At 42.0% G+C, this 70,577-nt stretch overlaps 3 protein-coding genes across 9 annotated transcripts; 2 read left to right on the top strand and 1 right to left on the bottom strand.

The window, feature by feature from the left end:
• Positions 1-4,595: 4,595 nt before the first annotated feature.
• Positions 4,596-24,635, bottom strand: ENOPH1 (enolase-phosphatase 1). Its single transcript, XM_069485568.1, has 6 exons — positions 24,369-24,635; positions 15,999-16,100; positions 14,284-14,486; positions 11,994-12,126; positions 9,847-9,970; positions 4,596-5,552 (listed from the first exon to the last, which is right to left on the bottom strand). Exons 1-6 carry the CDS (start codon positions 24,450-24,452, stop codon positions 5,413-5,415), a joined length of 786 nt encoding a protein of 261 aa, XP_069341669.1. The 5' UTR covers positions 24,453-24,635; the 3' UTR covers positions 4,596-5,412.
• A 206-nt stretch (positions 24,636-24,841) lies between these two features.
• On the top strand, positions 24,842-30,943 carry HNRNPDL (heterogeneous nuclear ribonucleoprotein D like). Of its 3 annotated transcripts, XR_011235272.1 has the most exons (9): positions 24,842-25,969; positions 26,761-26,929; positions 27,033-27,194; positions 27,613-27,744; positions 27,842-27,956; positions 28,507-28,677; positions 29,020-29,112; positions 29,488-29,592; positions 30,269-30,943. XR_011235272.1 is itself a non-coding variant. In XM_069485425.1 (8 exons), the coding sequence occupies exons 1-7, from the start codon at positions 25,527-25,529 to the stop codon at positions 29,088-29,090; spliced, it is 1,263 nt and encodes a 420-aa protein (XP_069341526.1). In that variant the 5' UTR covers positions 24,842-25,526; the 3' UTR covers positions 29,091-29,112; positions 29,488-30,943. The 3 variants fall into 3 exon arrangements, 2 of the variants coding, with proteins under 2 accessions (XP_069341526.1, XP_069341527.1); XM_069485425.1 differs by having other exon boundaries at positions 29,488-30,943; XM_069485426.1 differs by lacking the exon at positions 29,488-29,592.
• Positions 30,944-50,235: 19,292 nt separating this feature from the next.
• Positions 50,236-68,361, top strand: HNRNPD (heterogeneous nuclear ribonucleoprotein D). 5 transcript variants are annotated; one of them, XR_011235273.1, is made up of 10 exons: positions 50,238-50,806; positions 52,641-52,697; positions 61,979-62,147; positions 62,767-62,928; positions 64,021-64,152; positions 64,593-64,692; positions 64,805-64,951; positions 66,059-66,156; positions 66,464-66,570; positions 67,294-67,412. XR_011235273.1 is itself a non-coding variant. In XM_069485428.1 (9 exons), the coding sequence occupies exons 1-8, from the start codon at positions 50,574-50,576 to the stop codon at positions 66,124-66,126; spliced, it is 1,068 nt and encodes a 355-aa protein (XP_069341529.1). In that variant the 5' UTR covers positions 50,238-50,573; the 3' UTR covers positions 66,127-66,156; positions 67,294-68,361. The 5 variants fall into 5 exon arrangements, 4 of the variants coding, with proteins under 4 accessions (XP_069341530.1, XP_069341529.1, XP_069341532.1 ...); XM_069485428.1 differs by lacking the exon at positions 66,464-66,570 and having other exon boundaries at positions 67,294-68,361; XM_069485429.1 differs by lacking the exons at positions 52,641-52,697; positions 66,464-66,570 and having other exon boundaries at positions 50,236-50,806; positions 67,294-68,361.
• The last annotated feature ends 2,216 nt before the right edge of the window (positions 68,362-70,577 follow it).

Raw genomic sequence — 70,577 nt, forward strand, 5'->3', positions numbered from 1 at the left:
GTCAAATCAATTACCTAACCTTCCACCTTAAGGAACTAGAAAAAGAAGAGCAAACTCAATCCAAAGAAAGCAAAAGGAAGGAAATAAGGTTAGAGTGGAAATAAACAAATTAAAGAATCAATAAAACCAAATACTGGTTCTTTTAAAAGATCAACAAAATTGATCAATCTTTAGCTAGACCTCCTATTCTCTCCTCAAACTCAATCTTACTTCTGTTCCCGCCACTCCAATCCAACGGTCAGTGCTGTGCTCAACGGAATCATCAGCACTCGACACATCTGAGAACTCCCTGCTTCAGGTGGCTTCCCTGCCAGCTCTTGCTTTTCCCTCCTCAAGGCCCAATCCTGTTTCATCTCCTCTGCTGGCTTCTTTCCTTGGCTTGGTCTCTAACGTTGGCACCTAAAGGCTCTGTCTGGGCTCTATCAACACTCTGCCTAGGTGACCACATCCCATGGCTTTCAACAGCATCTCCAGTCAGGCCAGGGCCTTGAATTTCAGACTCACAACCAACCGCTTTTGGGTCAAGCTGACATCAGCATCAGCTGCTCACCCCTGACCTCCTGTGTCGGGGGCACTGCTATTCTTCCAGAGGTACGATCTATCCAGCTGCTCAAGCTACAAATCCACGAGTTACCCTTTCAAATCCAATCAACCAACAAGATGGTCACTGTCATCTCTAAAACATATTCTGAATGTGCCCACTGGCACCACCCTGAGGCAAGCCACGAGCAGCGCTTACCTTCAGTACTGCACCAGCCTCCTATCCTATATCCAGCAGACGGCTGTCTCAGGCATCATTTCTCCTGTTAATTGGAGAAGTTGGAAAATTAAAAATCATTTCCCAGATACCCTTGCACTTAGAGTTCTGGGTTGGAATTAAATACTGTGAATTAAACACACTAGCACAAGGTCTGTCAAGAGAAGCAACACAGAGGCAGTCTTCCCACTGCTATTGGTAAACAAGGTCCCAGAGATTCAAGTGTTTGGAGAAGTTGCAACTGGGCCTGGTATTTCCGTATGTGGCCAGCTTTGTGGGCGTGAGCAGCAGTGGCAATCAACGGTGGCAGCTTCCTGAACTCGCCTAACCACTGCAGGGCATCTCCCCCCGCTCCACAGCCCACTGGCAGTGCCCCTGAGTACTGTTCCTCCAGTTCTGCCACTGATGTGTGAGCCCCTTACTCCGTGTGATTTCTGCCTGAAACACTCAACCCTGACAGACCTAACTCGCCTTCCCGTATCCAGTCTTGCTCGCCTGGAGTCCACTCTCCACCCAAGAAGTCCTTAAATACACAAGTCACTCACATCATCATCTGTTCAAAATCACCCAGTGGCTCCCCACCACACTAAGAACACAGTTCACACTCTTTTCACTGGGGTACCAGGCCCTGGTGATCTGGCCTCTGCCCACTTCTCTGAAGGCATCCAGCCAATTCCTGGAACAGACCAAGCTCTGCTGTGCCCTCTGCCCCCTGCGTGGAATGCTCTTCCTCCCGGTTTCTTACGTGTCTAGTCCTTCGTGTCATTCAGATCAGATGCCGCCCTCTCCTCACCCCACTGTAGAGTCACTCCGTCCTGTTTTCTCTGCACAGCACTTACTAGTATCTAATTGCTTTGCTGTCACCGTTCAACACTGTCTCTCTTCTCCAGGAACGTATGTACCATGGGAGTAGGGAGGACCTTGGTCAGAGCAGATCTGGGGCACACTGTAGCAAATAATGAATATGTACAAGAATAAATTTGCCGGGTGTGGTGGCTCACGCCTGTAATCCTAGCACTCTGGGAGGCCGAGGCGGGAGGATCACTCTTGACGTCAGGAGTTCAAGACCAGCCTGAGCAAGAGTGAGACCTTGTCTCTACTAAAAAAAATAGAAATAAATTAGCTGGACAACTAAAAATGTATATAGAAAAAATTAGCCGGGCATGGTGGCACATGCCTGTAGTCCCAGCTACTCGGGAGGCTGAGGCAGGAGGATCGCTTGAGCCCAGGAGTTTGAGGTTCCTGTGAGCTAGGCTGACGCCACGGCACTCTAGCCCGGGCAGCAAGGCGAGACTCTGTCTCAAAAAAAAAAAAACAAAATAATAAATTTGAAGTAAATTTGTAAGGCAGATGAACTTTACTTCTCTTAGTTACTTCAAGTGTGTTAGTAAAAACTATAAATTATTAAACATTAGGTTAGGATGATATCATTTTGCCATCTGGGCACAGGTGACAAGATAAGTTGTTTTGACACATATTCAACCTTGTACTCTGATGGAAATGAAAAAAATCTGAAAACAAGCCCTTTTGAACACCGTCACTGGAAAAAGTGGCTATCTAAAAATCACTTTTTTTTTTAATGTGACTTGGGGGAAAAGGGACACAAGGACTATCACTGGGTGAATTTCATTCGAGATTATTGCCATTTATTCCAGACTCCTCCGACTCTCGCACTATCACGCTATTGGCTTGTAAGCACAAGTGAACTGTGTACCTTTTTCTCTCTCCATGCGATGCCGAGTCTGGCTCCGGCTGCAGCACCTGGCGGCCGCACGCTTGGTATCAGGTCTCTGGGGGAACAGCGCCATCTGCTGGGCAAGGGCCGCCGTGCATCCGTCTCCCAGCCGGCACCGGCTTTCCACCTCTCCCGGTGCAACTCTCAAGCTGACACCGGTCAGGCTCGGCCACCCAGGCCAGCCCTCCACCACGCCGAACGGCAATCCCTGCTCCGCCAGGAACGCGGATACAAGCAGAGAACCCTTTGTGTCTGAGGCTTCTCTTCTAAAAAACCAACTTGGGTTTTGACCCCAACTCGGAAATCAGTGCCATTTGTGGGAAAGAGAACTGGGGTTAGAAGATTTAAATACACAGGAATAAAAAGAGCCACAACGTCAAGAGGCCTTCGTCCCCTGTATTCTCTGCAAGCGACAGCCTGCTAAAGCCGAGTGCCTTTATTCTTTTCGGAAGTTCCAGAGGTTTTTTTTCCTCCTCCTCTTCCATCTGGATTCATTCGCCTCCTACCTCACTCCCCACTTCCTTTTCTGAAATTTTTTTTTTAGTGACACGTTAACTATACATTTAAGGGGTAAGACGTGATGTTCCAATACATGTTTACACCGATCACTACCCACTTTCTAGGGTATTTTTTCTCCCTCGTAACCAGTCTACTTTATCTTTCAAGTTCTTCCAGAGACCCTTCTCCATCACTGAATGATTTTTTTTTTTTTTTTTTTGAGACAGAGTGTCGCTTTGTTGCCCAGGCTAGAGTGAGTGCCGTGGTGTCAGCCTAGCTCACAGCAACCTCAAACGCCTGGGCTTAAGCAATCCTACTGCCTCAGCCTCCCGAGTAGCTGGGACTACAGGCATGTGCCACCATGCCCGGCTAATTTTTTTTTTTTCTATATATATTTTAGTTGGCCAGATAATTTCTATTTTTAGTAGAGACGAGGTCTCGCTCATTGCTCAGGCTGGTCTCGAACTCCTGACCTTGAGCGATCCACCCGCCTCGGCCTCCCAGAGTGCTAGGATTACAGGCGTGAGCCACCGCGCCCGGCCCACTGAATGAATTTGTATCAGGCTCTAAGAAATTCCACTCACCATGATTTTCCCTTCCTTTCATGTCCCACTTTCACCAACTGCATTTGACATTTCAACTTTCTCTTAGTTCCTGAATCTATCTATTTTCTGCCTCATTATTGAGTGTGAACTACACAGTTTTCCTGACACCCTTTTCCCCGTAAACAAATGCCCCTCCACCTCAATTCTCTGCTGGCTACACACCAAGCACTTTCTTTTCCTTAAATTCCTTTCTCATCTAGTTCCTAGTATACAATTTTCTCTCACTTCTTCCTTACTTTTCCAATTACTCCTTTACATCGTTAAGAGACACCCTTTTCTGCCATCTGCCCTTGAGCTTTTCCAAAAAATGTATGAAGTTCATCTTTTAATTACCATTTGTGGTTTTGCCATCATTTACAAATTACTCCCATCTCTAAGATTCACTTACGTTCACTTCCTTTTTCTTTACTTATATATTTTCATAGTCATTAGATTTCTTAATTAGCTCCTAGAAGATCATAATTAGCAATAAAAAAATATATCCCCTGTCCTCTCATATTTGCAAGACTTCCTGTTCCTCATTCAAAGCATTCCTAAAATTATGCCTCCAGGATTCATTAGTTTTTCTTAAGAGAGTAACTGTCTCCTTCAAGCATTACCTTATATACCTCAAATATTACGATTCTCAAATATCTAAGAAACCGCACTCATATCCTGAACACTTACTATCCAGATGAAACAGTAACCTTACACAGATACATAACTCAATTGCCACTGGCACGCCATTAAAACACACATACACTACATACGTGATTAAGGCAAAAACTAAAATAATATTCTTATCGTTTTCAGTCTCTCCTCAGTCTCAGTTCCTCTTGCTATGGCAGTATGTGGCACAGTTCAGGAACCTATGTAAAACTGAGTGAAGAAGAAAATGCTTTTATTAAGCACAACATGAAATTAGCATGACATCGTATTAGAACGCAATCAGAATAATGCTGTTATAAAATTTACATTTCTCACATTCATTTCAGAGGAAAATATTACATATTAGGGCTCTTGACCTTATGAACTGATTTCAGTAAAATCTTTTTTTATTAATAGTAAATGGCAATTAACATATATTCTCAAACTGTGCTAAGAAGTAGTTAGAACAGCAACTGTAACATCTACAGTGATAACCAGTAGAATTAGGACTATTTTGTTAAACATTAAGAACCACATCTCTATTTTAGCCAGTTACATAGGTGCACCTTTTCCCTGGTAAGGCAACAGGTTGCTGTGGGTGCCAGAATAATTAGCAAGTTTCTTCTTAAGTAACAGATACTTGATTGATCAAGACTCAAGTGAGCATTCTTTCCCAATTTTGCTCCCATCTGAAGCAGAAAAAAATACCTTTTGCCTTGTATATACAGGGAGACAAATATGAAAGAGAGATGCTGTAATTTATAACTTACAATTAAACAGGGTTAGACTTATTTCTAATTACTATTAGAAATAAGTCTTTGAAACAATTCCAGTTTTTAAAACAAGGCTTCTGAATAATTTCTCAAAACTAGCTTTCCATTTGGGTCCATGACTTGATGAACACGTTAGATCTGTATTTCAGCAATTTCTTCCATCAACTACACTTTGCCCTCAGTAAGGGTCAGAGTCCCGTTTCAAACAATTTCTACATATAAAGCATCTTTAAATAAGTTCTGTTTTCACTGAACTGAGACTTTGTTCTCACTTACGTGGAAGTTAATGTGAGCACACACATATCCAGACTTGCATACGTATGTGTATGTGGATGTGTTTGTTTTTACGTAAGTTAATTTCGCCATCAGAATGAAACTAGACGCTGTGGGAGGACCGTGAGGGCGGGAGGCGCCGCGCTAGGCGGAGCGGGGCAGGCACAGGTCCCCGAAGGACGTGATGAGGCTGTAGTAGGTCTTCTCGTCGTCCGTCAGCCCCGCGTTGCCGGGCCTCACCACCACGGCCACGTGCACGTCTGCAGCCTCGGCGGCGCTGGCCTCTGCGCAAACCACAGAAACACCAGGAAACGGCGTCTGAGTGTGCACCCCAGTTATCAGGGGGACGTGGGAATAGAGGGAACGAGTCTGGCCCTGATTTGATCACTGCTGAAGCTACAAGCTGGACACACTGGGGTTGATTATATTATTCTTTCATACCTGTCTTACTTTTTCCCATAATAAATTTTCTTAAAAATACATAACCGTATTTGACAGAACAGAAGGGGAGCTTCATTAAGTACTCATGGATGCAGGCCAGAGCTGTGTCCTGTCCCGAGATTTCCCTCCATCCCTTCCCGTCAGTCCTCCCGGGCACGGAGCTGTGTCCCGAAGGGCAGGCTGCTGGTAACGATGCCAGTTCGGCAGACGCGGGACAAAAGGAACCCTCTGATCTGATCAGGCCAGAACATCTGCTCTCGCCCGCAGACCCCAGACATGTCAGACCCTCTCCCTAGAATGGACCAAGGCAGAGGAGAAAACAGAACACGGGTCTGTGGCAAGAGAGACAGGGCCACTTGCACAGAGAGAGCAAAGCTGGTGAAAAATCTGGCACACATTCTGTGGAATTTAGATTTGATATAATACGAAGCCTCAAGAGTTTCTCAGCCTTTGGAAAGAGGTACAGCATCTCCATGGATACATTCAATGCTGAGAGGTAAGAAGTTCCTGGAGAGAGACCAGGAGACAGGGCTGTTTCTCCCACCTGCCCACCTCCTCAGGTGTCTACTGTCTGCCCTGCCTGTGCACAGACTCGCCTCGCGGTGTGGGAACGCCTTCTACTCCCCGCTCCCTCCCAGCCTGACGCCGACAGCACAATTCTCATCTTGACCCAGTGGAGCCATCACAGTCCATGTGGGACTTGCCACCAGCGAGTGGCTGTTCCATATTCAGGCTTCTTGCCTAGACAGCCATGGAGCAAGTTCTGGCCTTAAGCATCTAATTGGTCTACTGGTATAACAGATACATCAATCTATTGGTATAACTGACTCAAAACCCAGGATCCTTTTCTCCTTTCCTCCAAGGAGAAAGAGTCTCAGTTCTCTCTTTCATGCTTGGGCGTTATTTGAGAGACCAATTTAGTCTTCCATCCGGCCCCAGCAGTGGAAGTCTGGGCACGTGGTACTAAACACAGGACCAGGGATGACAGGAGAGAGCGAGGCGGGCAGGCTGGGAAGTGGGGGTGCCTCCCCCAGCGACACAGGACCCAAGCTCTGGCCCTACTGCCTCATCCAGTGTGGGGCTGGCAGGAGACAAGGGACAGGAATAAAACCTCCTTATGGAGAACTCAGAGGGGGCCAATTTCATTTTGAGGCCAACTTGGGGATAATTTCTAGTCTCCAAAATTAGGAATAATTTCTGGTAGTGCAACCTAAGGAAATGGCTTAAGTGAAAAGAAAAAGTCCTGAAATTATATACGTACTATGATGCCAAATGCAAAAAACACGTGGCTAAAGAAAAGCATATGAAGAAACTGTAAGTGATCTTAGGGCAGGGGCTACAATTACCAACATGATCAGAAAGCTGGGGACAGAGCAAGGGTCTGGGGATCACGAGCTGAACCCCGCCTTCAATCCGGAATGGGCCGACTCTGAGGGGGGTGCCAGGCACACAGCAGAGCCTTAATTCTAAGCCTGCAGAAACGTACCACTTCTCTGCAGAAACTTACCACGAAAACTATTAGGGAAATTGCTACAAGGCAAACTACAGATTTTCATCTGCAAAAGCCTCCTTTATAACAATGATTAGAGAAAAGCAATTCACAGATTAAACATCTAAACTCACCGGGACAAGTCCTATTTCCTTTCCATAAAGAGCAAAACATAGTGGAAGGTCATCAGATTGTCATTCTTCACAGAAACTTACGGCACATCCCACCCTACTGACAGTAAAACCACCTCCCCACCCTACCACTCTAAGCCCCCAGAAGTCAGTCAAGGGTATACTGAAGCCTCAACTCAGTAAAAGGTTTCCATGTAGAAACACGATAAGCAAACGCTTGCAGTACATTTATAGATCAAAGTAGAAACCAAGTGAGACGGTGGCTGTTCAGGCTGACGCTCGATGACAGGACATCTCCGTGGCCTGGCTACGCAGCGGCACGTCAGCACACGCGTCTGCCTCTCTCCTCCAGTGCAATCAAACATGCGAATGTAAAGCTTTCCAGAAAGCAGAGCAAATGAGCTGTCGGTTTGTAGAAACGCTTGAACTTTGAAGCTAACTCAAGCCAGGACATGCAGGACAGGGCTGATCCCATCAAACATGCTGAATTTGCAAAGCTCAAAGCAATAAATAGCTGTGAATCGGCAACGTCTACCTAGATTAAAAATTCTGGTCTAAATTTACCAAGGACTGAAATTTAATACAGATATCATTAAATACTGAAAGTCTACTGTATGTCAGGTAAAATTAAGCCTACTCTACCTCTATTTTTCTGGGGAAAGTTATTGTAACTTCTTTAGGCTTTAGATGATCTATGTTGATTACATTTTTTAAAAAAAACTGCTTAGCAAATTAGTACCTGCTTATATACCTACAACTCCTGCTTGCCTACCACGATGACCAAAAGCTTAAGGGTCAGCAGAAGAGAAACAACATTGTTCAAACACACTACACTTCAGGTAAGACACCTTCACCAGAAACCTGGATTGTCCTTGGGGCCCATCTCTGAAAATCCCAATGAGCGGAAGCGGCTGTAGTTCTGTGACGACAGACAGGAGGGGCTGCAGAGAGGATCTCACTGCAGAAGCCGCCCAGGAGTCACGTGAAGCCACCTCCTCCCCCACCCCCGGCCCCCTTTCCCTAATCCTCTTCTCAGCCTGCTGTCATGGACAGAGTTTGGCGGGAGCAGCTGCACAGCACACTAGTCCCTGCTCCGGGGCCAACAGAAGGTGTGCTCTCAGACCCAGAGAAACTTAAAATCCAAGGCAGAAAAAAAGGAACACAAATAAACAGAAAGGCCCTCAAATACAAGTGCAATGATAAACATACCCACAGTCGGCTCACTGGGCAATGCACCAGCTCTAAAGAGAATGATCCCATCATCAAAAGTTGGAACCAGGTGGGGGAGTTCAGGAGCGCCTCACCGACCAGGGACGCGGAGAACACCTCCCCAGCATCCCCAGCTCCTCACCTGCTGCTTGTTCCCGCATTCACTACCCCCTTCTACAGCTCTCCCGAGGACACTCATTCTCATACAGATGCTCAGAGTGTGTTTTCCATTCGATCAAAACTACTCTTGAAATAATTTATATTGGCAATAAAGTACAGTCTGTATATACTATCTTGGGCCTTCAACCCTTGAAGTTGAATAATGTATATGCTAATGGACTGTGTATAACAAAGAGGGCCATGCTGGGGAGAAAAATATGTATGTCTTGAAATAGGTGACTCGCACACCACCAAGCCCGAGATGGTCTCCGCCTCGGAGCAGAGACCACCCAAGGGAAGGCAGGGAGGAGGCCCCTCCTCACAGCTCACCAACGGAATAATGGGCAAAAAGTGCTTAAACTATATGCGGTGGCTCACGCCTGTAATCCTAGCACTCTGGGAGGCCGAGGTGGGCGGATCGTTTGAGCTCAGGAGTTCAAGACCAGCCTGAGCAAGAGCGAGACACCATCTCTACTAAAAATAGAAAGAAATTATATGGACAGCTAAAAATATATATAGAAAAAATTAGCCGGGCATGGTGGCACATGCCTGTAGTCCCAGCTACTCGGGAGGCTGAGACAGGAGGATCGCTTGAGCTCAGGAGTTTGAGGTTGCTGTGAGCTAGGCTGACGCCACGGCACTCACTCTAGCCTGGGCAACAGAGTGAGACTCTGTCTCAAAAAAAAAAAAAAAAAAAACTATTTGCAGTTCTCTGTTTTTTTGTTTCTGCTGGGTGTGCACAGCTGATCTCACTGCTGTTAAATGCACTGGGCGCAGGTCCCCTGTGACTTCACTGTCCTTAACTAACCATCACCTACCCTAATGCTCCGGCCCACACGCTCCTTCCTACAGTGATTCCACTCATCTTCCTCTGTCATCTTCCCGTGTCATCCGTGTGTACGTGTGCACACAGAGTGATGGGTGGGAAACCATGGCTACGTAGTTAAAACGAGAATTAGTCTTTCCAATCTCACTTCCCCACACACAACCCCCAAGGGTTGGTAAATGGAGAGGGAGGTGGGTCACTGTTTCTTTTTATAAAACTGTTATTTTTCAAGGATTCCCACATAAACTTTCTTTAAAGAAGCAATGTGTTTGTAGTACCAGGCTCAGCTCCTATCTGGGGAGTATGTAAGTTCAATTACTCACCCGCAGTGACATCTGTCAGAAACAAGATGTTGTTGGTTGAGCACCCAATGCTATCTGCAATCTTTCGGTAACTCTCACTCTCCACTTTGTGTCCAATCTTAGTGTCAAAGTGCCCGTCAACAAGCTGAACAGAGAGAAGAGGAAAGACAATATAAATACACTTGCAATACACAGAACCTCTCTGCCTCACATCCCTGTTCTCTGAAATACGTGATCAGTGACGTCGTTCATTCAATAAACACTTAACTGAAAACTACTCAGTAGAGAACGTTCTAGAGCCTACAAATAGTAAATATAAAAACTTCATAGCAATAAAACTTTGGAAGAAGAAAACGACCAGCTCAACATACATGAGGTCATTTTATAATCTACTTGGATTTCATTAACATTCATATATAAGATGATTTTATAATCTACTTGGATTTCATTAGCATTCACTTTATATCCAAAATCGCTTAAAATATACATGCCCTACATTTTACCCTTTAAACACTATTTGCACTCACACAACTTATTGGACTGAATTTTGTTCCTGATGAAAAGTTCTGAACATTGTCCTTTTGATCCTAGAATGAAAAGATTTCTCCAACTTGCCGCATTAATAAGCTATTATTTTATTTTCAAAAATTTTCATTTTCTAATTAAAACATTTTGAAATTCTACTGTAGAGTTAACAGTATTAAATGTCCTTGCCCTCTTGGAAATAACTGGAGTCAAATTTGTAACTTGCTAATTTAACCAACAGTTATTAAAGCCCATATTTAGGATCAGCTATTCTTACATGATCTCCTGAATGTTTTCAGAACTTTTCACAAACTAAAAACAAGCCTAATGAACACTCAAAGATAAATTTAGGCAATATTAAATTTTTTTTCCACTTTCAAGAAGATTGATTTTGCATATTTTCTTTCTCTGTTTGCTTCACTTGTTAACTGGAGAATAAAATTATTAGCAAACTCAGTAGGTAATTATCATGTCCTGTCTATTATCACCTTATCGCCTGTTTCATCACAGAGAGCAGAAAAGAAGTTATATCTGTATTCAGAGACCAGTTACCAGTGATTAAGGAGTTTCATTATTTGTTTTAATATTTGATTTAGAAATAAAATGAAAAGTAAGAAAGTACTAAAATTAGAATACGACAACCTCCAAAGCCAAAGTGTTCTTTGTACGTGGTAGGGGCTCAATAAATATTTATTTTTAAAAACTATTTGGCCAAGTTGCCTATTGCCCATCACTAAGTGCACCTGTACTGGTGAGGCGGCAGTTCTCTCTGAGGGCCTACATGTACGCCCTCTCCCACTGACCACCCCATGCTCTAGGGGGTGCAGGGATGGGGACACAGACGGCCCAGCAGGAATTTTCTCACGTACCAGAAACGTGTAAGTGACCTTAACTTGTCACTGTGTTTAATTACGTGCCCAGTTCTCCCATATAATAATGCAGTTTCTTCTGAAATAAAATCTGTACCTATCCAAAGAGCCCTAAACAAATGAGTCCACCTTGTGCTCTGCTTCATTCAAGAAGTCTACATACGTCTTAGGACTATTTTGCATCTTACCTGATTTGATTTGATTTTTCAAGACACAGAATAAACTTCATTTAACAACCTCACATAGAAGAAATTATAAATGCAATATAATTGAAAGTGATTCTTTTCTTCTTACCTAATTTTAAACAACCAAAAAAAGCATTCCATTAGTTTCCTTTGGGTTGTTGGTTTTCTAACATTGGCGAGATAGTTGATTTACATGCTAGCATGTATGTGCACACACATAATAGGTGCCTCTAGTACCATCCTCATCAAAATCACTTTTATTAGATGTTTAAATAGATTCTTGACCCCACCCCAGACCTGCCAATTCAGATTTGCTAGAAAGCCAAGCCCAGTGATCTACATTTTTAACAAACTACCCAGGTGATCCTTATAAAACAACAAAGTTTAAGAACGTTTGATCCAAAAACAGATAACACAGACATTTCATCCTTCCCTATCTATACTGTCTCCCCCAGTTTTTCCACTTCTCTTTACGACCTGCAAAGGCAATTAATCTACTGATTTAGCTCATAACTATAGAACATTCCTTTAACGGTCGTTATTTCATGTTTTGAAGGTGTCAAAAAACAAGGTAAACCAAGGAACCTACCTCAAGAATATCACCCTCTGTAGAATGCCCAAATAACAGTTTCTGTGCCTCTACGCTCCCTGAAGAATAGACATACACTTTCATTCCGGCCTCTCTCCACTTCCTGACTGCTGGAACTACATCTGCAAAGAACCTAGAGGGAAAACCACCAAGTTACAATGCAGAAACACATCAGCCAGCCAGATGAAACCCAGTCAAAATAATGCCACACATTGCTCTGTTTGTACCAAAGGGGAACCTGAGAAGCAGGTCCACGGCTGTGAACTCCTGCAGTTCTAATAAGCTGACAAATGTGTTGCCAGAGTTCCAAGGTCACAGCAGATTAGAAGCAACACTTTAGGTGGAAAGTGGAAAAACTATTCTCTCCTTCCTCTAAAATTATTCTCACAGCGACACTAATGACAGAAAAAAGGGATTACAGATAAAGGGATGAAATAAGAAAGTGATTTTTTTTAAATTACCAACTAACTCAAAAAAGCAATAGCAATAATGTTATACTATTATATAATCTGTAATTAACAAGAAAAGGTTAAATTATATCCAGCATGCTTTAAGAAGGCATGAAAATGCTTTCAGAAAGATCTGCACCCAAAACGATTTTTTTAAAAAAACGTTGTGAGTTCAAAGCTATAAACCTTTGATTAGCCAGAAAACAGAATTACATTTCTTGAGAACTAAGAAAACCTAAAGTTTTACTATACAAAAATTACATAACTCATCAGTTAAGACACGTGTACCATCTCACATGGTCAACCTGCAAATGGTGTCTGATTTTCTGACTCCTGACACTCTCTCTTACCAATTTCACAGTACATTCCACATTCGTGGAGGAAATGACATCATAGAGGGTGAAAGAGGAACTTGGGTTATGGAACCAGTCATCTTTAAAACATTAACTGGAGAATATCAGCGAAGCCCTGTGTTGCATACGCATTAATATGCTCACTATGCAGCACTAATTGAAGGAAAGAGACCAACAAGTTAAAAACCAGGCACACAATTGTAAGTGTGTTACTTTGCACTGCACATGGAGCCAGACTTTTTCCACGTTAAATTTGCACAGATTGTTACTGCTCTGAAGCAATGCTTTAGCAGTTTACGGTCATTTACGCCAAGCCCTGGTTTTATAATTAAGGCACCGAGACAAAGAAGAGGGCTAACTGCTAGGAGCACAGTCTTCCGGCTCCACTTTTGTGAGTCTTTTACCATGTGAACTGGCTGATATTCCCAGATAATTGGCATATCCTGAAATTTATCTATGTAAAGCACATAAATAAAAGAATGACATCTGTTTAACAGAAATACAAAAGAAATAAATGTGGGCAGTTGGAAACGATCTTGGATTTTAGGGTTTTACACCAGGCAACAGACTAAAATCCTTATCAGCAGAGTCTTACTAAGAATTTCTTCCTGTGAACGCATTTGGGGCAAAAAAAAAAAAAAAAAGAATTTCTCAGTTGGGTGCAGTGGGTCACCCATGGAATATCCTAGCACCCTGGGAGGCCAAGGCGGGAGGGTCGCTTCGACACCAGCCTGAGCAAGAGCGAGACCCTGTCTCTACTAAAATAGAAAAATTATCCGGGTGTGGTGACATATGCCTGTAGTCCCAGCTACTCGGGAGGCACACAGGAGGACACCTGAGCAACCAGGAGTTTGAGGTTGCAGTGAGCCACAATGATGCCACTGCATTCTACCCAGGACAACAGAGCAAGACTCTGTCTCAAAAAAAAAAAAAAAAAAAAGAATTTCTAAGCAATACTATACTCATGAGTCTCCTTAAACAGGAGTGCTATCAGGAACTCCACAACCAAGATGAAAGGATTTGTGGAAGTTGCTCAAAAGAGCACAGAAAAAATCGGCAGTGCTGACATTGTCTGAGCAACCCCTAAATGACAGAGCGCATATTTCACAGCATTCTCACTCTCTCTCTCTAACAGAGCAAAAAGCAGGCAACTAACAGTCCTGGGAAGCAGCCTGACACTGCGGTCACTAGTGTGCTAAGGATCAGGTATGACTTACTTCCAGGGAGCGTTACAGGAAGTTGTTTTAAACTGGGACTACAAGTCTTTCAACTATCCTGCAAAGCCAGACACGCGGGTCTGCGGAATTCAGCTGGGTGAAATGCTTGAGCTCCGCTTTGAAAAAAATAAAACAACTCCCTTGTGAGAATAAAAAGAATGTTGATTTAATCTATTTTACTAATCATGCTACTTACACCGGGAAGAGAGGACTAGAAAAACCTATCTGGATTTGGGGCTGGTGGGATGCTTAGCCCGACGTGAGCACATACTCTGCCTTCATCCGCCCGGCTGTGAACGCCGCCCTCCACATGTGGCCCTGCAGCTGTTTGAGGGCGGTGGTCTTTCGGTCCAGAGACATCTGCCAGCACACGTTGTCCACCACAGCCTGAACCGCCCGCTGCAGGTCGTCCGCTCCGCTCCCCGGCGCTTCCGGGATGGGAACAGCCCCATCCAGGTGGGCATCCTCTTCGGCCTTTGAGTCAGAAACAACAGGAAGTTCGTTTTTGCACTTACTCAAAAAACATCATTTAAAACGAGATCCCAAAACCAAGCAGACCAATTTTTTCCCACTATCGTTAACCCTAGCACTGCTACAAATTAAAATATCGCGCACCTTGGAGCTGATACAAATGATCGCCAAAAGCAACTGGATTAAGAAATGTAAGTGACCTTTCCTAGACTGCGAGAGCCGACACTGTGACCGAGAGGTGTGCTGTGTGTGAGAAGGCAGAGCACGTAACGACAGAGCAAGGGTTTGCTGATTTGCTCACTGGGATCACCACACCAGGACTTCAGTTAAACTCAATCATTTTTCTCTGCACTATAACTAACTGAGGAAGAAACAAAGAAAACCTCATAAATTCGTTGATGCCTGGAATTCAATGAAAAGAAGCTAGGCAAATAATGGGGTTGGTTCACATTCGGTCTCCTACACTTGCCCACATCTTGCAAAAATCCTAACAGCCACTGAGAACACTGACCTCGTGACAATACAATCCACTCTCTAAAGATATTTATATACTATAATGGGGGAATATGTATGATCCAGCAAGGATTGCAACAACAACAAGAAAAAGGTAAGGAAGGGCCGGGCATAGTGGCTCACGCCTGTAATCCTGGCACTCCGGGAGGGCAAGGTGGGAGGATCGCTCGAGCAAGAACAAGACCCCGTCTCTACAAAAAAATAGAAAAATTAGTCTGGGTGTGGTGATGCATTCCTGTAGTCCCAACTACCTGGGAGGCTGAGGCAGGAGGATCGCTTGCGCCCAGGAGTTTGAGGTTGCTGTGAGCTAAGATGACACCACTGCACTCTACCCCGGGTGACAGAGCAAGACTCTGTCTAAAAAAAAAATTAAATAAATAAAAATAAATAAATAAACTAACTAAAATAACTGCCAGTGCATTAGCTCCACAAACCAGCTAAGATCTCTGCCACTGAAGCAGTTCTAGCAAAAATAAGCGCAGGAGTTCCCCAGCACACGATGAAGGGAAAGACAGGCTGAGGACGGGAGGCAAAGGAGAGCAGCACGACGCACGCGAGGCCGAGGCGACCGTGCAGGCCGGGCCAGGCTGTGCAGGGTGACAAGTCTGGGGGCGCGTGGACGTGAGGACCCAGGAGCACTGGAGAGGGGCGGCAGGCAGCAGAGAGTGGGAGATGACGAGGTGCCGCCACTTGGAGATAGTAACGAAAAAATGCAGAGACTGCACAAAACCTGTGCATTCCACCCAGAAAAAGCTTCGTTTTATAAATACGTGATATTTTTACGCAATTTGAACAGCTCTAGGAAGAGGCAATTCTAGAGACAACAAACTCCACGATCTGGCCTTTAATTACGTGCTGTGAATTCCTGAGAAGGCAAGTCAGTGCAACCGCATTGCCCTGTGAGTCGGGCACTGGCTTTGCACCACGCTCAGCAGATACTCGGCGTGTCTGGGCACCCTCAACTCTCAGACACTCGGGAATGCGAGACAGAAATGTCCCAACCTGTTTCCTCAAAAGACTGACATCCTGCTGGCACTCCTCTTCTTCCCAATGCGTCTGCAGATACTCTTTAACATTTTCTTTGATGTAAGGAAATAAAATGTCCTGAATAAGACAGCAAAGACAGAAGAAAAAAGAGTTAGCTTTTGTCAGTGGCACGAGATCCAGCTCTTCTACGATGTCACCTTACCTCACCGTAACGAACACGTCAACGGAACTGTTGGTGACAATCCTGCTGTGGATGCAGGAGCCAGACAGAGATCAAGAAACAAACGAACCAGACCAGGAGCTGGCCAAATCCGGTCCACCGCCTATCTCTGTCAATGAAGTTTTACTGGAAACTTTTCTGTCAATGAAGTTTTAGCCACCGCCTATTTCTGTAAATGAAGTTTTACTGGCACCCAGCCACACTCATTTATTTACACACTGTCTCTGGCTACTTTTGGGGTCACAATGGCAGAGTTGAATAATTGTGACTGAGATCACGTATGGCCAGCACGGCCTAAAATATTTACTATCCAGCCCTTCACAGAAAAGGGATCTGCCAACTACTAAGCTAGATGACCAGACCAACGGTCCCTGAGGGCGTGGATCGAGTGTGTCTGGCTCACACAGCTGGATCCCCAATGCACACCACGGTACTGTACATATAACTTAAACATCTGCTGAGGGAATGGTGTCCGTGCATGACAAATGTTAAAACTGACCCCTATGACTCCCTGGTAATCAGACCACCTACAGAGCATCCTATAAGAAACTGATGTGCAAAACAGTTCAGCAATAAATAACCTGTCAGTCGCCTATGCACTGGGAGTATGATTTCTCTTTCTCAGCTGGAGTTCTTCCTCTGCCTTTTCCTAGCTGTGTTCAAGTCATTTTTCCTCACTGAGCCCCGGTTTTCCCATCTGCTATCCAGGCAGATGACACAGGGCAAAGTCACTGGAGTATTTAGAGATAGTTTACGGAAAGCACCTGCCACGTTATCACTTGTTCTCTCCAGCACATGCAGCAAAACTGGGCAAGAATCACCTCAACTTACTGATACATAACAGCAGAGATGTTCCCAGAGGATAAATCCCAAGCACAGCCAAGTCTTTCATTCAGTATTTATTTAGTGAGGACCTACTGAGCGTCAGAGACTTCTGACAACAGAGTTATAAACCACAGCCACTCTTCTCAGAGCACGCCAAGAAATACTGGGTGCATGGTTTCAACCAATTCTAAACTTCTGGGGAAAGCTTTAGAAGTTGGAGATTACTCTAGAATTCCTGATCATCCAGTTTTCCCCCTCTCCTCATTTAAAAAACTCCCCTCTATACTGAATAAAATGACAAAGCTGGACATAGAAGCTAGAATTTAAAACAACATCTAGAATATCAATTATCTAAGGTCAACATGGTAGACTGTTCTATTTTAGTGCAAAAGTGTTACTACGTAACACAAAAGCGTAACATGAAAGCACGTACACGGTACGGTTAACTAAATTGTGAAGATTTTATCCATTTTTTTCAACACACACATCCATTTGTTTGAACCCACACACTTTTTGAGCATCTACTAAGTACCATAAATAAAATGCCTTTATGTGGCTTTTAAAAAAGCCTATAAAGTAGCCTGCCATGTGCTATGATACCATGCAAGAATGCTCCAAAACATTTTTTAAAGCCAGTGCTTACTGCCCAATCCTGCCCAGTGAAAATTTTCAGGCTTATAAAACAATTCCAGAAATAACGTGATAATAAATGTTTTAACTTCAGTTATAATCCATTCATAGATAATTTCAGAATACTATGGTATGACAAAAAATGCTATAAAAAACCCAGGATTCTACAAATAGATGTGTGGTTTTTAGTTCAGCAGGCACCTAAGGTGGTGTTACAGTTTAGCAGTGCATGTAAAAGGCTACAGAACTAAATTAGAGTATTTGTGTTTGGAAGGAGTATGATTCAGTTCCACTGCATGCTGGCAGCGACAACACGCCAGCAGCAATTTCTATTTCTCTTAGACAGCTCGATGGTGCCTTAATGAAACAGCTCCATTAAGGGCCCAAAATTTCTGAAGATCTAATTAAAGAAGGTGCCTCGTAAATGATCAGAAGTCCAGACATGGATTTGCTTTATGGTGAAGTGGTTGTTTTAATAAAAAGGTCATAGAATCAATAAAAATAAAGCTGTTGTTACGATATTTACTCAAAATACCCACTGAAGGAAATGGGTAATAAAAGGTACCACCTAAGGACAATACTTAGAGCACAACTATTTCAAGAAACTATTTTAAAAACCTTCCAAGGGAACCACACAGTGCAAATGACTTACAGTATTTGAGAACTTATTCAGCAAGAAAATTAAGCAACACAAAGGCAATATTGGTGGGTTACTGTTTCTCTATTAATCTCAAAGAATAAAAAGAAATTTAAGTGGCTTGATAGTTCCTAAAAATAAATATCCTCCAAATAATAAAACAGATTACAAACAGTACGTAGAGCATAATCCTATTAGGTGGATATCTAATGCATAGAACAAAGTCTGAGAGAACATGGACCTAAATGTTTACAAGGGTTCTGTTCTCTCTGGGCCATGATGTTAAAAGCAGCTTTTGGGGGGGGGGGGGAGGCCATACCTATTTTCTACAATGAAAATGTATAATCTGAACAGTTAGCAAAATTATATTTTAGTAAAAAAGTTCACAGATTTGCTTACAGTGTTTTAAATAAAGCTATCCCCTACAAAAACAAACAAGCAAATTAGAGGCTGTTTACCCTAAGAATAAAATTTGGGAAACTAAAAGCAATGGACAAAATAGTTATCTGCAGCAGCACAGCTGAAGACTTTAGTAAAACTCAAATCTCACCAGAATGACCAGACTGAAGCCTCAAGAGAATAGAGCTGGACCCACACAGGCAGCGAGTCAGCTGTGCTAGGATAAATCTGCAGACAGACCGTTATTCGTGCTGAGCCAAGTTTCTCCGCTGGGTCAAAGTCATTTCCCTGATGGTCTTGTCACCTAGCATCTCTCTTTGATTAAGGTTAGCCTTCCCATGTGGTTCTCCCAGAGCAGTTTAGCATCAGATGACTGTGGCAATATTATTAGGCAAACTTATATTAAACCAGGTTTTTTATTTACATACACCAATCTTTCATGCGTTGGTTAATGTTAAAACAGTCTTCCAGGACCAACCCAACTTTTGTTCCCTGAAGCCCTGGCCCTAGACCAGAGTGGGCCTCCCTGGGGAGGCAGCAGCTGGGCAGTCCCTCTGGTGACGTCACCTCTACGCTACTATGCTCTGACGGTCCCTAGTCGCACCTGTGAAGTGGGCCGTCTCACACACCTGGATTCACGGGAAACTATTAAGGGCCACATCACTTTTAAGTGAAGACAGAAGCTTCCTTTGTAGGAGTAAATAAACAATACCTTCCTCTTTAAGGCCTGGTCATTCTAAATCAAGAATTAGAAGTTATCAAAAAGCAAGGAGGCCGGGCGCGGTGGCTCACGCCTGTAATCCTAGCACTCTGGGAGACCGAGGCCGGAGGATTGTTTGAGCTCAGAAGTTCGAGACCAGCCTGAGCAAGAGCGAGACCCCGTCTCTACTAAAAATAGAAAGAAATTATCTGGACAGCTAAAAATATATATAGAAAAATTAGCCAGGCATGGTGGCACATGCCTGTAGTCCCAACTACTCGGGAGGCTGAGGGAGGAGGATCGCTTGAGCCCAGGGGTTTGAGGTTGCTGTGAGTGAGGCTGACGCCACGGCACTCTAGCCTGGGCAACAGTGCGAGACTCTGTCTCAAAAAAAAAAAAAAAAGAAGCAGGAAAGTTTGTCTTATCATTTCCAGTCTAATTAATGATCAACAGAAAGGGAAAGGGAATGATTGTTAGTAATTTAGCCTAGTATTTTAAATAATCTTTGTAAAACACTAAATCTTTCTCAATAAAAAAAGTTTCATAATATTAACATGTTAGTTGGGAAAACATTCATTTTGTTCCAAGAAAGTGAATGCATTTATTAAAATATAAGAGCTACATATCTGTGCTTAAAATGTTTTGAATGAGAAGCTATTTAAATAAAGCATGGTAAGAACAGTCATATATGACAACTATAAAAAAAAAAAAAAAACCTTAAGTAGTTCCTGAGAGTTTTAAAGAAAGCTGCCCCTTGTAAAAATAACAAAAAACAGTTTTTTCATATTCTTGAATTTTAATTTTTGCCTTGCCCCCTTTCAGAAATAATAATTGAAGCTAGTTTCTGAGCCTCACTTTATTTGTGAGACACACCTTGCAGAGAGATGACAAGGATTAAATTAGACAATTTACATCACAGTAAATATCTTCCGGTTCCTTCAGAAGAGATCTGCAGACCTCTGAAATGGGACCGCCTGACACTGGAAAAAAAAACCCACGGCCTCATTCTGCTCGGCACGGCCCTGGAACTCATGCAGTCTGGTGCAAAGGCTCAAAGGCTATTTCTACTTCTATTGTTATTACTATTATTTTTTTTTACTACAGCATCTCTTAAAATGGTCCCGCAAACTCTGTTTGAACACTTGTAAGGACGGGAATGTACTGCTTCTTGGAATGGTCCATGCCATCTGCCAGATAGTTTCAGCAGTTGTGGTATTAAAACTATTCCTCAAATAGCCTTCCTGAAGACCACACTAGATGTTATCAAGAAGTTTCTATGTTCTGGCTGCTACTTGGGGTCACCGGGTTTCAGAAATTATAACCCTACTGTCCCTATTTTCATGGGGTAAGCAGGTCAGGACCCAACCAAGGTACACCCCCTTTGAAAACTCCTGGTCACCACATACTTCTATGGTGCATTACTTCATATTGATTAAAGGGCTCTCATATCAACTGTGTCATCAAACATACAGCAGCCAATCAAAGAAGACAGCACAAACTGTGGTCCCATTTCAGAAGTCAGGTGCAGTAAGGGAAATAAGAGTTTTTGAGTAAGACCATTTGGAGTCCAATCCCAGGCATACTGTTCAACTTTTCAGAGCCTGTTTCCTTGTCAGTAAAATGTAGACAGTGCACACACCTCACAGTTGTTGAGGCTGAGTCAAGTATCTTGCACATAAACAGCAGTCAATGTTTCCTTCCAGCATTCCACAGGAGGGCAGGACTACAAATTCACACACCTACTCTGACGAATAAAGCTCAAAGTAGAACATTTTTCAACTCCCATGCTCAACCTCTGCATATTCAGAGGTTCAAAAGGTATTCAAATGGCCAGGCACCGTGGCTCATGCCTGTAACCCCAGCACTTTGAGAGGCTGAGGCCAGAGGATGGTTTGAGGCCAGGAATTCAAGACCAGTCTGGACAAGACTCTGTCTCAACAAAAAATAAAAAAATTAGCCAGGTATGGTGGCACGTGCCTGTAATCCTGGGTACTCGGGAGACTGAGGTGAGCCCAAGAGTTAGAGATTACAGTGAGCTATGATCATGCCACTGCAGTCTGAGCAACAGAGTGAGATATTGTCTCTAAAAAATATAAATAATTTTTTAAAAAGGTGCTCAAAAGATTAGTCCTTGAGATATTCTGCTTAAAGGTTTTTGTTCAAGTAAATTTGTGAAATACCACTCTTGGAGATTCACAAAGTGTGTGTGTGTGTATGATACAAAGGCTCTGAGAAGTCTTGCAATAAAGAAACCCAGCTGAACTCCAGACTAGCACTTCCCAAAAGAGCATTTAATGGAATTCTTTTTTGCATAATTACCATAAACACCCACACAGATCTTTCTTCTAAACATTTTAGGAACACTGGTTTTGATAAATTCAAGTGCAATAAGTTACAACAGATTAAATTATAATAAACAATATCAATGATTAATAACATATATTACCATAAAATTGAGTACAAGAAAGAATCCTTTAAACAAGATCCCTGAATCATTCTTTTGCAGCCTGCCTTGAATTTGCATGCAGTCTGGTGTACTAAAATCAGAAAAATTTATATAGGCAACTAAGCCATTTGTATTCTCAGATCTCAGAGTAAGTCTGCCACAAAGATTCCAACAAGTGGCCCATAATGTCACCTAGCAGAAGATACACTGGGCAAAAAGGTGGGGGAGGCACATTTTGTTTTGTTACAAAATTGATTTGCATGAGGTATCTTATTCCCCAAATCCACTTTCCAAGAATGGTACAAAGCTAATGCCACATTGCTACCCCTCCAGTCACTGGCCTTGGTTTCCTGATGACAGCAGAAAGCAACGGAAGCCAGAACGGAGCTAGTGAGCTAGAAACTTTACTAAACCACAAAAATGAGGAATCCTTTTTACTCTGAAAACCAAGAAAGCAGGTATTCTGTCGCAATCAACAAGAAAAAAAGAAAGTCAACTCAATTATTGGCATTTGAGCAATCCTGATTTTTGTCGCAGAGGTCTCTGGTGTGTTTAAAAACTTGGGAAAATTGGCCGGGTGCGGTGGCTCACGCCTGTAATCCTAGCACTCTGGGAGGCCGAGGTGGGCGGATCGTTTGAGCTCAGGAGTTCGAGACCAGCCTGAGCAAGAGCGAGACCCCATCTCTACTAAAAATAGAAAGAAATTATATGGACAACTAAAAATATATATAGAAAAAATTAGCCGGGCCTGGTGGTGCATGCCTGTAGTCCCAGCTACTCGGGAGGCTGAGACAGGAGGATCGCTTGAGCTCAGGAGTTTGAGGTTGCTGTGAGCTAGGCTAACGCCACGGCACTCACTCTAGCCTGGGCAACAGAGTGAGACTCTGTCTCAAAAAAAAAAAAACAAACAAACAAACACAAAACTTGGGAAAATTGCCAAACTAGATTTCTTCTGAACCTTTGCTAAGATGTCAAAGTACTGGGATTGTTCTAAAAAAAGTGTGTAAGCGGTTGTTACATTTGGAGTCCTAGAACTGTACGTGGATTTTATATTATGTCCTACATCAAAAAACTCATTCTTAAAAAAAACTTTAGGCCGGGCGTGGTGGCGGGCGCGGTGGCTCACGCCTGCAATCCTAGCACTCTGGGAGGCCGAGGAGGGAGAAAGGTCAGGAGTTCGAGACCAGCCTGAGGAAGAGCGAGACGCCCCCCCCCACCATCTCTAGTAAAAAGAGAAAGAAATTATCTGGACAGCTAAAAATGTATAGAAAAAATTAGCCAGGCATGGTGGCGCATGCCTGTAGTCCCAGCTACTCGGGAGGCTGAGGCAGGAGGATCGCTTGAGTCGAGGAGTCTGAGGTTGCTGTGAGCTAGGCTGACACCACAGCACTCACTCTAGCCAGGGTGACAGAGCGAGACTCTGTCTCAAAACAAACAAACAAACAAAACCCCACTCGTTCTTCACAGATAATTTTTTTTTTTTTTTTGAGACAGTCTCGCTTTGTTGCCTGGGCTAGAGTGAGTGCCAGATAATTTTTTAAAATAAAACTAAAATAGAATTCAAAAGTCAGGCTTCTCAGTTTCCCGGAAGATGGGTTTTTCCCACTTTGTAATCTCTCTCCCTCATATTACTGTTAGGGAAGCACCTCTAGTTGATACATACTTGCATCTGAAATGAATTCTTAAACCTCTGGGAGCCACATAAAGAGCAGATGGGACCTGAGAAATTCTTCCAAACGTTATACTAACATTTGATATTCACTTATTCTGACACACGAATAGAATACATATAAAGGAAAGACGCCGCTATAATGCAAAGTTGTAAGCTTGTGCATTAGGTGCAAACAAGTGTTGGCTAGACTGACATCCTAGAAAGAATGTTCTGGATAAGAGCATCAAGCTTCTGTGGTTTTCTGAGAAAAACAAATGGAATCTAGTCAGTGTCCTATAGCTAAAAAAAAAAAAAAAGAATCAGCGCTGTGGACCACAGAGCTCAGGGAAGTAAAATAACACAGCCTGCCGTTCGGCCACCAACAGCAGGAGTGGGAAGGGGCGAAGAGCAAGCATTATCGCCCAAGACGCCAGGGCTTCCAGAAAAGTCGGCCTGACCCTTCAGTCTTTTCATTTGGAGACTGAAAGCCTCAAGTACCATATTTAAATCGCCGCCGCCTCGCCAGGTGCGCCCAAACAGAGAGAGGGCGCTCACCTGCGGCCGACGGTGCACACCTGCTGGGTGCGGGGCGCCCGCGTCTCCGGACCCCGCCCGGCCGACCTGCACCCTCGGCCTTTTTTCACGCCCACTCCCGTGCCCGCTGCCCGGCCCGCATCCAAGCGAGAGGGAGGACGGCGGAGGCAGAAGACGGTGCTCGAGCAAGACCGTTCCCTTCCTCCCGTTCCACGGGAGCCGCGAAGCCAGCCACACCGCCTCCCCTACGCCTCGCGGCTCCACGGCAAGTCTGCGACACTTAGAAAACCATTTTAACTGTTTTTAGGCACAAATGACTTCCCCGCTTCCTTCCGCCCCTCACCTTCACGAAAGCAATCGGGGTTGTGGTACCTTCGATATCTAACAGGATCACGCTGACTTCCGCGGGCACCGAAAGCACGACCATCTCCCCTCCGGATGCCAACGGGGGCCTCGGCCTACGGGTGCGGAGGGCGCAGGGCGGCGCCGCCGAGCGCGGTCCGGGGACTCCCACAGCCCCGCGGAGTCTCGGAGCGGGGACCGCGCGCTGCCCGGAGGGCGTGTGGGAGCAGCCACCTGCGCACACCTGGAAGTGGAGAAGCGGCCGCCCGGAAGCCGCGAACTCTCGAGCAGTTCGGGGCAGTGGCCGAGACCACGTGGGCAGGCGGAGGGGGCGGCTCCGACGGCGCTCCGAGGGGGCGGGGGAGGCAAAGGCGCCGGCGCCGATTGGCCAGCACAGGCCGCGAACGCCGTCCGTCAAAATGGGCTCTGCGTGGGCGGGAACAAAGAACGAACGCGGGAGCCGAGCGCGCGGGCGCGCGCCCTCCGCAGACTGGTAGAGCGAGCGGGAGAGGCGCGGGGCACGTGCCGACGGAGCCCCGCGAGTGGCGCGCCGGGGATGTGAGTGCCCCCTGCCCTCTGCCGCACCCAGCCCCCGCCCGCCCACTGCGTCCGCTTTGCATATTGACAGTGATCCGCCCGGGCCGCCGCCCCGCCTCCCGGCCGCTGCCAGCGCTTCGAGAGGCCGCGCCGGGCCCGGTCGCGGCCGAGCCGCCAGGGAGGCCGCCGCGCCCCCTCGGCCCGCGCGCCCGCTTCCTGCTCGGCTGGTTCCAGCCAGCTCGGGGACAAAACACGCGTGCGCGGGCGGGCGGGCGAGCGCGCCGCCTGAGCCACCGCGCCGGGCGCAGTCCGCCTTGTTCCGGAGCAGTCCGGCCGCGGCGCTGGTCGATAGCAGCCGCCGCCGCCGCCGCCGCAGCAGCTCCGCGCTGGGGGACCGCGGGCGGAAAAAGGCGGGGTTGACGGCTCCGTGCTGGGAGTGGGCCGGACCGGACGCCAGAGACAAAGGCTCCCAAGGCAAGAGGGACTGTGGCCCTGCGTCGGCGCCGCGCGGGATTTCTGGCCCCAGGACTTAACGCCCCTTCGTTTTTCTCTTCTGATTCTTCTCTCGTCCCGAGCTCGTGTCCCCTCCCGCGCGACCTCGCTCCTCACCGGGAGGGCCGCGATGGAGGTCCCGCCCCGGCTTTCCCATGTGCCGCCGCCATTGTTCCCCTCCGCTCCCGCTACTTTAGCCTCCCGCAGCCTCTCCCATTGGCGGCCGCGGGCGCCGCGGCAGCTCGCCCCGCTCCTCCCTTCGCTCGCTCCCAGCGCCGCCCGGCAGGGGGCGCGCCGGGCCCAGCGCCACGTCACCGCCCAGCAGCCCTCCCGATTGGCGGGCGGGGCGGCTATAAAGGGAGGGCGCAGGCGGCGCCCGGATCTCTTCCGCCGCCATTTTAAATCCAGCTCCATACAACGCTCCGCCGCCGCTGCCGCCGCGACCCGGACCGCGCGCCAGCACCCCCCTGCCGACAGCGCCGCCGCCATGGAGGACATGAACGAGTACAGCAACATAGAGGAGTTCGCAGAGGGATCCAAGATCAACGCGAGCAAGAACCAGCAGGATGACGGGTACCGCACGCTCGGCCCCTCTCCCCCCGTGCGCCGCACGCGCCCTTCGTCCCTCGGGAGCCGCGCGCTGTCCCCTTTCTGGCCCCGAGTCGATTCCCCGCGTGCCCGCCGGGTCCCACCAGCTTGAAGGGAAGAAGAAACTAAGGGACGCAGGGGGTGACTCGGGAGGCCCGCGGACGGTGGGGGAAGGGCGGAGGGGTGGGAGGAGGAGGGCGGCGGCGGCGTCTGGGGCCCGAGTGCGCAGGCGCCGCGTGGGGCCCGGGGGGAGGGGCCGGCCTGGCTGCTCCACTTGCTGCAGCTGCCGCCGCCTCTTCATTGTGTCTCCGTTACTGCTTGCGCGGTTTTCCTGGGGGGTGGGGGGGTTAGATGATCGAGGTGTGGACCCCGGTAGGCGGCTGGTCCCCGGATTCCCAGGATCCAGCGTGATGAGTTCTTAAGGTGGAACGTTGGTTTGACAGCTGAGAATGAGCATGGGTTGTGCGGGGTCAGCTTAGCAAGTTGGGCCTCCTAATCTTGCAGAATCGAGGCGGAACCGTTCCCGTATTTCGTCCTTGCTTGAGCTTTGTATTGTGCAGCGCGGAAAGCAATCTGTTCACTGGCTCAAATAAGTAACCTCGATGGAATTTTAGGGTTTTGTGATCTGTTTATGTGTGACTGTAAACATAGGTTGGATTGGTTGCGCTTGGGGGATAAATTCCTGTCTGTGTATTTCACGCTTTAATTAGTTCCAGGACTGAAGTAGTTATTTAAGTTACTGCCAAGCTTTAAAAACAAAAAACTTTCATTTCTAGTAAAATGTTTATTGGAGGCTTGAGCTGGGATACAAGCAAGAAAGATCTGACCGAATATTTGTCTCGATTTGGGGAAGTTGTAGACTGCACAATTAAAACAGATCCAGTCACTGGAAGATCACGAGGATTTGGATTTGTGCTTTTCAAAGATGCTGCTAGTGTTGATAAGGTAGGAATGTGTTCTACGTCTGAGCTGCTCTTGTGCATTTTTTGCGAATTGTTCTGGGGTTTGGTTGTGTATTGCTGTCAGCTTAAATAAATCTGTCTTCTAGGTTTTGGAACTGAAAGAACACAAACTGGATGGCAAATTGATAGATCCCAAAAGGGCCAAAGCTTTAAAAGGGAAAGAGCCCCCTAAAAAGGTTTTTGTGGGTGGATTGAGCCCAGATACTTCTGAAGAACAAATTAAAGAATATTTTGGAGCCTTTGGAGAGGTGTGTGGTTGCATTTACACTTTTTATTTATTTAAGTTCGTCCCTGGTCTGTTTTTTATAGAACACATTCATGTTTCCTGTGAGGAAGGGATTAGATTACTGCTTAAGCCCCTGACAGTGACCATAGCTTAAGTGCAGCTTTCTGTGCTATAATGGAAATCAATTGCCTGATTTATTTTGGCCACAACATAAGTACATTAATGTGGTCGGCGTTATTAAATAAGGGACGTTTACTTTCCTTTCAGTGCTTCACATGTACAGCAAATCTCTCTAGGTTGATGTTGGTCATAAAGCACTGGTGTTCAGACAGAAGGCGTCTGATTAGAGTAACAAGTTGAAGCTTGAAAAAGACCTGTGGCATTCTGAAACCCTTTGATCGCTTAATTTACCAGATTTTGAGTGTGTGTCTTGATTTCAGATCGAAAATATTGAACTTCCCATGGATACAAAAACAAATGAAAGAAGAGGATTTTGTTTTATCACATACACAGATGAAGAGCCAGTGAAGAAATTGTTAGAAAGCAGATACCATCAAATTGGTTCTGGGAAGGTAAAGGCATATTTTTAATCTGTTTAAAAAGATTAAAATGGCTTAATTTTATATTTCAGTAAAAATTTTGTTTGTCTGTTTTTTAATACGTTTATAGTGTGAAATCAAAGTTGCACAACCCAAAGAAGTATATAGGCAGCAACAGCAACAACAAAAAGGGGGAAGAGGTGCTGCAGCCAGTGGACGAGGTGGTACTAGGGGTAGAGGCCGAGGTAAGACTTAATTCTTGGGAAATGACTCCATGGTTTAAGCTGTATGCTGCTATATATGAGCTAGCTCATGAGAGAAAGCAAAGCTAAATTGAAACTTCAAAGCATTCCAACGTGGAAAAATGCTCAGCTTAGTGGGAAGGGAGGAGGGAGAGTTTCTTCGAGTTTACTAGTTTTGAAAACCTGTTCAAAGTGGTGGCCACTTTGATGATTGGTTTCATCCCGGATAAAATTGTACCATTACATGATACACCATGGTGTGATGGGTTTTCTCAGGCAGGAGTCCTTGTTTTAAGCATCACAGCCTACCTGTCTTAAGCTTTAGTGGAAGTTTAATGGTTTTTCCATCATAATTTAGGAAACTTGATACTGGCACAATTGGCCTTTCTGCCCCCTTTTTTATAATAACTGGAAAAACACTTTTCCAAGCAGGTAGCAATATATGTCCTTTCTATCTTTCAAGATTTGCAGGGTGAGGGATAGGAATGTATCATGTTACGTTAGGATTGGGGGTCAGAAGTTGTTTCCTAACAATCATTGTGCATTGTTTCAGGTCAGGGCCAAAACTGGAACCAAGGATTTAATAATTATTATGATCAAGGATATGGAAATTACAATAGTGCCTATGGTGGTGATCAAAACTATAGTGGCTATGGCGGATATGATTATACTGGGTATAACTATGGGAACTATGGATATGGACAGGGATATGCAGACTACAGTGGTAAGAATATTTAACTTAATTTCATAAGCCAATGATATTAAAATTGAGTATTGTACAATCCCATTCTGAAATATTTGTGTGTATGGGTTTCCCATTTATTGAATTGCTTGGAGTTAAGCTTTTGAAATATGTTATAGAGCGATTATTCTAATACGGAGAGAGTATGGTGGTCATAAATGTGCTAGGATGTGTGGTTTATGACTAATAATGGCTGCTAAGATATCCTAATTTAGTATTTGCTTAGCATGCAAAGATTTGTGTGTTTTATAGTTTTTTGATGTTTGTAAAGAAACCATTTCATAGACAACTATATTAATAAAATTTTTTTTCTTTTCAAAATAGGCCAACAGAGCACTTACGGCAAGGCATCTCGAGGGGGTGGCAATCACCAAAACAATTACCAGCCATACTAAAGGAGGACATTGGAGAAAACAGGTGTGTATAAAAGTACAAGATACCAGTAGAAATGTCTTAATTTAATTTAAAGATCAATAGACAAATGAAAAATAAGTAAAAACAAAATAAATGTAGCCTGTTTTTACTAAATTGTTGATTTTTTTAAATTGCTTTATGAGCCTGTTTTGCCTAAAGTGTCTATAGATCTTTAACTTTAAAGTCTTATCTCACTTTCTTTAGTAATACAGAAAAACTTAGGAGTTTTTCTGTTTGCTTTGTGTACCAGGTGGTCTAGAGGAATAATTAAACTTTTTTAGAACTATTAACAGGTAAAGTACTGAAATGGGTACAACTTAAGGAAAACAAGAATGTTGTCTTCTAACTCTGACATTATACCTTGTTTGTACCCGCCAGCGGGAACTTCATTGCAGGCCGTGTGTCACCCTGACCACGTCTATCTCTGGGGGTCGCACGTTGCGGGCAGAGCGCAAGGCATACACCAGAAAACGCTGTCCTGTGGTATGGTCTCTTCCAACTTCATGTACCAGCGTAAAGATTAAAGTGGAAAACTTCAGACTTTGGCTTCTTTTTTAATCTTTTTGGAGATTAAGTGTCTAAACTTAACTTAAATGGTTTTTTACAGGAGTTAAAGTACATAAATGCCTTTTTACAGCTTAATCATTTTGGTCTTCTGTTTAGTGTTGTATTTCAATTGTGGAGCCTCATTTTAAGTGTTCATTCTTTAAGATTTAATGCTTGCTTTTTCTTTTTATAGCTAATAGTGAAATCTACAAACCAAAACAAGAACTTTTAAATCTGGGATATAAATTAAAGATCATATGCAGAAATCAATTTATCTTCATGTAATATAATAAATAAGCTTGTTAGAAATTTGTGGTAGCACTTGGCTTACTAGAGATGCTTCTAGTAGACCTTAAGTTAGCACAGTTCAACGTATGAATATGGGAAGATTGCATTCCCCGATTCTGTACTGAATAGATTTGAATTTAATATTTCAGAACTCCAGGGTGAGTTTATTAATGACCCAAACTGTATTTTGCCAATAAATATGCATGTGATCTTTAATTATTGAAGAAAAGAATAAAGTGAGGACTTAAAGCAATTCATGAAAATGGACCTTTGAAAGCTTGTCAGAGTTTCACAAATCTAATTGCTATTTTGTTTTTGTTTTTAGGAGGAGATGCTAACGTAACCCATCTTGCAGGACGACATTGAAGATTGGTCTTCTGTTGATCTAAGATGATTATTTTGTAAAAGACTTTCTAGTGTACAAGACACAACTGTGTCCAACTGTATATAGCTGCCAATTAGTTTTCTTTGTTTTTACTTTGTCCTTTGCTCTCTGTGTTATGACTCAATGTGGATTTGTGTTTATATACATTTTATTTGTATGATTTCATGTTAAACCTCAAATAAATGCTTCCTTATGTGATTGTTTTTCTGCGTCAGGTACTACATAGCTCTGTAAAAATGTAATATTTAAATAAGCAATAATTAAGGCACAGTTTATTTTGGAGGGAGTATTGATCCAAAGGGAGACATTGTGGCCCTTTATGAGTAGCCAGCCACATTGTCACCCTGCTCCCCAGTTGGTAGATGTATTTTGTGCTTTCAAGGCTTCTCCCTGTTAACTGGTGTTTGATCACACCTTTGAATAGCATTTTCCCCCATGGATATCTGAAGACATTGTCACGAGACTGTCACAGTTTTGTGATTAATGGAAGCTTTCTAGTAGACCATGTGTCTTCTGGACTTTATTTTTTAAGAAAAGGACCTTTTTAACACAAAGATAGTAGCTCCTTTTGCTTTGTTCCTGTCTCTGGAAAGCCATTTTTAGTTGCTAATTAGTTTGGCTAGAAAAAGCGTCAGCTAATATAGCGCCATGACTTTAATTCTGATAAAAATGCAGATAGACACAGGAAAAAGCTCTAAAACTGTGGTAGGAGCTACAGTTTAAGAGCATTGGAAGTAGTTAAGGTTTTGGCAGATAGGTATGAGATGATTCATTGAAGTTAGGTTACCGTTTGAAGTAGAGGCAGAATAGCTAATTTAGTTGTATTCTGTTGGTATGTCACAGCCACCACAACACTGAAGAAAGTATTTTCTATTTGGGCATTCTTAGGAAAAGTTTGTATTACAGTTAACTTATGTTGTGTGAGTTAGAAAAAGTCATGATAGTAAATCTCATTTTTAATGCAGTTAGTGCATGAACTGAGGAATTAAGTATTTCCATATTCAGACATAGGAAGGAATAGTGGAAAAAGGTATCTTAAGCCTCAGGTGTGTTAATGTTGATCCAAGTGTGACTGAGTCATTACAGCGCATCTTCTGGTGCATTGAAAAACATCTCGGCTTTAGAGGACCTCCTGGGTAAATACAAGCTTTGAATTTTGCCTTCGGTGTAGTTAATTGGATTTAGGGAAGCCTGTTTCCCTGTTAGCTGCTGGGATTGGAATATGTGCTCACATGCAGAGTAGTTTATCTCAACCAGTGGGAACCTTTTTTTTTTTTTTTTTTTTTTTTTTTTGTGCCTATAACTTTGTTCCACTGATGTTTGTACTTGTTGGGCTATGAAGTTACAATGCTCTTGGCCTTTTTCGCTCCTGTTTTGCTATTTGACCTTACACCCAGGCCAAGTACCAGTGTTGACTATTGCAGGGGATTGTGTTTATTTTATTAATAACACACAACTTCAGGGAATGGAAGGGAGTTCATTTAAGTTGTGTTGTCAACAGGTGCAGTGTCTAGGGTAGTGAATCCTGTAAATTCAAATTTATGATTAGGTGACAAGTTGACATTGAGATTGTCCTTTTCCCTGATCAAAAATGAATAAAGGCTTTTTAAACAAAATCCAAACTCTTCAATCAAGTCTTGATATGTATGACTTTGAGAAAATACACTGTCTAGAGATAATTGTCTTGAGATGTTTTACTTAGGATCAATGGGGGAGTGAGAATGCGCTTGGTTTTTCCTCCAGGGGCTTTGGACTCTAGATTTAATTCAGCCTTTAGGGTCTGTCAGTTCATTAAGTAATTAAATTTGAAGTAGATAATGCCAAGGCTGAGGTGCTCTGGGCACTTGTGGTTGGATGAACTGTGAAGTTAGTATCAGGGTCTCATTCCTAAGAATTTATACAGTAATTTGATGAATTTACTGAAGAGGATGGAGCAGAAATGGAATTCCGAGGCACCCATGACTTAAAAACATACCTAGCTTGTATATCTTGGTAAATACTGCTTCCTGAATTGGTTTGACCAAGTTACGTGTGGTACTCATCCAAACAACCTTAGCGATTTGATTTGTGGACATGTTAATGTTCCATGTTCCATAGTCTCAGCCACTTTAATGTTAGGACTATTACAAATTGAAGTGTGTGTTGGGATGCTAACATGGATAAGCAGAGCCTCATTCCATTGCTCTTCAATGAATATTTTTGGAATGGCAAGGATCCTCTGCTAATCTTCATAAAATTTAATACAAGGGCATCTCTGAACAATGGAATCAGCTGCCCATTACCAAGATATAATGTCTATCACAGTATGCTAAGTTTCACCAATTAAAAACGTGATTCAAGAGCATCTTAAGTACAAACAATAGTTACAGATGTGTGAATATGTGTATATATGCCATTTAGATTGGTTTTAGTTTTGAACAAAGTTAGGAAATGTAACTATGTAAAAAAAAAAAGACTTTTCAGCCTTGTCATCTAATATACTGTGGTCTCCACTTTTTGAGCAAAAGCAATGCAACTTCTATGTTATCTTTTTCATAAAGTCGTTAGAAAATGTATTGCCGTAAAAATAAGGACTGTTCTTTTAGGACCGGTTGGGGTACAGTGATGTAATGGGATTACAGGATAACGCAGGTTTGTGCTGCTTTTAAATGCAGTTTAATCTCTGGTTTTACTCTGCTGTGGGTACCCATTCAGGGAGGTCTAGCGTAATCTCGGAGGATAGTGAAACTGAAGTGGCTTGAAAAACTGTCAACCTTGTTACTTAAAATCCAGAAATTTCAAGTAAAAAATGCCTAAGATCAAAGACCAGCATGAGTTAAAAATGTGAGAAATAATTGCAGACAAGTTTTTTCATAACTGTTAAAATGGTTATCTCCTGCTGAGAATCGGACCAAAAATGATTCTCTTCACAGGAAAAAAAAAATGCATATCTGTACATAAATATTTTACATTACTTTCAGGTAAATTAAGAGACTGCTTTGAAAACCCATCTGGTTCAACATCTCTTGAAATTGTTGGCATTTATTGTTTTATTGTAACTGACTAAAATTTATTGAATTTGCTGTCATTGCTCAGGCTGTGCACAAAAGGGGTTTCTTCACCTGTTCTCTACGTGGGTGTTTATCTCGGCTGGTGAACAGTCACACAGCACTGATTGTCTTATTCATGAAGGACAGGGATGGTCTACCCCACAAAAGGTCTTACTCAAACCCTTGATTAATCCCCTAATTTTCAAGTTGAGGAAGTTAGCTAACTGAAAACATTCAACTCTGATTACATTTTGGAGCCTATTAAATTTCTATCAAACTCCTATAAACTATCAGGCATATCTTGAGACCTGGATTTTCAATGAAAGCATTTGTCACTTCTGGGAATGCCCTTCAGGCATTAAGATTGATCAGTAATCTTAACACACTTGGTTTATGAGGGCTGAGATCTTTTGTGGCACAGTAGGAAGGTGTTACAACTGATCCATTCTGTTCCTTGAAACTTGAGCCTGAATAATCATCCCGGTGAAAGATCTGCCCTATGAAAGTGACAGTAATTACTTAGATGACTCTTGAACTGGGAGACATTTAGGGCATATACATTTTTCATACACATTTTCTTGCAAGCAGAGGAATGAAAGGAGGGTGTGAGAAGTGGGGGCTAAGTGGTATTTTAGGATAGTTTAAAAATATTTCATCGCCAAGAAACCCTTTAAGTATTTCTCCCCATATACAATGTTTTGAATGGCTTTACTTGTCAAATATATTCCTCTCATTATGTAACGGCATTTCTGTGAACAAAGGCACGTAGCTGTCAGAACTTCTACAGTGTGATAATCCACATCATACCACCAAGTTGTTATAATGCCAGCCAAAACCAATAATTTTGTTAGCTTTTATACATGTTTTTAGTGATAGGAGATCTCTACCAGACTTAAAATACTGAAAATGAGTCCAAGAATTTTCATTACTGTCTAGAAGTTTTTAGAACTATACTTAACCAAACACATCGTTGGAGGTAAGAAAAAAGGCATTTTTGGAGTAAGCATCATTTGCATAATTTGGAAAAAAGTATTTTAAAATATGTGGGATATGGATACTATTATTTTTTAAAATTACACATTTGCCCTCAGAAATAAAAAAGACCCCCAAATCATACCTTTGATCTCATTTAATATACATCTATTTTGAATTTTTTATAATGCATGTACACATAGGTTGTAGGGCCTGTCAAAACTAAGAGTAACTCTAACCTAGGATTTTCTTTATATTAGTTAAGATTATTTTAATGGCTATTAACCTGATGTTTCAGAATACTAAGATACAGACATTAGCAAAAGGGTGTTTATTTTCCTAATATTCTCTATTCAAAACAATGACAAATTGAGTCATCCTATTCCACTTCAAATTCTCTGCTGAGGGTAGGATTTTTTTTTTTTTTTTTTTTTTTTCATCCTGGATCCCAAGAGAGGAGGGTCTTCTCATTGGTGGCAGATACAGAGATTTGCCAACGACTCACAACCAGAATCCATGGCATTACCAGATAGAGTTTTTAAAAGCATCTGAATCTTTTTTATTCTGGGCATAAATGTGAGCCCTATGAAGAAATAAAATCACTTTCATTTCATCAAGTATACCAAACGGCAACCTTCTCTCTCTGTTCCTTAATAGAAACTATCAAGCAGAGACTCTTAACCAGGAAATATACAGGCATGACCGTTCTCTTGACTGACAGCGCTTCTGGGAAGGTATATAGACTTTAGTATAACTTTTTTTTTTTTTTTTTTTTTTTTTGTTGAGACAGAGTCTCACTCTGTTGCCCGGGCTAGAGTGAGTGCCGTGGCATCAGCCTAGCTCACAGCAACCTCAGACTCCTCGGCTTAAGCGATCCTCCTGTCTCAGCCTCCCGAGTAGCTGGGACTACAGTCATGCGCCACTATGACCGGCTAATTTTTTCTATATAGATTTTTAGTTGTCCATATAATGTCGTTCTATTTTTAGTAGAGACGGGGTCTCGCTCAGGCTGGTCTCGAACTCCTGACCTTGAGCAATCCACCCGCCTCGGCCTCCCAGAGTGCTAGGATTACAGGCGTGAGCCACCGCGCCCGGCCAGACTTTAGTATAACTTAAGAATGATGGTCACAGTTTCTTAAGTTCATTCATTGCCATGAGAAAGGGCATTACATGAAAATGTCGAAATTATTCCAGAAATTGCTCTTAAGATCATAACGTATTCTTTTTATATTTAGTGTTACATATTCACAGTCACATGCATTAGCCCAGTCCAATATATAGCATAAGAGTTTATAAGCAGGTGTGCATATATACCTACATAACATCAAAGGTATTTAATTTTTTTAAAGGAGTGTATTTTTGCTTCTGCTTCCAGCAACTGTGGCCTAGGTAATTCAAACCAACTCTCCTTTGGAAGACAATTAAGAAGCAGGATGAAGTAGTTTTTTTTTTAAAGAATATTGAAGTGCTAAAAAGATAATGGGAAATTCACCTGGGAAAAATCTAGATCAAAACTGAGAAAAGTAAGCCTAGTACTCTAAGCTGGTTTTGATGACCTCACAGGAAAAGCCTAGATTCAACCCCTAGTGGGGTCTCTGATACCCCAATTACCCCACGAAACTGGTCTCCAAAGGGCCACATCCTAAAGATAAGGGGTTACCCAGGTTCCTCGCCAGGGTGGTTAAGGAAACCTCTATCACAGAATCTAGATTCAAATAGTCCAAAGAAGATAAGGGGCCTCTGTTGCGTGGCGGAAGTAGATGAAAATCGTTTCTCAGAGAAGGTTCTATGTCAGTCCGCTGAGGCTACCACAACACAGTACCACACACTGTGGATTGGTGTGTGTGTTGCCAAAGCAAGCACAAGACTGGGTGCCTTAAACTACAAGTTTATTTCTCACAGTTCTGGGGTCTGGAAGTCTGAGCTCAGGGCCCTAACATGGTGAGGGGAGGGGCCTCTTCACAGCTTGCAGACAGCTGTCTTTTTGCTGTATCCTTACCTGGTAGAAAAGGAGAGGGGGCAGGAAGGGGAAGAGAGAGGACACTCTCTAGTCTCTTCTTATTTAATTTTTTTATTTTTATTTTTGAGACAGAGTCTCACTCTGTTATCTGGGCTAGAGTGCTGTGGCATCAGCCTAGCTCATAGCAACCTCAAACTCCTGGGCTCCAGCGATCCTCCTGTCTCAGCCTCCCGAATAGCTAGGACTACAGGCATGCACCACTACACCCAGCTATTTTTAACAATATTCTGTAGAGATGGGGTCTGGCTGTATTGCCCAGGCTGGTCTTGAACTCCTGGCCTCAAGCAATTCTCCTGCCTCAGACTCCCAAAGTGCTGGGATTACAGGTGTGGGCCACTGCGCCTGGCCAGAATGTAAATTAGTATACCCATTATGGAAAACAGCAGGGAGGTTCCTCAAAAAATTAAAAATAGAACTATCATATGATCCAACAGTCCCTCTACTGGGTATATTTCCAAAGGAAATCGCTTTGTTAAAGAGACTCCCATATTTATTGCAGCATTATTCACAATAACCAAGATGTGGAATCAACCTACATGTCCACTGACAGAGGAACGGATAAAGAAAGTGTGGTATATATACACAATGGAATATTATTCAGCCTTGAAAAAGAAGAAAGTTCTGTCATTTGTGACAACATGGATGAACCTAGAGGACATTACGTTAAGTGAAATAAGCTAGACTCAGAAAGGCAAATACCACATGTTCTCACTCACATGTGGAACCTGACAAAGTTATCTTAAAGAATTAGAGAATAGAACAGTAGTTACCAGAGACTGGGGAGGGGAGGGAGAAGGAGGGGCCGGGGAGGGGATGGGGAGAGGATTGTCAGCTGGTACAAAGTTACAATTACAAAGGAAGACTAAGTGCTGGTATCCTATTGCGCAGTAGGGTGACTGTAGTCAACAATAGCGTATTGCATATCTCAAGACAGCGAGGAGAGAGGATTTTCCATGTCCCCACTGCAAAGAAATGATAAACCTTTGAGGTGATGGATATGCTGACTACCCTGATTTGATCATTACACCATGTATCATGTAGCAAAACATCGTATTGTACCCCATAAATATGTATAATTATTACATGCCAATTAAAATGTATTTAAAAATAAAGTATAAATCATTATTTTTTTATTGTGAATTGCACATGTTTTACAGAAAATGGAGACTACCTTCCAATGTTTGGAGAACTCCTACCTCATGAGTCTTGGTGAGAAACCAAAAAGTATCACTCAAAATTGAAGTTTATAAATCCATTTCCCAGGCTTCCTTATACCCAGAGCATAGATCTGTGACCTCAGCTCTAGCAATCAGAATTCTCCTGCACTGGACTCTGAGCCAGGAGCCAGTAAATCGAAGAAACAGGGATTTTCTGGGATCGATGCTGGTAGGTGGCAGCCATGGTGGCAACTGCTTTTCAGAAGGAGCAATGGCTCCAAGAGCAGCGTCCAGTATCTAGAATCGATGGTGTCAATGTTGAACGCAGCAGCATCTGTGTGTAGCAAGAGCAGCAGCAGCAGAAACAGGCGTCTTTATGGATCCAGTCCTGGTCTGATTTTGGAAATATTTCCTGGATGAGAGTTCCCAAGCGTGGCTTTCCAGTCCCTCCAGAGAGTCTGAGATACCTAAATAGTTATCATTAAATTCACTTTTAGCTAAAGAAAAGAAACAGGAATGAAGAATGGATATTTAACACACATATTAATCAGAAGACTTCCACAATAACGGAGTAAGGACATTGAAAAATATGCTCCATAAAAGCAATGAGGACAAGTGGGAAAAAATTGCCAAAACTCACATTTTCAGAACTCTGGAAAACAGTCTTGCAACAATCCAAGGAGTCCTTTTCTTAAGGTTTCATTTGAGTAAGAGGAGGGGAGTTTTGTGCCACGCGGTCTTGTCCTGTTCCCGTCCCCTTCTCCCCAGCTCCACGGAAGCCTCAACAAGCTACAACTTTGTAACTAAAGTGGGTTCGGAAACCATATGCTCAGGACTCACTGGAGCACAACAGGTTTGGAGCTCCCTCAAAAAACCCCATTCCTATAGAGTCACACCTGTTCGACCTACCTGGCAATTCACTGAGAAAAGCTCCACCCTCCAGTTTGTCTTCACCTGACTCAGACCTCACTCTGTGCAAAATGCAAAATGCCTGGATTGTTTCCCAAAAGCCTTCGGTGGCAATTGTTTAAGATCACACCTGTCTGAGGTGGCAGTACACGTTGGGGCTAATTAGAGGCTGACAAAAAGCTTGAAAGAAAAAACTGGGGAATAAATTATCCACTGAGGGTTTTGAGAAGCTCCAACATATACCTGAGAATAGGCACATGCCCGGGAGAGCAGCTGAGAAGATGCTAATCTCATCGCTAGCTGAGCTTGAGGCCCTGCACTGGCAGGAAGGGAGAGCTAAGGCAGAGTCACGAGCAATCGCCCCACCCGGGAAGGAGGACGAGGGCAGGTCCCAGGCCCCAGTCTTGGTGCCGCCCCACCTTAATCCTGTCCCAGGGGACTGCCATACCTGAGGGAGGAGGGAACACCCTGCGAATCTGCCAACCAGAACTTAGTGCACCAACTGCAAAAGAATGTAGAGGACTCTCGAGCCCATGGGCCAAGCGGCACAGGTACAACGGAGTCTGGAAGGTGACTTGGGACAACCTAAGGCTAAGGATCGTGTCATTAGCTTAAATCTATGTTGCGGTTCACTGCCCCCTCATAGCCTTTAAGAGAGGCTCATGGGAGACCCACATGGACACTGAGACTCATGTTCTATAATCCCCAACTGTCCATCTAAATGGTTCCATGGTGACGTCCGAACCAAGAGGAGGTCCCTATCCAGACATTATAAAGTAAGACCCAAACCGTAATCAAGGCCTCTTTTGCTATAACAAGGGGTCCGGTTGTCATCTGTGGTTTACGTATCTTGCTCTGTAAACCCGTATCTTGCTCTTGCTCTATAATCCTACCTTGCTCCCCCTCAATAAACTTCACCTTGTCTTGCCTAACTTTGGGGTGTCCGGTCTTTCTTCAGGCCAGGGCACACTGAGAAGCAAGAACACAGAACGAGATTGCAAAACCCAATACACACGGCGTATTCTCCAGCATAAGCCACATGCTAGACCATAAAACAAACCTCAATACATTTATGAAGGCCGGGCGTGGTGGCTCACGCCTGTAATCCTAACACTCTGGGAGGCCGAGGTGGGCGGATCGTTTGAGCTCAGGAGTTCGAGACCAGCCTGAGCAAGAGCGAGACCCCATCTCTACTAAAAATAGAAAGAAATTATATGGACAGCTAAAAATATATATAGAAAAAATTAGCCGGGCATGGTGGTGCATGCCTGTAGTCCCAGCTACTCGGGAGGCTGAGACAGGAGGATCGCTTGAGCTCAGGAGTTTGAGGTTGCTGTGAGCTAGGCTGACGCCACGGCACTCACTCTAGCCTGGGCAACAGAGTGAGACTCCGTCTCAAAAAAAAAAAAAAAAAAAAATACATTTATGAAAATTGAAATCACGCAAAGTATTTTCTGGGACCATAGTGCAATGAAATCAGGACTTGATAACAAAAAGAAATTTGGGGAATTCACAAGTATGTGGAAATTAAATAACACACTCCAAAATAACCAATAAGTCAAAGAAAAAAAAATACACGAGAAACTGGAAAGTAATTTGAGGTGCACAAAAATTAAAACAAAAATTAAAATGAAAACTATGAGATACAGCTAAGTCAATTCATAGAGAAAAATTTGTAGTTGTAAATGCCTATTTTTTTAAAAAAAAATAAGATGTCAAATCAATAACTAATTTTCCACATTGAGAAAGTAGGGGCTGAGCGTGGTGGCTCACATCTGTAATCTCAAAACTTTGGGAGGCCAAGGCAGGAGGATTGCCTGAGGCCAGGAGTTCGAGACTGCCTGGGCAACATAGCAAGACCCTGTCTCTACAAAAAATAGAAAAGTTAGCGAGACGTGTTGGTGCACACCAGATGTGGTGGTGTGTGCCTCAAGTCCCAGCTACTTAGCAGGCTGAGGCAGGAGGATCATTTGAGCCCAGGAGTTTGAGACTACCTCGGGCTATGATGATGCCAGTGCACTGTAGCCCAGCAACAAAGCAAGACCTGTCTCAAAAAACAAACAGACAAACAAACAAACAAACAAAAAACCAAATGATAGTGACAATACCAAATGCTGGTGAGGATGTAGAGAAGCTGCATTCATCACACATTCCTGGGGGAATGTAAAATAGTGTAGCTACTCTGGAAAATGGTTTGGCAGTTTCTTGACAAACAAAACATAGCAATTACCATAGAACCCACCACCCAGCAATGGCACACCTGGTCATTTATCCTAAAGAAATAAAAATTTATGTTCACACAAAAACCTGTACGCGAGTGTTCGTAGCAGTTTTACTTGTAATAGCCCCAAACTGTAAACTGTTCAGATGTTTGGCTTTCACAGTTGAATGCTTCAAAGAAACTGTGGTGCACGCATACCATAGCATACTACTCAACAATAAAAAGGAACAAACTATCAATACAGGCAACAACCTGGATGAATCTCCAGAGAATTATGCTGAGCGGAGAAAAAAAACAGTTCCAAAAGGTTACAGACTGTGTGATTCCATTGATGTAATATTTTGAAATGACAAAATTTTAGAAATGGAGAAATGGCATTGTAGTGGTCCCAGGGGCGAGGGATGGGAGGGCCTGGGAGGTGACAATGTTATGAAAGGACAGCACAGATGCTAGAACTGATCGGTGTCATGACTGTGTACATGTGCATGAAGCTACATGTGATAACATTATATAACATCCACAAAGTAAATTGGGGAAATGTGAATAAGATCTGTGGATGATATGAATGTCAATTTCCCGGTTGTGATTTATACTGTAGTTCTGCAAAATGTTATCCTGGGGGGAAACCGGGTAAAATGTTATTTCTTACAACTGTGTGTGAATCTACTCTTAACTCCAAAAAAACTTTCAGTTAAAGAAAAAGAAAGGTTTGGTGGAATTGCTAGCACAATTCTCACAGTGCGAATCTTATCGAAATAAGCTATTAGCCTAAAAATTCATCTATTATTCTTCCGTGGCAAATAAATAAATTTACTTTATACAGTCAGCCTTTTAGCTTTTAATTCTTTATGAGATATTAGACATCTAGTCACCTGGGCTCAGAGCTGTGCTTGTGGAGAAACTTGCAAAATATCCTAGAACATTTCTTGTCAGAAAGATTAAGAAGTCAGGGAAGAAACTTTCCAGGCATAAGCAAAAAAGAGAGAAGACTGAAAACTGTGGAAGGAAGTGAGTGATTTTCAAAAATTAAAACTAATGACGTCATTATTTACCAAGGTAGATGTTTGCTTCTAGAGACTGATGGCCTGGCAGCCACTATGAAATTCTGTGCACTGTACCAAGTGGTTTAAAGCTGCGGTCCCCAACACCCAGGCCATGACAGCCTGTTAGGAAACGGGCTGCTCATCGCCACCTGAGCTCTGCCCCCCGCCCACCTCCTTCCGTGGAAAAATTGTCTTCTGGGAAACTCAGGACCCAGGGGCTGCACAGCAGGAGGTGAGCACCAGGTGAGCGAGGGCAGCTTCACCTGTATTCACAGCCGCTCCCCATCGCTCGCATCACCGCCTGAGCCCTGCCTCCCCCGCCGCCACCGCCTCTCCGGGAAAAATTGTCTTCCATGAAACCGGTCCCTGGTGCCAAAAAGGTTGGGGGCCACTGGTTTAAAGCAAGTTGACTTTTTAAAAAAGTTATCAACATGAGATAATATTCGAAGCTGTGAGTATGTCACTCAGAAAGGGATTTGTCGTAAGAGAAGAAAGAGGACCAAGGATAAAATCCTGGAGAATAACAGAATTTAAAGAGAAGACAGAGACAGCAGACCAGAAGATCTCAGTGGTGGTATTTAGGCACGGTGCTGCCTTTATCAGTACTGGGATTAAAATTTAAAACGAGGAATGGTGGTACCGCTGTCAACTTTATATGCCTCTTTGCAGAGAGTGGGAATGGGGATGAGTGGAGTGAAGAGGACTTTCTTTTTTTAATTCTATATACTTCTGTTTGTCTGGATTTTTAGAATGAAACAGTATTCATGCGGTACTTGTATATTTTAAAACTATTGTATTATTTTTTTCCTAAGACTATTATAAAACAGCATAAAATTATTAAAGTAACAATAAGAATGTAGTACCAAATAAAATAACACAGTGGCAGGGCGCCGTGGCTCACGCCTGTAATCCTAGCACTCTGGGAGGCCGAGGCGGGAGGATCATTTGAGCTCAGGAGTTCGAGACCAGCCTGAGCAAGAGTGAGACCCTGTCTCTACTAAAAATAGAAAGAAATTATCTGGCCAACTAAAAATATATATAGAAAAATCAGCCTGGCATGGTGGTGCATGCCTGTAGTCCCGGCTACTTGGGAGGCTGAGGCAGGAGAATTGCTTGAGCCCAGGAGTCTGAGGTTGCTGTGAGCTAGGCTGATGCCACGGCACTCATTCTAGCCTGGGCCTCCAGTGTCATCAAACCTGGCAGTCATTACCTGCTTTTGCTGATTTCTGGGGAAGGCCATCCATCCCTCGTGGAAGAGACCTGGGATGTATATTAAGGGATTTTGACATCCTGGGCTACAAGATGAGGAACTCGGGCGTACCAACAGCATTCTCAACACGGTTTCCAGGGGAAGGTTGGCAATGGAAAGGAAGAAGAACGATATGGTATGGTATGCAGATGTTTAGCTGCATAGAATTTGGTTTCCTGAATCATACCTTTGGATAATCTTGGCTAGGGATAGAGTGCGTCCCTAAAGGACTAGAGGAAAACAGATTTTCCCAGAAAGATGCCAAACTCACCAAGAAAGCTTTAAGTTAAATGTTGATGGAAAGGAGGAAATTCCAGATAATGCTAAGTGTATATATGATACAAGACACCGTAAATGACAGAAAATGACAGACAGAAACTTGAAGCCTGAAAGTTATTAATATGAGACACGATTTGAAGCTCTGAGCATAGGTGAGTTCACTCTGTCCTCTTCCTGAGAATTACTCTGCAATTGTTGAGCTGTCTTTTGTCAGCTTCAGTTTTCAGGCCTTCCATAGTCAGTGAGGCCAAAGCGCAGAAGGCAGGGCTGGGAAGGAAAGGGGGCTGCGAAGCCTCCCAAAGAGGGCCCACCCGGTGGCAGTATCTCAGCATGCCTGCTGCAGACCAGGGCCTAGTTCCCAGATTTCTATGTCAAGATTCTGCTACCGGATAATCAAACTCACAAGACACCACTGCAAAATCCAAAACACCAGTTCATTAATTTATTAATGTACAGTTTTAAGGACAAGAAAAGGCTTCCCTGCCAGTGGCCTGGACCTTTATGGCTGTCATAGAGGGTCACACCTTCCTTGAATGGGGGTAACGAGGAGGCTGAATTATTAATCCAAGAGTGACTGACCCACAAAAAAAGAAAAAGAGGATGAACATTAATCTTAAGGGATGCAGGAAATGGTAAACTCTGGTTAGCTATTTCTAACCCTACAAAAGGGAACTTCTCTCTAGTGACAAAAATAACCATACTTACAAAGTTCAGAATTTCAAACTGGAGAGAACAAATCACTGGAGTGTTGTTTTATATTTAGTACAGTCAACAGAATATTAGGCAGCCATTACAATTTTCGCTATGAAGAGTATGCAGCAAGGAATATAGGAAATATATTATGGTAATGATATCTGACAAAAAAAGTAGGATATGCGGCCGGGCGCAGTGGCTCACACCTGTAATCCTAGCACTCTGGGAGGCTGAGGTGGGCGGATCGTTTGAGCTCAGGAGTTCGAGACCAGCCTGAGCAAGAGCGAGACCCCATCTCTACTAAAAATAGAAAGAAATTATATGGACAGCTAAAAATATATATAGAAAAAATTAGCCGGGCATGGTGGTGCATGCCTGTAGTCCCAACTACTCGGGAGGCTGAGACAGGAGGATCCCTTGAGCTCAGGAGTTTGAGGTTGCTGTGAGCTAGGCTGATGCCATGGCACTCACTCTAGCCTGGGCAGCAAAGTGAGACTCTGTCTCAAAAAAAAAAAAAAAAAAAAAAAGGTAGAATATGCAATTGTATTTTATATTCTCGTTTCATTGTTTGATGTAAACACATAGCCAGGTTTGGTGGCTTGCGCCTGTGATCCCAGCTACTCAGGAAGTTGAGGTAGGAGGATTGCCTGAGTCCAGGAGTCTGAGAGTTCCTTGGGTGATACAGCAACGACCCTGTCTCAAAAAAAAAAAAAGCAAACACATAAAGAAAAAACCGGATATGAAATACATAAAAATACTCAGAGTGGCTATATCAGGAAGGTAATCATATGAGTGATTTGTCTTCATTTTCATTGTTTTTCAAATTGAATGAGACTTTTTTTTTTAATTTTTTATTTTTTTAGACTAGTCAAGTGCAGTAGTGAGGAGGGGGGAAAGTAGTAGAACACGGAGTTTTCAATCTGTAACTGACTGTGAACAATCAAGTGAGATAACTCACTACCTTCAGACCAGCCTGAATAAGACTTTTGAATGATTAAAAAAATTAAAGCTGTATTGTATGAGTACAGTGACTACTGACTTTTTCGAGTCTCCCAGGGGACTTGATTGAGTCACTAAATCATCCAGCCTCGTGTCATTCCTTTCCCCCCCCCCCCCCCCCCCCCGGCAGAAGTGGTTATTAGCCTAGGAGATTAGCAAATGCTACAGACACAGGACACCCTGATTTCAGTGCAGCCTTGGATAAATCTCTTGATCGAGGTTCTCTGAATTCGAAGGAACAGAAATCGACTCGGATTTGCGCCTGTAAAAGGTGAATCCAGGGGAACTGGAGCATTTCGTATAATCCCAGGGAGGAAGTTCAGCTGAGGACAGAAATCAGTGACTGGAATGTCACCAAGAACCAAGAATCAAGGCAGATGCCATCTGCATCTTGTCAGGGCCACGTGGACTCTGGTCCCCGATTCTTTCCACGCGTCTACTTCATGGTTTCTCTCTCTCCCCTCACCCCCAACCCTCACACCGATGTTCTCAGCTTCTCTGATTCACATGGTACAAAGTGCTGCTCGGTTCTTTAATATTTCCTCCTAGCTGCAGCACCTCCGGCCAACTGCTTAGAGATCCAGTATCCCAAGTTCAAAATTCCAAGAGAGAAAGTCCAACTGCCCAGCGTAGGTCAGGTGTTCACTGCTGAACTTGGTTACGGCAAGGGAGGTGGCGTACATTTGGCAACAGGGGACCACCCCTGGTTGGGGGCACAGTTCAGATAAGGGAGTCATGGCTTGACAGACAACTCAAAAAGTATTTCCTTCCTGGATTTCTCATCAGTCCTCAAGATCAAGTTCTCAAGATCCGGAGAAATGGGAGTTGGTTGAATAAACAAGAAGACAGAGAGTAATTGCTTAAGTGACCACACCCAAAGAAGTTCAATCAGTGACAGCCTGCCAGAGGTTTCTGGAGGAAGTGGCTCTCAGATCTTAGAAGTATTAGAGATCTCTAGTAGTAGTCAGCAAAGCTCTCTGTGGGTTCTGTCCGGATCAACATTGTTATTGAAGTCGTGGATTCCCTGGGCCTAGTGAATGTCCTCTTCCACTTTCCCTAATGTCCTTAAATCTTGTTCCCTGTCCACACTCTAAGCTAATGACAGACTTCTTGAATGACTGGGAAAAATAAAAGGAATCAGAACGGACTGTGTTTACCACCAAACCCACCGACTGACCTACGTTGGTAGTCACACCATCTTCCTTCCTATAGAACAGATGAACTGTCTCTACTTCATCTTGTGTACCAGACCCCGCCTCCTCTTACCTACTTAAAAACTTCGCTTCTGCAATTATCCCTCCACCTCCACCCCATACCACCAGTTTTTTCTCATTCTACTGGGTCATTATCATCATCATACAACCATGGTGTAGTAGGCAAGGAAAAAAATCAGCCCCTACAAATAGAGCTCTATGTCACCTAGATTGCCAGTTAGCCATAAAGTTAAACTATCAGCAGACCAAAGAAAGTACCTTTCATGTTGTAATCGTTTTGAACAAATACCATGTCCCCTTTGAAAAATATGTTTTGGTCATCTTTCCAAATTGCTTTCCAAATTTGTGACACTACGGTCAACACCACAGATTATCACGCAATGTGCTTTTTCTGCTGGGGTCCTCCAGGATTTGGGTCTAGTAATTCATCTAGAAGCGATGAAATGAGAGGTCATACATGTGGAATCAGCATTCCTCTGCAAAGGAACTATTTCAGAAGGTGTCACTACAGGTTATTTGGGCACAGAAAGACTCATCTCTGCAGATGGTCGATGGGCCAGATTCCTGTGGTTGCTGTTAACACATTACCACAAATTTAGTGGCTTAAAATAACATAAATTTATGATTCTGCAGTCCTGGAAGTCTCACTGTGCTAAATTAAGGTGTCAACAGTGCCACATTCCTTTAGTGGAAACTTTCTTTCCTTGCCTTTTCCAGCTCCGGAGGTCACCTGCATTCCTTGGCATGAGGCCTTCTCCCTTCATCTTCAAAGCCAGTAGTGTAACGCTGGACTCAGACTCCTGGGCTCAAGGGATCCACCTATCTCAGCCTCCCAAGTAGCTGGGGCTACAGGTGTGCATCACTGTACTCAGCTTTGTCTGAATCTTTTTTGAGCTGGGTTTTCTTGAATTGCATCTAAAAGCGTACTATTGACAACCTTGTGATTAAGCAGAACTGAGTCTACAGTAGGTAGACTTTGTTGCTGACGTAAAACCTGACTCTTCAGTTGATTTGGTTTCTATTTTCTATGGAAAGTGAGAGCTTCTTGACAACCTAGAGTAATGAAAGAGAAATGTTCACTGGTCATGTCACCCCAAAATCACAAGCTAACTCTCCCCCGACAAAAATGCTAAAATGCTGAGGGTGGTGTTCTGCGAGTAAAGGGACCCAGACAGGTTATGGGTTATTATTTTTTTTTAATCAGCTTTGGGACAAAAGGTTGTTTAATATGGTTGTAGAAGCAGCTCAAGTATGCGTACTCTGAACAGGAAATGAGTCCTTCCTGTTGCTTCTTCTAGCACTGTTTATTCTAGATTGCCAACTGAAATATCTATTCTACTTTAAAAAAATTTGAGCATAGGGTACCTCTGGCCTTGTTTGTAGAGTGCATCTAGCAGATTAAAACCGTGACTCTTTGACTTACTTGGTAAAAGTGAGTCCAGTTTAAATCTCAAATGAACTTTTTTTTTTTGGCCTTTTACGAGTACTCTAGTTTTTTCTGCAGAGTTATTGTTTTACATAAAGGTCAAATTCATTGAGGATCTAGCATTTCAGTGTGTTATCTGGAACACACTGGGAACCTCTTAAAGCAGTGGAATTTTCCACGTCCGGAACATTGAAAGGAAATATAGCTTCCTTCAGTGGTTTAGGGCAATTCAATATAGCATCCTCATCCACCTAAATTCTTACCCAGGACTGTGTAAGAAAAAGTTTTGTTTCCTTCTCAAGCAATTTCAAGCAGTACCAAGCGGTTTCAAAAAGAGTTTATGCTGGAGATGAAGTGAGATGGTGGGGAGAGGAGAATTTTAAGTCCCACACCTAGTTTGCCCGAAAGGCCCTAAACCTAGCAAGTTGGATGTACATAGTATCTTGCCATTCAATAACTGAACTAGCAATGACAGATACATAGAGTAGATATACACTGTCTACTGTGTGTGCGTGAGAGAGAGAGAGAGGGATACACAGAGGAGAGCGTTGTTCACCATGAACTCACGGTTTTGTAGAATACAATCAAAAACAACACAGGTAAAGAGAGAGGGTTGTGAGAAGGGATGATTAATTCTGCCTCTGGGAGTCTGGAAAGACTTCACATAAATACTGACATTTGATTGGAGTTTTGAAGAATGGATAAGAGTGTACTAGGCAGATGAGGAATACTAAAAGAAGTAGGATTGAGGAATGCTGGGTGGATGTAGGAGCACATGATACAGAAATCTGGACCGTCATATGAAGGACTATGAGTGATACGGCATCATACATACTCTCGTAGCATACAGTAAAGGTGTTAGTTTGAAAACCATTCCTAGGTTGTCTGGAATTTTTGATATAAATTCCAAGAATTCCAGAAGCTGCTGGGCTACATGTGAATCAAAATGAATGTTTTGGGGAAAGTCACTGTTACTAAAATGTGGGCATGTTTGATGATATCTTAAGGTCAAAGGAAAGCACAGTCACCCTCTCTTTAAGTCAGAAAAGATTCAAAAGAATTGACTTGTATTCTTGAGTTTATTCTTTTTTTTTTAGACAGAGTCTCGCTCTGTTGCCCGGGCTAGAGTGCCGTGGCGTCAGCCTAGCTCACAGCAACCTCAAACTCCCGGGCTAAAGCGATCCTCCTGCCTCAGCCTCCCGAGTAGCTGGGACTACAGGCATGTGCCACCATGCCTGACTAATTTTTTCTATATATTTTTAGCTGTCCGGATCATTTCTTTCTATTTTTAGTAGAGATGGGGTCTCGCTCTTGCTCAGGCTGGTCTCGAACTCTTGAGTTTATTCTGCAATGTAAATTCAGCTAACATGATTAATAAAAAACCAGTTATTTTGTCTTGCTTTGAGATTTTTGGGTAGTGTCCAATTAGTACAAGTTAATTTACATAGTGGAAAACAACTCTTAAGAGTTCTTCGCTGTTTTTTTGCAAACTAGTCTTTGTTTCCCCAGTGCCACATCCTAAACAGGCAAACAATTATCTGTTGACTCCAACAGTACCTGGAAACTTCATTTTCTTCCAGGAATATTGCAGGAAGCAGCAAATCCCAAAGCCCGAATTATGTAGTTTCCAGTCAAGGCATTTGGAATTTCTGATAGGCATATTAAATAATTTTTCTGTTCTACTCAAGGAAGTGCCTAACACTGTTTAAAAAACCCACAACACAACAAACCCAGAAGGCTCGTAAAGATGATTCACGGCATTTATATATTCCATCCAGTACAAGGACTTAAAAGAACGTTAAGCGAACCCTTGGCTGATTTAACACACTTCCCAACGCTTAGCCATTTGAAAGAGTCGTGCTGGGTTTCAGTGTCTTCGAATAGCACCACCAAAGCAAAAACAATCCGTTCCTTAAAAGATGCAAGTTTCCTCCTGCTTTTGACAAAAAAAAAAAAAAAAAAAAAAAAAACTTCAGGAGAAAAGCAGGCAAGCAAAAACCTTACGTGGAGAGCAAATCTTAAAACGAAAAGGAGCCCTGATCATCGGCGGCCTTGGCCAGCCCGCGCAGAGCCCGCAGCACGGGCGGCTTCGAGGGGAACCTCAATGTCACCCGGTCCGGGCGGCGACGGCGGGCAGAGAGCTGCGGCAGTCCGTGCACGCGCGCGGCGGGCCCGGCGTCCCCAGGCGCGCGGGGGACAGAGCCGGGGCCCGGGGTTCCCACTTCAGGGCGGCCTCGTTCTTCAGCCCGGCGCTCCCAAACCCAGGAGGCCGCGGTGCGGGCCTCCCCTCCTCCCCGCAAGCCGCAGGCGCACAGGGCACCGCGGCCTCCGGGGAGGCGCCACCACACCCCAGCCTGACGCAGCCGCCACCCGCCCGCTTCTGGGGGTGCGGAGCGGGGAGGGCTGCGCGGACTCCAGGAATCTTCCGAAGGGCGGGGGCAGAGGAAGGGGCCGCTCTAGCTACGCCTTCGAAACAGCGCTCCTTGTTCTCGATGGTCCCCGCGCGGCCGTCTTCTCGCGCGACACTTCCGGTTCCTCTTAAAGGCCCCCCACGCCGTGCGGCGCTGCGCGTGAGAGGAAGGTATAAAAGGGAGCCAGAGGGCGGGACCGAGGAGGAAGGTGGGGGGGGGGAGGAAAAAAAAAAAAAACTAGCGGGAGAGGGGGCGGGCGAGGCGCAAAGGGCGCGCTCTCGCGTCACGTGACCGGGACGCGCCGTTCTTCCGTCGGCCATTTTAGGTGGTCCGCGGCGGCGCCATTAAAGCGAGGAGGAGGCAAGAGCGGCCGCCGCTGCTTCTTATTCTTTTTCAGTGCAGCGGGAGAGAGCGGGAGTGTGCGCCGCGCGAGAGTGGGAGGCGAGGGGGGCAGGCCAGGCAGGGGCGCAGGAGCCTTTGCAGCCACGCGCGCGCCTTCTCCGTCTTGTGTGCTTCGCGAGGTAGAGCGGGCGCGCGGCGGCGGCGGGGATTACTTCGCTGCTAGTTTCGGTTCGCGGCAGCGGCGGGTGTCGTCTCGGCGGCGGCGGCGGAGCAGTAGCGCTATGTCGGAGGAGCAGTTCGGCGGGGACGGGGCGGCGGCGGCGGCAACGGCGGCGGTAGGCGGCTCGGCGGGCGAGCAGGAGGGAGCCATGGTGGCGGCGGCACAGGGGGCAGCGGCGGCGGCGGGAAGCGGAGCCGGGACCGGGGGCGGAACAGCGACCGGAGGCACCGAAGGAGGCAGCGCCGAGTCGGAAGGGGCGAAGATCGACGCCAGTAAGAACGAGGAGGATGAAGGGTGAGTAAGGGGCGGCCCGGGATAGTGAGGCCCGACTAGTCCCCTCCTCCTTACGCCCCGCCATTGGGCCTCGTTCCCGCTCTCCGCCCGCCCTCCGGGCCGCGGTGCAGCCTCCTCGCACCGGTCTGCCCTCTCCGTTGGGCTGCTCGGGGCCGTGAACATTTCCTCCTTCCCCTCCCTGCTTGTCGCCCCCTCCCCCATCACACACGTTTCCACCTTTAGCCGTCACCATGCTGCTCCCCGGCCCGCCCTCCTTTCCTCCCTCGCCGCGGGTCTCCTCCCACCGACTTAGCCGCCAGGATTTTTTCCCGCCTGTCGAGGGGGTACCGTTTTTCTTTTCCCTCTGTCCCCTTCCTTCGCGTTTTTCTAACGTCTTGCGCATAACATGCAAACATTAACGGAAGCCTTTCTGTGTAGATGATTAAGGTTTGCTCGTTGCTTCTCCACCATCCCGAGATGATGTGATTGTTTATAAGCACATGTTTTGGGGAACGCGTAGGCCGGCCACCTCTGCTCCCGCGTCGGCTTCAGGCCGCGTGTTTTCTAGCATTTTGGAGAAGTTTCGCTTTAGGACTCGGTCGTTTTCTCCAGCATGCACGGTGGCTTGCTCGCGTAGGCCTGCGGACCCAGTCGGGCCTGGTGAAATGCCAGCGTCTCCTGTGGGTGCGCTAGTTTTGCTCCGCGGGCTCCCGCTAAGTTCCTGGTCGGTGGGGCCTGCACTTGACTGGAGCTGCTCCTGCCTCGGGCCTGCTGGCGGCCCTTCCCCCACCGCGCTGAGTTATTCTAACCGCGCACCCTTTTCGCGCCCTGAGCTATTGGGTTCCCCAAGTGTTTACAGATTGTGCTCTTACCGTTTATGTACGACTTACGTTTTTTTTTGCTCCATCCCCTTATTTTCTCGTGCCCAGGATCCTTTTTTGGTCTTTTCATTTCTCCTTCCCGCCCTCTCACCCACTAAAGGAGGCCCACCCGCCCTCTTTTCCTAAAACGAACAAATCCTGTAATGTGCTATGGGATAATTTTTTTTTTTCTTGCAGGTTTTTGAGTACTAACTTGCTTCCTCTAGTTGGAGTAACAGTTGCATAAACTACCTAAAGCTGCACTGAATACATTAAAATGTAGCCTTTGAGAACAGGAGCATAACAGGAGTTAGCAGGAGGGACTAAATCGGGGTTCTTGGTTGGATTTTCTTAACGCCCGTTATTGACTGATGATCTTAGGTTGACACTTCCATTCGTTTTTGTAATGGGTGTGTGTGTGAATTTTTCTCACTATAACGAGAAAGGTGTTGGCAGAAGGTAAAAACAAAGTGTCGCTCTAACCCAGTATTAGAAAACACGATTTTCTTTACTGGAAAGAGCACAGGATTTGGTGGGGGAAGGAGGGTGGAGAGCTCTTTGGAATATAGGAGTTAACAGTCCCAGCCCAGGCAGACTCTTGTTAGGCAGTTTTGCTGATTGTACTGGCTTGGGGGAGTGGAGGTGAGAGGGGAAACGAACTTTTCTGAATTAAACAGAACTAATCTTGAATCGTGTATAGCATCATTTGAGAAAGGAATATGTTAAATATTTGGAAACTTAAAGCCTTTAACATTTTGGTTTTTGTTTTCTGAATTCTGTTCTTTGGACAGAGGCACCAAAATGATTAATTGTATAACTTGCTGTTTGGGTCAGGCTTTCAATTAGCCCTGAGTTTTCAAATCACAAAGCAGCTGCCTTTGTAGTTATCTACTGTTGAACTGAAGTGTAAATGAATTAAAGTTTTTAACCCTAACAATGTCAAAAACTAAAACTAGAATTTTGATTGGTTGCTGTACCGGTTGTTAATTCCCTAGCCATTCAAACTCCTCCCCACGACACTCTGAAGCAGCGACGGCACAGCGGGAAGAATGGTAAAACTTTTACATTTTATTTCTGTATTATAAAGGTTTCAGTAGTCATAACATGCAGAGGCTGTGTATTGCCTAGTTGCCCACTGATCCCCAGGAAATTCTAGACGTCAGTACAGAAGGATGTCTTGTGCCTGGGGTATAAAACCTTTTTAGACGTCGTGTGTAATCTTTGGGCAAAATTGATGCCTTTACATGGTATTTGGTCTGTGGTAATGCATGTAATTGCAGTTTGGCCAATTTAAGCTAAATATCATTAGTAATGATATTTTTATATCTGGGCAAGAAGAAATACTGTAATTTTCATGTATTTTTGTTAATATGAAAAATATTTTTGTTGGAATTCTTAAGTTTAATGCTAAACATTAAGACTGCTTGATATGAAATATTGTGTGTTTAAAGTGTCTTGCATGTTATACTCAAATATTCTGGCAATGTCAAAAGTAAAACAGTTCTTTAAGTAGTACTGTGTGTATTATGCAAAAATGTTTCTTTTTATCACCAACCATATTTGTAAATACACCTTTAATAAGAATTGGTATGTACCATTCAGAGGTGGGCTAATGTGGCTGTCCACTACAGCTCTTACCAGATTTTTTATTTTCAGTGTGATTTGGCTGGACTATTAATTACAGTTGGTTGACATGTATTCAAAATTGCATGACTTCTCTTTGGAGGCTGGTAGGTTGAGTATTCTTTTTATGCATCCTTTCCCTTCCCCTCAATGTCAATCGTTCTGATTTTAGGATCATATTTGAATTTTCAGGGCTTTATATCCACCAACACTGGAGATGAGAGGGCCAGTAATTTGCAGATAGTTGCCTTACATCTGTACAAACTACATTCTGTGTTAAGATCCTGTTAAGGAGCCTTTTTGGGATAATATTTACATTTTACAAAAGATTTACTTATTGTATTCTCATCCTCTGAAATCTGTCCAGTTTTAGATTGTAGGAAAAGTAGATTGGAAACAACAGGCAAAAGGAAAAACAAAAAGGAAAAAAGGTTGACTGGGGTCAGAGTTCGACGTACAGAATAAAAGTGTTTAGATGAACATTATTCCATTTGGGGACTAGTGGGCCCTGATAGTTCAGTTTCATTGCTAGCTGATGATGGCCCATTAAGATTAAACTATAACTGTATCTCTTTCTCCGTTACATATTTTCACTCTTATGTAAGTAAGTGTTTTCAGTAATTAGAAATGACATAAACTTTTATTTTTAAAAGTCATTGTTTTGACTCTTAAAGTAATTAACCTTGCCCTGCTACCTAAAACTATAATTTTACGACTTTTATGGGTGACCTCTTAATGAGGAAAGAACAAATAAATGTTCACAGTTAATGAACATTTTAGATTATGACCAATTGCCATTCACTGAGAATAAGATTTTACTGAGGTTCATTTTAAGTGACAGTTATAAATAATGTAGTTCTCATTTTTAAGGTCTAATATTTGACTTTTTTTTTTTTTTAACTGCCCAGTCATGCAGCTTCATCTTATTCCAGATACTGTTTTCCTTTTTGGGGAAACAAAACAAAACACGTCAAAACCTTTAAATCTTTTTGGTGTCTGCACTTGCCACTCCAGTTCCTTTCTCTGTCTCCCATTTTGAGGGATTTTGGGTGACAGTTTTATAATATAGTCTCAATAATGAGGATAAGACTGGTCAGTAGATATAAAATCATCTAAATTTAATTTCTTAAACAATTCTGGGTGCATTTCCTTCTACAGGTCTTATTTGAGAATAAAGTGATTATAATTTCGTCCTAAAATACTTTAATAATTAATTTGTTTTAGACAGTTTTTCCTTTTGCATGTAAGAAATGAAGAGCTATTTTTAGGAAGGCATCCCTGTTGTACCTCTGAATGTTGCTACAGTATACCATGGTGCTTTAGAATAAGTATTTATTTCCATAGTAAAATGCCTTCCTGAGTTCATCTTGATTTACTCTTTCCAACATTAATATCCCTAGTTTTTATTTCTAGGCAATTGCATTAGAATTTCCTATTTTGCTTTGTGGTGTGAATTCATTCTGTTCTCTGCAGTGCTGCAGTTCTTTGGGGGTAGGTACTTTAAAATTAGCGTCTGGCCATGTAGCAAGCCACCTGGGTGCAGTGTTTTTAAAATTTAAAGATCGGCGGGAAACTAGAATGTTGTGTTAGCTTCCAGATAGTTTTACAAGGTAGGTACATTGACTTTCCTGCATTGGATTGAGTAGGAAGCAAAATAGTCCCATTCACTTAATATGCCAAAGTACAGCAATACTTCTGTAACAGGACAGTAGATCTGGTCTCAAGTGACTGGTAGTATATAAACTCAAGTGTGATTTTTCCTATATGGGAATTAAGTATGGGCTCACATTTTTTTGTTTCAAATATTTGCAATTATAATCTATACTCTAGTGTTTTGGAGCAATCTGAATATTATTTGCTTTGTGAAATAATTACTTCTAGAGCAGTCTCATGCCAAATCACTGGCCTTTGATACAGTAAAGTTGGGTTTATTTAAATAGTAAAGTTTATAATTTGTTAGCATTCTTTGGAACCTTTGACATGTTTCCAGGGTTAAAATTGCAGAAATTGATGCCTCCAAATCTTGATGATGAACATTTAAGGAAGGAGTATTCATTTCATTTTAAATTGTCATCTGTCCTTCTAAGTTTGGAATTGGACCATGTCATTTAAGTTTTTCAGGGCTCTCTGAGATAGACATACTTGTCTTAAACCTGAGGGTTTTTTTTCCCCCTCAAGCTGTGTTACTCCTTCGATAAACTCAAGTGTGTTTTTTTGCTCTTGCCTGTGTACTCTATCATCTGTAAGGCTGCCCTAATACAAGAACATTGTGAGTCTGTTTCAGTTTGTGCTGTATGGCCAACCAGAAGGATGATTAGTTTTAGCCTTCAAGTGATAATACACACCATGCTTGAAAGCATTTAAAAAGGAATAGAATAATAACTTTTTCCCATTCCACTTACACCTGTGCACCTCAGGTGTGTGCACATTAACAAATGGAAAGAAGCATAACTTCTGTTAGTCCGAGTTTGATTTGACTTTAGTTCTGCTTCAGCGTTTTAGTAGCTAGGGCTCTGACCTGGATGCTGTAAGTGTGGGATCTGTTTCTGTTGCTTCACCTCCAACAGTGTGGTTTCAGGTAATACAACATGTTTGTTACTTGGTTTGCTGACTATGTGTTGGAAACAGTGCTCACCACAGGAAGATTGACTACATAGCCTGCTTTCATAGCTTGTGTGTATTTATCCAGTGCCCTAATAGTTGATACTGCCAGTGATTTACTCCTGTGGAGTAAAGGTAAGCATGTTTTAGTTTCTGGAGTATTCTCTTATATGTTGGAGCTAGGTATTTAAGAGTGGGGGAGGGGAGGGAAGACTTGCCAAACTATTTACCGGCAGTGTTTGGCCAATAATCAAGATTGATAATTTTAAGTATCGGGTCTTGCACTGTAAACTCCTGCTTATCTAGACTTGAGACCGCCACAGAGCTAGGAACTCTATTCCTCCCTTTAGTTTTATGAACAAGATAGGTGAAATTATGAGCAAATACACTCAAGAAGCAACCAACAGACAATGTCATGGAATGAATCTCCTGCAAATTTTCCCTTACATTTTTGAAAAGTAGTGTGATCTTAAAGCATTGAAAGACTCTAAAAATTAAGAAAGGTAAATTATTTTCTGATAGTAGAAAACAAATTGTTAATTTGTAGTAATCTCAGTTAACCAGAACCTTAACCTCTAGGTTAAGGAAACACCATTCCTTAACCTCTAGGTAAATGGGAGTTTACCTTATAAAGCTGATCGAGAGTTTTGTTTAAAAAGTAAAAATACAAGATGTCATGCTTCCTTGTAATGAAATGAAAAAAAGGGAAATGTTGGGTTAAGCATTTAAAGTTTATTTTTTAAAACTGCCATAGTTAGTTTATTAGATGTCACATACTTTCAACTGAGTTATCTTTTCTGTAGCCAATTTAGGTTTATTCCAAAGTATGCAGTAATGAGATTTTAATATAGAGCGATTAATCTTGCTTTGAAAATGTTTGCTCTATTGTACATTAGTCGTGAATAAAAATAGGATTTCTTTTCACACTTACCTTGAAAATGTCATCTTAACATATATAGAAAGCTGGGGGAGGAATACCTATTCTTTAATAATGGGAAAATAACACTGGAATTTATATTTTTATTGACTATAAAGGATTTTGGGGGAGAATTTGTTTATTGGCCAACCTAAATGTCTTACTTTTAAATAGTTAAAAAGTAGTTTTCATGTATGTATACCAGATCAGATCTTAAAAGGCTGATTATTTTTTGAACTTCTTAAAAGTTTGTCAGGATATCTCCAAGGGTAGTTTTCTAACAAATTCTAAAATAACTGCCTGACCATGTGACATTATCTAGTTGCAAAGTAATCCCCCCCATAGGTAACTAGTGATAAAACTAAAATAAATCTATAATTTCTAAAGAAAAGTGATTATATCTTATGTGCTGGGGAGACTTCATTAAAGTTTGTCATCTTATGATTTTAAAAGAATAATTAACAATGGGTAAAATGCCAGACCAATTAAGGATTAATGTTGTGCTGAGTTACATTACTCTAAAAGGTGACAGTGATTGATTGGTTATGTTTCATACCTGAAATGTATATCAGGTGGACATTCTGTTGTATCTTTTAAAACTGTCAGAACTTGTTATGAAGCCACATGTTAATTAAGATCATGAGTTGTTAGGAAGTGTTTCAAGTTATGGAGTGCTTTTTTTTTTTTTTTAAAGAATATTATTCCAAAATTGAGAGGAAATGTAATGGTGTTTAACATTTTATCTTGTATAAGCTGTTTCACAGAAAGGCTTTACTAAGGGGAATATCTTTAAATAAAATACCAAAAAAGATTTGAGAATGTTAAACCTAGTGACCTCAATAGTCCAAATAAGTTTATTAATGGGGAAAAAAAAGGATTATTAAATCAGAATATTTTCTACCATATGGACATTGTTCCATATGTATTGCCTTTTATATTTTAAATTATTCTGTACTAAAATTACTGGCATATATGTAGAGTAGATGAAATTTCTAGGTTATTTTAAGCCTGCAGCATTGAAAATAATCTTAGGATCCATTTATATAAAATTCATCCTGGCCTTTTATCTTCCCTTTTTTGCTGGAAAGTTTATAAATCCTATGCAGTTTAAAAAAAAAGTCCATTGAGTAAATGAAAATGTTGCTTTATTAAGTTTAGATTGTGCTTTGCCACTTCAAAACAGTAGCTTATTTTTACTGGGCACTTAAAATGTGTCAGACTGTTCTATGCCCTTTAAGTGTATTAACTCATTTAATCCTCACTGCAGATATCTGAGGTGGGCTCTTTTTACAGATGGGGAAACAATCTTGGGAATTTTTTTTTTTTTTTTTTACTTTGGGTCATACAGTTAGTAAGTGGCAGGTGTGGGATTTAAACCCAGGCAGTTTGACTTTATTGCCTCTAAAGTTAGTTGCGTTGAAAGGTGATAAAGTATCCCACAAAACAGCCTAAATTCCTGAATGACACTGCATAGCATTTGGGTAGTCATCTGCACTGAGTTGTATAACTTTATGCTTGTCATTTAATTTTATAATTCTGTGTAGTATCAGTGTGAAAGCAGAGATTTCTACCGTTGAGTAGGTATTTTATGTTGAATACTGTAGTCAGCCTTTTGGGTGCTGAATATTTAGTTCATAGCTAGGATTAAGAAATTAATGTTGCTAATAAAATAATATGGATGAGGTACTACATTTTAATTGACATTTATTCACGTATAACTAAAGGTCAAGTTTTAAACTTACATTGCAGCATTAGGGGTCGTTCTTGTTGCTGCTTGAATAAGTCTTGGTAGTTTTAATGTGGCTGCTTAGGGTGTTTCTGAAGTTCTGTCTCTACTTCATTGGCAAGTGTGCATCTGTGCAGGATGACGGCAACTGGAAAGTCAGTCTTTGTATTCAAGGCAACAGATAATCTGGACAGACAATAGGTGTTGGTGCTTTAAGCAAGATACAGTCATAGAAAATATAGGTAATTTAAATTGGTACTATGCCATCTCAATTTGAATGAGATAGAGCATGCCAACATTCTAGGGAGGCTGAACTAAGTGTCTATTTATTCATAATTAAGATAAACAGACCTTTCTCCCACTGCACTACACAGCTATAGCTTGCTGTGCCTACTGAATAAAGATGGAATGGATTTAACATGTTCCATTTAGCAAGGATGGAATGGATTTGGCACAGCGTGTTCATTGTAGCATATTCACCTATCTGGTTATCAGTTGGTCAGCAACCTTCTTAATTAGAACGGAAGAAAAAGCCAGAGTGCTTTTGGGCTGCCAAAATATTAATTAACATTTGTCTCAAAGAGCCACTTGGGCTGTTCTTAAACTATTTACTTTTATCTGTCATAAAATTTGGAAAGTTTGAGAGCTGGCTATTTGCTCCACAAAAGAGAAAAGGAGACATTTTAGAACAACTGGTGATTAATCTGGCAAAAATGAAAAGTAGAACTTGTGAAGAAATGAGATATACTTGGTGTGTTAGTAAATAGCTCTTTAATTTCAGAAGACCCTCTGGGCATAATATATCCGTGATTACTGACCTATAGAGTATTAAATCGTGGTTACTGTATTTGAAGTTTAAGAAGGCAGAAGAGAGTGTGTGATGTGTTAGAAAAAAAATCATTCCGAATAGTTGAAGGCTAAACACTTGGGGAAGGATTAGGGAAGGTGCACAGTGCTGTAAGGAAGGTGGTGTACATGGCTTCTTACTTTCTCTGAAGGCGCTGGATAGCTAGGGTGTTACTACATATTTTGTTCTAGTTTTTTGAGAACTAGTAATCACTGTACAAAATATGCAAAAATGCAGTTGACCAGAGTACTTAATATTCTGGATAAATGGGATTTGATAAGTAGTTTAGGAAGGGGAGCATCTTCAGTGAGCCCTTACAGCCATGAGGCAGACACATTCAACAACATCCATAATAAAGACTATGCTCAAGGTGGGGAGTTTCTTAGCACTTACCTGGATCTGTTGATTAATTAGTATGCTTATGTGATTAAGAAAATGTACTTCCTATCTGAAAAACATTTGAGGCTTGTGAATACTAATGGAACATGCCTCATTGTTGGTGTTTTATTTCTTTGTAATTGTTTTGTTTCTTAATTTTAAATTCAGGACACTTTCCCAACATAAACATTGCTTTGGTTAAATAAAATCAAAACTAGTTCTGTCTCTATATATCTGATGAATAGGTCAGACAGAATTTTCTTACCTTTGAACTTTAGCTTTTTAAAATAAGGCTTTTGTTATAACTGTTCTTTTCAGGCTGAAATAATTTCAAACTGTTCAATTATTGATGGTAAATTTCTGTAATAATAGAAATGGTAACAATAGTTAAATCTCAACTTAATTGAAGTTGTTTCTGTTCTAGAACTTGGCCATGGACATCTGAGCAAGAGGTCATTGTTTTATAGTCAATTCTCTTTCTCATTAAAAAGATAGTGTCCTCTTTACCTTGAAAGAATGAATGTTGGTAATGAACTTTCATCTGTGAAGGAAGTACTCTTGACCTTTAGGTTAAATAAGGTGTTTATAGCAAATTATGTAAATAAGGCTTATATCTTAGAAGGTACATTATTCAAATGAAAGAAAATGTATATTATCGAGAAAATAATCCAAAATTTTTCCATGGAATTGGCAATAAGTAAACATTTAAAATACCTACACAAAACATTATGGGCGTGTTTGTTATGGTCATTTGATTATAAAATACCAAAAGGGTTTTATGAGTGTTACTTCATGAGTAAGTCCTGAAAATTAAGCATATGAAAGGCCCAGCTCTAGACTACTGTACAATCTGAAAATCTAACCTGAAAGGGGAAATACAGTATATGTCTAAAGTAAGATTTCTTTTGCACTAAAAGTTAGCTTTGTCATTAGAAGTAAAACAAGTCTGGTAAAACACTGTAGTAAGATCAGTAGCACCTCAGTTAATCAGGCATCTTCTAGGAGAAGTAAGATCTTAAAGGGACAATTAATTGGCTTCGTAATACAAGAATGGGCCTTGGTGGCAATATCCTAAAAGCCCACAAGATGGGGCTGTTTCCTAATGAAAGGCCTTTAATTTCTTTCCAGAGCTGTAAATTAGTACCACGTCCCCATCCCTACTCAAGACCCACCCTCAGTTATAAAGATGAGAATATGTTGAGGGAGCTTGATTTTATTCTCATGGTGAGATATTTAGCCATCACATAACAAATTCTGACAGTTATCTCTTAAAATAAAAATCTACAGTCCTGTCACTTTAAAGAGTAGGAGGTAGGTACAGGGTAGCCCCTTTTGGTGGGGGGAGGAAGGGATGGGCAACAGGAGCAGATTTGAAAGGGATCACAGCTGCCAGAGCTGAGCTTTCTGGCATTTTGCTGTAATAATGTCAATGAGACTTCATCTTAAAATATTTTTTTTTTATTTTGAGTGTATATATTTGGTTTTAAAGTGTCTTGGTGGTTTTCTACTTACCACCTGCCACTTTTAGCATTTTAAAGCCTTCAGTATTTTGTTGCTGGTTAACTGAGGTTCTACTGTAAATAAATTGTTCTACTAATGTAAATAAAAAGTTAATTAGTGGGTTGTGCTTCAATGGATAATTTTCACTAAATTGTTTACATTACGGATTACTTTTGTCTTTACTAAGGAGTCTTAGCACATCAAAAAAGTTGATTCACAACTTAATTGTGGCACAGAATTTTCCAAATTTTCCATTTGATGTGTTAAGTAATTTTGTTAATGAGAAAACTGTTCAAAGTAGAAAAGGAGCTTCAGCATAGACATGATGCTGGTTGCTGTGATCAGTGGGGACTTCATAGCTTTTTGACAAGTTTAATGAAGATTTGGAAGAGAAACTTGAAGCTAAGATTCTGTTTTTTGTTGTTAACAATGTTTAACTTGTAACTTAAGAAAAACTAAATGTACAGTATTTTTACTTTGGGTACATATTTGTCTTTTTAGCAAGTTGGAAGACTTAATTTGCTGCTGGCTCACTATTGTAATTATTCAGGAGCAGCAGTGATAAGCAAAACCTTCTGGAATAGGTTCTTGATGTGTGGTTATGTAGGAAGAATGCCATTTTAATGTACTGCCCAGTAAATTGGTGCAGTTTGGAAAAGGTGTGTTATTGATATGGATGATATTTAAGGTAAAGTTTAAAATATTTTTTTTAGCATTTTAATATTGCTTTTTGTCTTTACAGGAAAATGTTTATAGGAGGCCTTAGCTGGGACACTACAAAGAAAGATCTGAAGGACTACTTTTCCAAATTTGGTGAAGTTGTAGACTGCACTCTGAAGTTAGATCCTATCACAGGGCGATCAAGGGGTTTTGGCTTTGTGCTATTTAAAGAGTCGGAGAGTGTAGATAAGGTAGTGTGTTATGTGTTCTGATCAGTTAATATAAAATGCTAAAACACGGATAGTGTGCTACAATGACTTTGCCCATTTGTGGTTCCCCTTTTGCGAGTATAGAAAGGAAGAGAATACTAGTTCTAGCCAATACGTTTTAAAAGTGAGGCAGATTCAGGAATTGTTTTCTGCATAATTTGTGTGCCAGGCTCTACTAAACTTTAAAATTAACTTTAAAAATTACTGAGACTTAAAGATGCCTAATTAAAAGGATGTGTGGTAATAAGTTCACAGAAATATAGATTTTGAAATTTTTGCGAGGCAAGCAACTTTTGACCAAGTCATCATTTTGGTCCTGGGCTAAAGGGAAGTAGCAGCCATGTTTGTGTGTATTGCTGGCAGTTAAAGGAGATGGTTATCCCCCCTGCCCCTTCCGACACACACACCTTGCCGATCTTTAGATTTAAACACTGGCGTGTTAGTTGATGTTACGTCACCACGTGACTTGACAGTTTAATCTTGAGCCAGTCAGCATAGGCCTGGCATTAGCTATGTTTAACTAGTTATTTTTTAAGTAAGCTAATAGTCTAAACTTTAGTTAAGATATACATACTTAAAACGAAAACTTCAATTTCCTTAGGTCATGGATCAGAAAGAACATAAATTGAATGGGAAAGTGATTGATCCTAAAAGGGCCAAAGCAATGAAAACAAAAGAGCCGGTTAAAAAAATTTTTGTTGGTGGCCTTTCTCCAGATACACCTGAAGAGAAAATAAGGGAGTACTTTGGTGGTTTTGGTGAGGTATGTTATAAACGTTTTGACCCAGTTTATGTCAAAATTAGTGTGAATGTGATTGTCACATGAAGTGCACCCAGTGTCACTGAGTTTTTCAAAACTGTTAGGGCAGATTTTACGATCTGTTTTGGAATGAGGATATTGTAAATACTTTATCAGCAGGTCTTTCAAGGTTAGGTGGTTGCATTTGTCGAGTGCCCACGGTCTGTGAAGTATTGCTACGCACAGGAGACACCAGATGGAGTGGGCAGACATTCTTAGTTCAAGAAACTTACCAAGTTAGTAGAAGAAATAAAAATACAAATGCTATGAGGAAGAAATCCAGAATAAAAAGAAAATTGTTCAGAATAGGAAAGAAATGAATTAAGAATAGAGTGTAGTACCTTATCAATTTAAACACATTTAAGTGCAAATTTAATGAGACCGATTATAGGCTCATCAGTGAAATAGATATAGAGGCTTCCTTTATGAATTAATGATTTAAAGCTAGGTTGAGAAATTTGTGACCTTAGGCCCCAAGATGTAGCCTGCAGACTTTTTTTTTTTCCTTGATTAAAACAGACTACATGTTTTATTGTTAGTATTTAGGAATTGAAATACTGTCCACAAAAATCTGAGTTTCTAGCTTTTCTTAAATATTTGCAAGAACAAGCAGCATTGGAACTGCCGCTGCCTTCCTGCATGGCAGCGTCCCTGAGGCTGAGCAGGGCACGGACTCTCCTGTTTGCAGTAGTTCTCGCCACCCCTCTCTTCATTTTGTCCCAAATGCAACATTTTAATTCTGGTTTTTCTTAAAATCGACTGTTTTCTCCTTGTTCTTTGTGGGCATTTGAGTTGGTGACCCTTTAGTTAGGTAGCAAATGTCAGTACGTGGTGAAGCTCACTTTTGCAAATAGTTGTGAAGGGTTTAGATGGGGAATGGATGTTCTCATTTGAAGAATCCCTTTTAAAGGGTTCGAATAAAGAGGGAGAGACAGCTGATTAGAGCTTCAGGGCCAGATACATTCCTGCATTTTTTACCTACTCAACTTGTCCTTTTAATATTACTAAAATGCAAATTAGCACCTACCATATTAAAACTTGTTTTGTTGGTAACAGGTGGAATCCATAGAGCTCCCCATGGACAACAAGACCAATAAGAGGCGTGGATTCTGCTTTATTACCTTTAAGGAAGAAGAACCAGTGAAGAAGATAATGGAAAAGAAATACCACAATGTTGGTCTTAGTAAAGTAAGTTAAGCCTACATTTACTTACAGAGAAAACTATTAATAGCTATTGTAGGGAGTTTAATTTTCTAGCTTTCTGTAAAGGCATCAGTTCGCATGCTTCTGCTTTAAAGACATTTCGTTGGCTGCTTCTTTATCAATGGCATTGATCCACTTTTTTTGCTTTTATTGGGGAGCAAAAGGGATATATTTGTTGTTTTTAAGTGAATTTTCGTCTAGGCTTTTACCAGAATTTTTTTAGAGCATGACAAATAGAATGAAGTAATCATCTCTAGCAATACTACTTGGATATCATAAGTGATTATTCTTAAGTACTAATGACTGATTTAAGTGATAAACTGACTTTGAGGAGAGTATCAAATTAGCCAATTATTTAAGTACTATTGGCTATTCTGGTTATTCTAAACTTGAGTCAGTTTAATAACATAATTTTTCTCTTTTAGTGTGAAATAAAAGTAGCCATGTCAAAGGAACAGTATCAGCAGCAGCAGCAGTGGGGATCTAGAGGAGGATTTGCAGGAAGAGCTCGTGGAAGAGGTGGTGGTAAGCGAGAGCCTAAGTTTACTCTATCTTAAGCTTTTCTGCTTTTAAATTATCCTGAAGTAAAGATCTTTGCTGATCTTCTGACTTTAGTGAACCTATTAATGTGCTGCAGGCCCCAGTCAAAACTGGAACCAGGGATATAGTAACTATTGGAATCAAGGCTATGGCAACTATGGATATAACAGCCAAGGTTACGGTGGTTATGGAGGATATGACTACACTGGTTACAACAACTACTATGGATATGGTGATTATAGCAGTAAGTACTATACTTTTTATATTAACTGCTATTTGACATTTATTTTGTACAAATTTGGATAGGTAGAAAGGTTAGCGTAGCTTGGCCAAGTGCAAATGTCTTCAGGTTTCAAATTCCTGGAAACTTGAAACGGCAGCCATTTTGTTGCTAGTTGCTCCCAGCCTGTATCACATGCACACCATAAGGGCAGAGTGTATGTGTGTCGCTGGATGTGTTCGCTGGGCTTTTGTTTCTCTTGCATTTAAAAATTTTAAGCTTAGTTCAGATCTTGAAAGCTCAAGGTATTCTAAATGTCAATTCTTGGACCATCCAATAATCTTGGCATGATGTGTCTTATAAGAATTGAATATCACATGTTGCCAGTTAAAACAAATCGTATCCTCACTTTAGGATTATTGACATAGCAACTCATTTACGACAGATGTTGAGCTTGACAGAGCAAAAAACTTGAAATTTAGACATGGGAAGCCCTGACTTCATTGTGCAACTGGGATAGGTGTGTCACCCCTCCCCCCTCAATCTGTGGCAACTTCTAAGTTATCGGAGAAAGGGTTTTGCTGGAGGAGAGAGAGGTTGCATTGATTACATTGTTTTAAGTGGCGTTTCTTTTCCTTCCTTGGTTAGACCAGTTCTTGGAGTTACATTCTTTTCTTAGGTGACTAGGCCTGCTGCACAATAATAGGCTAACTAAAGTCAGAAGAAGGTCAGCAAAGATGGATTGGGTGAGATTGGGCCCTTTGCTTAGAAGGGCAGAGGTATGAAGCATTGATTGTGGTTGACAATCTCCTGTTCCAAATTTTAAGATGGTTTTTACCTGGTGGTTGTGAAAAGGTCAACTGTCCCTGCTTTGAAACTTGAAACCTTTAAACCGTAAGGGTCAGGGGATTATCTCCCATTTTATACAAGAGCTCAAGTAATCCACGTGTTCTGCGTGCCTGCCCTTGTAGGCACTCAGTAAGTTCCTTGTCAAACGATTGCTCGGGGTCAATTTTCACGCTTGGGAATTAAGATATCCTTAATTTTTTGACATTATTTAAAATTAGGTGTTGTTCTGGTTATTACTGTGTAACCACTACAGATCTGGTTCTAACACTTGTTTTATTTTAGACCAGCAGAGTGGTTATGGGAAAGTATCCAGGCGAGGTGGTCATCAAAATAGCTACAAACCATACTAAATTATTCCATTTGCAACTTATCCCTGACAGGTATGTTCTAAAAAAGTAGATTTTGTCATTTAAAATAGTAATTTATATAATCTTTTTGTATATAAAACAATGCTTAATATTATTTTAGAGTTTCACAGCACCCAGAAGTGCTTACCATATTATATAACATAGTGACTTTTCAAGATATGTAACACAGGTGCTTTTAAGCTTTTTGACTTTTTGTCCTATTATTAACAAGTCAGTAAAGTTAACAGGTAAAGTACTGCTAATGGGTACAAATTAAGGAATAGCTGCAAAAAAGTGTTGCCTACTAACTCTGACATTATACCTTGTTTGTACCCGCCAGCGGGAACTTCCTTGCAGGCCCTGTGTCGCGCTGACTTCACGATTCTCACAGGCCCGCTCAATGCGGACAGGGTACGAGATGCTCACGCTCTCGAATGCTGCCGTTTGGTATGGTCTCTTCCAACATCCTGTATCAGCATTATAAAATAAAATGGATACTTCAAGCTTTGCCTTCACTTATTTCTTTGCTTTTTAAAAACTATTTGTAATGTAATTTTAATGCATTTTTTACAGGCCCAGTAATGGTTAAATACGTCAGCTTACTGAATAATTTTAACTATTTATTCTTCTAAGGATACAGCTTGTCTCTGGATTTTCCAGTCTTAATTTTATATTTTATTAATCTATTTTAATGCTTGCTTTTCCCATTTATAGACGTTGTAGCAGTAATTGCAAGAAGTTCTTGAGCTGAATTCCTGTTGTGACAACTTCCTATATAATTATTTATAATAGATAACTTTTTCTTTTAGTTGTATAAAACTTGTGATGGACAAGAGATATGCTGATCCAATAAAATAAGTTTAAATAGTAGATGCTCTTGGGTCAAAATATCCGTTTACCAAATTGACCGACCTTTCAATGAGTTCTTTGGGTAACTACTTTGTTAAAGAACACTTGCGAAAGCATATCGCATCTTAAACGAGCGGTGCACATGTGGGTTTACAGCTCATGGACTCTACTGTTCAGCTTTAATTTTATAAAGCATATCACACGTTTAATGTTACACAGTATTTACATGTAGTGGAACATAGGGATAACTCAGTTGTATGTAAATTTTTGGTAAGTGTGGTAGCCTACCCAGAGTGACTTTTTCTTTCTTTCTGTCTCCAGGTGGTGAAGCAGTATTTTCCAATTTGAAGATTCATTTGAAGGTGGCTCCTGCCACCTGCTAATAGCAGTTCAAACTAAATTTTTTGTATCAAGTCCCCGAATGGAAGTATGACGTTGGGTCCCTCTGAAGTTTAATTCTGAGTTCTCATTAAAAGAAATTTGCTTTCATTGTTTTATTTCTTAATTGCTATGCTTCAGAATCAATTTGTGTTTTATGCCCTTCCCTCCCAGTATTGTAGAGCAAGTCTTGTGTTAAAAGCCCAGTGTGACAGTGTCATGATGTAGTAGTGTCTTACTGGTTTTTTAATAAATCCTTTTGTATAAAAATGTATTGGCTCTTTTATCATCAGAATAGGAAAAATTGAGGAATATTAAAAATTGTTTGTCATGGATTCAAGCTATTAGAAGCAAAGATTTGGAAAATAGTAAAAACCTTGTCAAAATTGAGGACATGGTTAAAATTGCAGTGAAATTTTAAATCCTTTCAGCAAAATCTAATTTTTGCCACAATGTGTCCTCCCTGTCGAAATCGGAAGTGAATTAATGTAGTCAATTTGTTTGTTCGTTGTTTTAATACTACTTCCTTATGTAGCCATTAAGATTTATATGAATATTTCCCCAAATGCTCAGTTTTTGCTTAATATGTATTGTGCTTTTTAGAACAAATATGGATAAATGTGCAAGAATTCTTTTGCACAAGTACGTAATGTTTTATGCTTCCATTAAATAAAAAATGAGGACTTAAAAATCTGTTAATTATAGAATTGCAGCTAAGCTCAGAGAGATTTTTAGAGCTGTGGTGGACTTATACTTTATAGATATTCAAGTATTGAGGGAGGATTAAAGAAATGTATACTGTGCTTACGTGTGTGTGCTTATTTGTTTTGATTTTACTTCCCCTTCAAAGTTTTAGGGTTTTTTTTTTTTTTTTGGTTAGAGCCTTAAAATACCCCAGACTAGGATTTGAAGGTGTACCTGGGAGTTTTGAGTTACTCTAAGAAAGTGTAGCTGGGAGTCTAAGTGATAGCATTAGGATTAAGTCCAAAATAGTTTTTCCTATCATTTGTTTTATCTGTGAATTTGTACAAATTGATAGATTTTGAGTTGGAAGGTTCTTGGTTTCTGTTGTTAGCATTCAGGGAATCGATACCCATCAACTTAAGATGGAAAATCCTTTTAGTTACTATTCAAGTGAAGTTTTAATATGTGTTCAGCCCTGCGTGGTAATTTAAGACTCCGTTTAGTCAGTTACTTCAAACCAGACTACTTAGAATAGTTAATTAGAAAAAAATAGTAAATGAGAAATGGTCTAATAGCTATATAGTAAAATGATCACCTTTTTTCTTTCGTGGAATTAAATTAATATCTGACAAGAATTTGCTCTCCAAGTAAGCAAACGTTTTAATTAGCAAAAATTAGTATTTAAGTTAAATTTTCATGGTGGCGATCTAAATTGAGGGCCTGCAGCCTATTTTTGTAAAAAATAATACTGCAGTACAGCTATGCTCATTTGTTCATTGTGTATGGCTGTTTTTGTGGTACCGTGGCAGAGTTGAGCAGTTACGACAGACCTACAAAGCCTAAAATATTTACTGTCTTGCTCTTTACAGAATAAGTTTGCTGACCCCTGATACAAGTCAGCGAAAAGGATTTGTTTGGGGTTGTTAAGCTGGGATGATTCTTAGCATCATGGAAACACCGTGCTTATTTTATGTAACTATCCTATATAAAAATCTTTAAAAGGGGGTTAAAATAACTGATTGGATTGCAAACAGGCTTAGCCTGGCTTAAGGAAATGCTACCGGATTAATTTTGATTCTTTGTTAAAATGTTTATAAGCCCCCTATTTTTTCAGATCTAATTAGTTGAAAATGATAGACTAAGGCTGTACTCCAATTTGTGACCCAGTAATTTTTTGAGATCATCTCCACTCCTAGCTTGAGGAAAAACAACTTTTTTCCCCCTGCCGTCTGAAGGGTTTTGCAGAAAAACATCTCTTAACCCGATTTTTAAGTTGTTTTGTTTTCATAGATCTAAGTCACGTTTTCCGAGTGCTGTTGTCAGATCCATTTCAAGCATTACATCTCTTGGCCTACATCCTCCGTCTACCGGGCGCTAGTTTATTCCCAAACTTTTACAGAATTGAAAGTGTTTCCTTTTATACAAATCTATTTGCTAATGATCCGCCTCGTGTTTTCTTGGTTTTCCGTATTATTCTGCACTGGAAGCATTTCATTAGCCACGCTAAATCTGGACGCTGTTTAAGAATTGTTGAGGAACTGCTGAGCTGCGGCTTCATCATTCTGAGGTTCCCTTTGACCCTGAATTCAGATACTTTGTTTCCTGGCTCCCGCGCCTTTGGTGCAGCACGTCTTAGCCATAGCTTTGAAACCTTCCTGTCTAAAAAAAAAGGTCATTGTCTGTACTGGATTAATTTGGCTGGATAGAGAATTCTCGGTTTGGTAAGGAAATTGGATAGTTTGGCTCTGGACACCACATACGAAATCTTTTTTTATTCTGAAGTTAGGGTTTTTCCTCTGTCACTAGTGTTCTTAAATTTCATGACTGTATCTTGGGTTTATTTCACTCCTTGTGCTGGGCACTCGAAGGGTCTTGTCATTGTGTAAACTTGTCCTTCAGACACAGGAAATAGTACCGAACTCATTGTTTTCCCATCCACTCGTCTTTTTTTCTCTGGAATTCTTGTTATTTTGGCATGAGCCCTGGACGTATATTTTTTTTCTATTTTCTATTTTAGTCTGTTTATCTTCTGAGCAATTTCTACAATTTAATCTTTTAACTTGGAGTACAAATCTCAGTCATCTCTTACATTCTAAAGATCCGTCTGTCATAAGTAGGAACACATTACACGGACACAGTATCTTTCTGTCTTTTCCAAGGTTACTAAAGAAAACTTGTTTAAACATGCGTTACTTCCAAGATGCTTTGTCTTGCTGTTGCTTTGGCTTCTGGTCTTGCTAGTCGAAGTTTTCCCGGGATGTTTCGTAATCCTTGCCTCACTTTTAGGAGTGGAACATTTTAAAAGCTGATTGGATGTTGTGACTATGAGCATTGGGAGGGGAGTTGGTCAGCCGCGGGGTTCCCTGTGGGGCGATCTGGCTGTGTCTTTTTGCTGAGGAATGTCTTGATGTGTCTCTGTTTTGTTGTTTTCAAGCTGGTCAGGCTCACCTGAGAATTCTTCCTCTCTCCTGCCCGAAGAGTAAAAGTCCTGGCTGCCAGTGTGTTCTGATCCCATTGGGGGAGGGGGACACGAGGCTGAGAGA

Source organism: Eulemur rufifrons, chromosome 13 (assembly GCF_041146395.1).
Source record: "Eulemur rufifrons isolate Redbay chromosome 13, OSU_ERuf_1, whole genome shotgun sequence".
Lineage (NCBI taxonomy): Eukaryota > Metazoa > Chordata > Mammalia > Primates > Lemuridae > Eulemur > Eulemur rufifrons.

Excerpts from the sequence above, each read along its gene's own strand:
- ENOPH1 (XM_069485568.1), bottom strand. The coding sequence starts at position 24,452 with ATGGTCGTGCTTTCGGTGCCCGCGGAAGTCAGCGTGATCCTGTTAGAT. Across the intron at positions 9,971-11,993 it reads CAGAGGGTGATATTCTTGAG|CTTGTTGACGGGCACTTTGA; the intron begins GTAGGTTCCTTG and ends CTCTCTGTTCAG. Across the intron at positions 5,553-9,846 it reads TCTGACAGATGTCACTGCGG|AGGCCAGCGCCGCCGAGGCT; the intron begins GTGAGTAATTGA and ends TGGTTTGCGCAG.
- HNRNPD (XM_069485428.1), top strand. The coding sequence starts at position 50,574 with ATGTCGGAGGAGCAGTTCGGCGGGGACGGGGCGGCGGCGGCGGCAACG. Across the intron at positions 62,929-64,020 it reads ACTTTGGTGGTTTTGGTGAG|GTGGAATCCATAGAGCTCCC; the intron begins GTATGTTATAAA and ends TGTTGGTAACAG. Across the intron at positions 64,153-64,592 it reads ACAATGTTGGTCTTAGTAAA|TGTGAAATAAAAGTAGCCAT; the intron begins GTAAGTTAAGCC and ends TTTCTCTTTTAG.
- HNRNPDL (XM_069485425.1), top strand. The coding sequence starts at position 25,527 with ATGGAGGTCCCGCCCCGGCTTTCCCATGTGCCGCCGCCATTGTTCCCC. Across the intron at positions 26,930-27,032 it reads ATGCTGCTAGTGTTGATAAG|GTTTTGGAACTGAAAGAACA; the intron begins GTAGGAATGTGT and ends TCTGTCTTCTAG. Across the intron at positions 27,195-27,612 it reads ATTTTGGAGCCTTTGGAGAG|ATCGAAAATATTGAACTTCC; the intron begins GTGTGTGGTTGC and ends TCTTGATTTCAG.